We start from the raw sequence: 72089 nt of genomic DNA, 5'->3' as shown, positions 1-72089 counted from the left end.
GGACTGGACACACACAACCACACTTATTGAGTGAGTGGCTGTTGTATAGGATGTTTACTTCAGAGTGCTGCAATTAATCATGCAGAACTGAAAAATTAACCTATCAAGTGCATGCTAATGACGAACTCTTTTCAGATCTGGACAGAAAAAAATGCTGTTAGCACGTAGCTTTACTGCAAAGCTTTACAGGTCCTGTGAACAAAATCAATCATAAATGCCACAGTTTAATACTCATCTCCTATCCAAACTAAGTTAGCAGGAAGCCTTAAGTCTTTTTTTCAGGCAAAGGTTTTGAGCTGTAATGTGAAAACCAGTCAATATTCCTGGGCTTTTTGTGGGAGAAGCCAGCCCCATAAAAAACCATGAGGAGCTCAGGTGGGAGCTGTTGCTCCTGTGGGGACCCTGAAAAAGAGTGACCTTGGAGATGCTGCCTGCGGGTGAAGCAAAATAGCTCCTGTCAGCCAGCCGGGGGTATTTTGTGTCTGTGAGTGGTGAGGGGCCTGCACTCACTGCCTTTTTTATGTTCAGGGATCAGCTGGCAGGCACCATCGCTCATTCTGAGCAGCTCTTCTCTCTCACTTCTGGCAAAAATCACTCATTCAGTTCAAAGGTGGAAAATGCCTCGCACACACGGGGAAGATTTCCCCTCGATTCTTAGATCCTGCTAAGCACAACTGCTCAGAGTTGAGTGGCACCTTGTACTGCAGGGAAAATACAAAACACCTCGGCTACTGCTGAGCTCGGAGCCCATGTCCACCTTTTTCAGCCCAAGGTAATGTTGCTGAGGACTACACAGTACAGCAGAATGCCCTGGAATGTCACTCCCTATTGCATACTCTGGTTTTCTCTACAAGTGTGACCAGTTAGTTGTTTTCGATATGGATTTGGAGGAGTCCTGTGAAAGGTTTAGCTGAATCTAAGCACCCGCAGCTGCATAATGGCGGAGGCGGTGGCAGAACTGATCAAGCTCCTCTGATTCAGAGACTTTTATTTCTTCTGGTTTGGCAGCTTTTTTCCACCTCTAGTATCAGTAATCTGTAAATGCAGCAACTGGCACGCGTTTCCACTTTTCTGCCAGAAAACCAGTTGGTGCCCAGTGGAGCTCAGTTCACCAGGCGCCTGTGGAACCTGGCACGGGTTTGCCATCCCAAAACTCAGTGTTAGTTTTACTCACTTTTAGCCAGCTTTAACAACGTCACCCAAACTCTGCCTTCTGCGATTTGCCTGGGGTATTGTACAAAGACTCCTCGGCTGCCGAGCAAACGTGTTTTCTGAGCTAGCTATGTCTGAGCTTGCTTGCATCATTCAGGACCAGAAATTGCAAACTGACAAAGCTGCTTGTGCTTGGGCAGCAGTGCCTAAATTCATACAGCCCAGTTTTGAAGTCCTTTCCCCAATTGGTAGGCATCTTCTCAAGTAGTCTACCTGGAGTAAAACAAGCTCCTTCAGTGCTGTGGTTCTAAATCCAGCAAGCTGGTCTGCGGCCACGCTGAGGGCTTGCTGTAATGACATTAATGGAGATTCTGTATTGAAACACTGAAAAGCTGATGTTCAAACATCTGTTATTGCTAAGTAAATATTATTAATGAATAAGTAGCTCCTCAAAGACTTGTCAGTGCTTATGCTTCGTACTTTTATCAATCTTCTGTATATTTGTTTTTCGTTCCTTCCTCCTGCAAAGAGGAAATAGCTTCCTTCCCTGAACTGTGGGTAAGAGAAGAGCTCTGAGGATTCACATTAATAAAATTGCACCCTGCATTGAATGGACAAGAACTTCTCTGTGGCCCACGGTTTTCCCAAGATAATTTTTTGTTTGTTTTCCACAGTACTATCTGGTGAATAAACATGACTGTTCCCCACTTCCCATCTCTCACAGCTCGCTGTAGGTGACCAGTCAGCCAGTTGGTGCCAGATAAATGACAGAAAACAGGTTTTATTGTCCAAGTCAGCTGTGAATGATGGGACTCTCTGCTAATTCCCATGAAAGCTAACTAATCTGCCAATTGAAATACTGCATTTACAATCTAGGCTGTCACTGTGAGCACATTTTTTATTTTTTTTTTCTTTTAAAGACCAAAATAAACCACACAGAAAATCTTTTCATTGATGAGGGGGGGAAAAAAAGGGCAAATTCATCTATTTTCCTAAATTCTATACCACTGAAGCCACTTTTCTTTTATCCCAGTGGAAATGCGTGAACTCTGGATTAGCCTTTCTTCTCATGGTCATGGAGTAGTTTCTGCTTTCTCCTTGCCATCTCCAGCGAAAGAAAATTTGAAACATAGAGAGTGTTGTTGGGTTGGTTTTTTTTTTTTGTTTTGGGTTTTTGGTTTGTTTTTTTTTTGGTGAGAGGCTGCAAAACTTACTCAAAAGTTGGACTCAAAGTTGGACTCAAATGATATATTCTTGGCAAAAAATATTACTAAATAAACTGAAAAAAATATTCAAAAAATGACAAAACCATTAACTTCAGTGAGCTGTTATTATTTATCTTGGTATTATCTATTTTATTACTCATCTGTGACAAAATTATAGATAGCTATGTATATACAAATACACCTTTAGGAACATTATCCTGTTTCAAGTGTGAATGTTTGAAAGAAAGAAAATACCAGTCTACTACTAAAGCAATTCAGAGTTAAGGGAAATACTATTTGTATGTATCCTTTTTATTCATTTTATTCGATATCGTCCCTGTCTTTGGAGGTTTTGGTTTAATTTAAGGCAAAGCAAAATCATTCTTATTGTCTCCAACAGGTATTGGAGAGGATCACAGGGAAACTGTGGCAGAATTGTTGTTGTTTTTTTTTTTTTAAAGGATTTTGTGGGGAAGCAAAAATCTTGTGCAACCTGTAAAGCAAAAATACAGAGATTACTGACAGCAGACTTTATTTCTCTTTCACAGGAATGGTTCCAGCCACTAAACTATAATGGATTCAAGCTTTAAGCAAGCCTGCCCTTTCCCCTTCTGCTCATGTGTGGAGAAATAGGCACTATGTTTGAAAAAGCAGCTTTTGTATGTATGTGCCCACATATGTTTATTAGCAGCAGACTATTCAGGCATGCTTTTTAGAGACAGCTTTGGACAAAGAGTTCTGGCAAAAGAATTAAGTTGTGTGGAAACCTGTTTTGTAAGAAAAACATGAAAACATTAAGGATTATTAAGGATTGGCTGTGTACTCACGACACGTCAAATAGTCCATCAGCTTGCAGTGAGAACAAGGACCTTAGTGCAGTGGCCTGGCAGAGCCGAAGTGTAATTTGGGTTGAAAGGGCAGGACAGAGCTGTTGGACAGTAGGTCCTCAGGAGTGACCTTGATACCACACTTAGCCTGATAGATACTCCAACCATGGACTGGACAATGCTACTCATTATTCTTTTGTTCTTCAAGTGTCTAAACAGCTCTGGGAGAATCAAAAGTGCATGCTGTTTAATCTGTTCAGTACTGATTTCTCATTTTTTCTTGCCCTGAGGACTGGAGAAATCTTTTTTCTGACAAAGCCATTATTTGGGATGAGTGCTGCAGGTTTTGTCTCCTGACCAGCTCCAGCTCCCTGTGCCTTACTTGATGACTGTTCAACCTTGCGTGCTTGTTTTAAAGGCAACATGCAATAAAATCAAACAGAAGCAAATAGCTTTGACTCTTGGAAGTGGCAGCAGTGCTGGAGATAGCATAGCAAGCTGCCTGCTTTACCCATGCCAGAAAACAGAGTTTAAGCTTCCTGAACAGCTGTTCCCTGCCACCCTCGTGTGCAGAATACAGCTTCCACTGCACATGTGGGTGTGGGGGGATATAATTTTGGAGGGTGGCATCATTTGCGGTTGCTCTATGGCCTGGCTTTCTCTTATATATGTTAGGAGAGGGCCCTGTCCAGCTGTTTTCTGTGAACATATCCATCAGCAGCACAGGAAGGTGAAGAAGTCAAATGGGGACCACCTAGGAGGAGAAGGTGGGCAGCAGGGTGAGAGATGGCTGCTTGCAGTGGAAGATCAGAGGGGGTGAGCACTGAGTGCAGGGCAGGAGCAAGCATCCGTGGCTCCCAGGAAGGACGAAGGTTATGTTCAACAGAAGGCTCAGGTGCTACAGAAGACACCAGCAGAATACAAAGGCTTCTTCTAACAAGGCAAATCAGTTCACTGGGTTAATATATGCAATAAATATATTTTCTATGTAATTAACGCAAAGTACATTATTAATAAATTTTTAATTACTCTACTATTAATGACTAAAGCTTTTGTAGAACAGTTATGTACTTAACAAGCTACAGATAATTAGCTTATAGAGATATACATATATAGATAATTAAGATATTAATCATTTAAAGCATGAACTATAATTTAGGAAGCCTTTTAATTGTCATGTAACTTTGTAAGCTATCATTTTAACTGCCAATGACATTCATTTATATTTCTCAGCACTTCACTGCATATTTTCTGTTAAAATAGCTATAGGGGAATTAGTTTATAAACAAATGCAAGACAATGATCCTTTTATCTGTAGGTTACAACTTGCTGATCCAAACCCTATCCAGTAGTGACTAAAATTTGTTGCTACAGAACAATACTGGCAGAAGAACAAATGGATCCCATGAATAAATTCAGGCTGATAATTAGAAGACAGTTTCTAGCCATCTGGAATAGCAAGCAGCCTGCAGAAGGTTGTGGAACAGCCTTTAGAAGAATAGTGGAATGAGATGGTTGAAATTTTTTGAAGATGAAGCTTGATAAACTTCTGCATGGGATTGTTCAGGATGATTATCTGCAACAACAGGGGACCAAAATAAAAAAGTTCGTGCTGCTGCGTTCAGTGCTTTGTGCAATGGGAGTGAATGCAATGTCAGTCCATAAGGATGACCACCTGTGTTATGGAATGAGGATGATGAATGTAGATGTCAAGAACTGGATGGACATGGATCACTTCTCACTGAGCAGAGGTGAATTGTTGCCCACCACAGACCTGCTCTATTGCAAAGCACAAGGAATTTCCACTGACACCAGTGCAAACAGGAAGCTATTCTTAGCTGAGAATTGATTTCTAAAAGTGCCTTTAGAGATGATTTTGCGAGTCCTTTCTAATGCTTGGACTGTTAACTCCTAGATGCAAATGACAACTGGACTAAGATTGAGAGGAAATACTGAGTCTGTGTTGTCACTTTAGCTAACACTGGAAGAAAGGCTGTATTTCCCAAGGTCATGGCACCTAGCACTTTTTCCCAAAGTCAATAGTTTTGTGTCAATGAAAGTTGTCAAAGGTACTCTCAATATAGAAACATTACTGACAGGGCGGGGAAACCTCATCTGCATCTTCTGTCCCAAAGCCATCTGAAATTAAAAAAAAAAAAAAAAAAAAGAATTCAGGTGATGACTGGTGAGAGACTGGAGGGCTGCACTGAATTCAATGAAGTTGTGATTATTGGCATTTGCTGGTGGTCTGCCCCAAAATGCATACTCATTGCTGATTGGTTTTGCTGCAGGAGCCCTTCCTCAAAATGAATTCAAAAAGAGGACAGGCAAATTCATTGAGACTCACATCTGCAGCTGCTAACCGTTGCCCTGAATATCCAACTTTTGGCTCAGGAACTCTTAGCCTGCTGATTAGCAAAATTTAGAGGACAGGTGGGCATAAAGTTGCTTAGTAGTCATGTTGCTTTTCTTATCATAGAATCATAGAATCATAGAATGGTTTGGGTTGGAGGGGACCTTAAAGATCATCTAGTCCAACCCCCCCTGCCATGGGCAGGGACACCCTCCACTAGACCACATTGCCCAAAGCCTCATCCAATCTGGTCTTAAACACTTCTAGGGATGGGGCCTCCACAACCTCTCTGGGCAACCTGTTCCAGTGCCTCACCACTCTTAACAGTGAAGAATTTCTTTCTAACATCTAATCTAAATCGACCCTCCTTCAGCTTAAACCCATTACCCCTTGTCCTGTCACTACACTCCCTGATAAACAGTCCCTCACCAGCTTTCTTGTAGGCCCCTTCAGGTACTGGAAAGCCGCAATTAGATCTCCCCGGAGCCGCCTTTTCTCCAGGCTGAACAACCTGTCTCAGCCTGTTCTCATAGGAGAGATGCTCCATCCGCCTGACCAGCTCTGTGGCCCTCCTCTGGACTCTCTCCAACAGCTCCATGTCTCTCCTGTACTGGGGTCCAGAGCTGGACGCAGTACTCCAGGTGGGGTCTCACAAGAGCGGAGTAGAGGGGCAGGATCACCTCCCTCGACCTGCTGGTCACACCTCTTCTGATGCAGCCCAGGACACGGTTGGCTTTCTGGGCTGCAAGCGCACACTGCTGGCTCATGTTGAGCTTCTCATCAATCAATACCCCCAAGTCCTTCTCCTCAGGGCTGCTTTCAATCCATTCCTTACCCAGCCTATAGTTGTGCTTGGGATTGCGCCGACCCACGTTGCAGGACCTTGCACTTGGCCTTGTTGAACTTCATGCGGTTCACACGAGCCCACCTCTCCAGCCTGTCAAGGTCCCTCTGGATGGCATCCCTTCCCTCCAGCATGTTGACCACACCACACAGCTTGGTGTCCTCGGCAAACTTGCTGAGGGTGCCCTCGATCCCACTGTCCATGTCACTGACAAAGATGTTGAACAGTGCCAGTCCCAGTACTGACTCCTGAGGAACGTCACTCGTCACCATTCTTCACTTGGACATTGAGCCGTTGACCACAACTCTTTGAGTGTGACCATCCAGCCAATTCCTTATCCGCCAAGTGGTCCATCCATCGAATCCATGTCTCTCCAATTTAGAGACAAGGATGTCGTGCGGGACAGTGTCAAATGTCTTGCACAAGTCCAGGTAGACGACATCAGCTGCCCTTCCCTTATCCACGGACACTGTAACCTCATCATAGAAGGCCACCAAGTTTGTCAGACACAATTTCCCCCTAGTGAAGCTGCGTTGGCTGTCACCAATCACCTCCTTATTTTCCATGTGCCTGAGCATAGTCTCCAGGAGGGTCTGCTCCATAATCTTGCCAGGTACGGAGGTGAGACTGACCGGCCTGTAGTTCCCTGTAGTTCCCTGGGTCTTCCTTTTTACCCTTCTTAAAAATGGAGGTAATGTTCCCCCTCTTCCAGTCGGTGGGAACTTCGCCAGACTGCCGGGACTTCTCAAATATGATGGCGAGTGGCCTGGCCACTTCATCCGCCAGTTCCCTCAAGACCCGCGGATGCATCTCCTCAGGTCCCATGGACTTGTGCACCTTCAGGTTCCTTAGATATTCTCAAACCTGATCTTCTCCTACAGTGGGCGGTTCTGCATTCTCCCAGTCCCTGCCTTTGCCTTCTGTGACCTGGGCACTGTGGCTCAAGCATTTGCCAGTGAAGACTGAGGCAAAGAAGTCATTGAGTACCTCAGCCTTCTCCATATCCTGGGTAACCAGGTCACCTGTTTCATTCCGGAGGGGATCCACATTTTCCCTCGTCCTCCTTTTATCACTAACATACCTATAGAAGCTTTATACTTTTCCTAAACATTCGCTACTACCAGTTATCAGAACTGGGGCTCTGAAAAAGATAGCCTACAAGCCTCACTCACTATGAAGCTCCCATGTTCGTTCCTGTTCTTCAAACACCTCTTTCTCTCTGACTTTCTATGTTCTGAAAGAAATATATGTGAAGGGTTTTCAGAAATCATGTATCAATTTACATTTTCAAAACCATAGTTTGTATTACCAAATGGCATAAAGGAATACAGATGGTTATTCATCTTCCCAAGTGCCATTTGCATGAAACTGCTCCTGATAAAAGAGATCCAATGGACAAATCTAGTCATATTTTGCTGTATATAGGATTCATTTGTTGCATGGAATATGTTGAGTTGTCAGGAGTTTTTAGTGAACTTTTCTTCCATTAAGTTTGTCATGTAAAATGGACCAGTCCTTCATAATCTTAGGACAAGTTTAGTTGCGTACTAAACTCTCAGTGATGTTGGAAATATCAGCATATTGTAAAGTTGAGTCTTTTTTTACCTAACAAGCTTGATAAGGTTTTCTCCTAGTTTCTAGAACTGTTTCCCTAAATCTATGTTGCTTTTCCAATTTAAGGGAAATATTTAAAATAATCTGTTAATTTGTAGTGGATGCTTTTTTATAAAGAAAGGTCTTTATGTGGAGGGGAACTGCGTTGGGGGGCTAGATGCCTTTCTTTTCAGGCCACATAAACTTGCAGGGGGAAAGCCTGAGAGCAGTCATTTGTTTTCTCTGGGTTAATGGCTTTCAGCTGGATGTCTGTCTGCTGAATAATGACTGCGCTGCTACATCAGCCCGTCTCTTCCACTGCAAAACATGTGTTCAGTTAATGGCATTGACATATTGGAAGTTGGAATGAGCCTCCCCACTTGAGTTGTTCAAACACGATACATCCTACCAGAGCAAAATTAAATAAGGAGATGTGACAAAGAGGAGGATTCAAGAGAGATGATAGTGTGTTCTGAATGTGCAGCATCAAAGAAACTTTGGTTTTGACATCACTTGTGCTGCTCGTTATTTAATCATTCCCATCCAGAGTATTTATTTTCTAAAGGGAAAAATTGGTTTTCAGATTTCGAGTCCTATGGTTTTGATCTTTAGTATGTACTTGTACTACTGGATGATGTGGTAAAATAATAAACAGTAGAAAGCTTGGAGTACTCTCTCTAAAATTGCTGAGAGCAAAATTTGAAAAGTACTTAAGTGGCATGTAAAATTTTCAAGTCACTCTCTCATTTAGTCATGGGATTAAGTTATCTAAGTCACAGAGACACTTCTAGAAAATATCCTGGTGTTTCTACAGCACGGATCAATGTCTGGACACGTGAATACAAAATAAGTATCCTGGCTGTACCACTAGGTATACTGGTTTATAAAATTGCTTTTTATGGTGATTACATTTGGGAAAATGCATTGTTAGCAACTAAGAAGGAAGCAAATAGCCTGAAACAATACAGGGATGGATTTGAATAGTTACTGATTTGATTTGGTTGTGCCTTTTGACACTGTTTGTGTAAGATTAAGTCCTCTGCCTGCCTCCATGTGCCTTGCCCTTCATTGCTGCTAACCTGCATGGCGGAGGCTGATTTTACTGCGAAGCCTGAAACTCATTATTATTGGTGTGATAGACTTCCATTTAGTCAGCCTAGCTTTTACTAGGCCCCTTTTGTTTCGCACTCAAAGGCTTCCGTCCCCATCTGCCAGTCTCCTAGGTGGGCAGAGGTATTCCAGATAATGTCTGCAATGGCATTAAGCCTGTAAAAAGTAGGAGTGGGAATTCGCAAGGTCCCATGTGAAAGTTCATCAGCCGCCCAGAATTGCATTCCAGAAACGACAAAAGCTATCAGTCTTGTGGGTGCAGACCCTTTCGATTCGCTGACAGTAATAATTCCACCCCTAACTCTTTGGTAATGCATTAGCATTAACTGTAATTTTTGCCTTTAGACAGGCTCTGCAGTACAGCATGACGGTTCCTACCCTGTAATTGTAGGATCCTCATTAATCAAAAAGAATATTATGACATTGTGAGCTCACAAGAAAGACAATTCATGACTGACACAATAAAGGCCTAAATTATACTGCTTTGATGATTAGAGGTGCAAAATTGCTTTTTTTATTTTTTTCTCTTGTGAAAATAGGATTTAGCAGCTGTAAGAAAAAACTCTGTATAATGAAAGTAGGGAGTGTTCAGAGGCAAGCAACACCAGCTCTATCTGGAAGAGACCTTTATTGCAAAAGAAAATTAAAATTTCAAAGCTGTTTCAGTAGTGCTTTTTTATTGATAAGCCTGAATTTAAATCAGGATCTTGAGGAAAAAATATGTGAGAAGCACATTGCTGTAGCACTGTGTTTAGTAGTATACTGCTATTACCCTTTAAAATTACAGAAATTTATATATGGTTTTGGCCAGCTTCCAAAATGTGTTTTGACATATATGAAATGATTAATACTCAAACACATCTCATAAATTGAATGCAGTTATATATGTATTTTCCTTTGTTCATAAAGAGCCAGAGATTCTGAATGATAAATGAAGGAGAGAGGAAAAAAAAATGTTAAAGCAAAGTTTCTTCCACTAAAGGTAAGCAGGCAAACCCATTGAGTTCCTAGAGCAAACCTGAAGGCTGATTCAACAAGCACTGGTTTAAGTGAAGCCAGTCCAGTGGGAACTCTTGGGAAGACCCGACGTCTCCTAAAGACAGAGGACTGAAGGGGTGCTGAGTAGGTGGTCTGCTCCCAGAGGAGGACCTTGCCCCTGTTTAGTTGTGTGTGACGGGCCTCTTGCGTTCTGAAGTCCTGTAATTAACAGGGAAATTAGTCAAAATGATGTTTTCTCTCCAGGGTTTCCTTCCTCCAGAACTGACTGACTGCAGCACTTGCGATCCAATAACTTAAATGAGCATTTAAAGCTCTGGGAGAGTCCCCAAAAGTGCCTCCTGAGTTGGGCTCCTGACATGCACCAGAGTTAAATGACTTATTCCAGGCACTCTTGTCTATCCACAGGTATTCACTTAGGTTTTTAAGTATAGCCCTGACTGCTTAGACAGCCATATTTCTTCTGAGTGCATTAGAAATGACTCCTCTCCCTTTTCCAGAAAAAGGATAGTTGAGGAGATGAGGGAAAAAAGTTTTCTCTGAATATTACCCAAATCCCCATCTCTCCTGCAGATAGAGCATTTTGCATGCTGCCCCCATGTCCATTGCTTTTGTTTGCTTGAGATTGTGATGTGTAGGATGGTCAAAATTACCCATTAAGTGTAATTGATGAGGAAAATAGTAACTTTTGTTTAAAAATATTTCTTGAAATAATGGACATTCCTTCCTTTTTGTTGTTGTTGTTATTGTTATATAAATGATTTAAAACAAGTGTTTACACAGTTTCTTTCAGGACTGACCCCATGGCAATTCATGAAATCCTTGTTTTCTTCATGTTTCATGCCATGACCTATATAATATGTGCACACTCTGGCATTGCCTAGGAAGTAATCTGAGAAGATACCTAAAATTTTACTTTTCCTTTGAATTCCGGAAGGCTAGACTGAGATTCAGGGATGAATTCACAGAGGCGTTCGTCTTCCTGTGGTCACAGAGGAGTGATCAAGTAGGAGCTACTGAAGTACCAGAGCAAGCTAGGTGTGTCAACACGAGGAGTTGCTTGCTTTGCCCTGACTGTGCAACCTTGATGTTAATCTCCCAGCTGCCCACCTTGCTGTGCCTGGGTTTGCATCGGGGAGCAGCCCCAGAGGGTGTGGACTGAACCTTTCCATGAGCATCACCCAGAAGTTGAGCTTCAATGGGTTTTCAATACACAAGGCCAGGCTGGAGTTAACTTGATATAAACTTCCTCTGAAATTCATGTAGTGTGTACATAGGTCATCAGTATCAAAGGTTTTGGCCTGTAAATCTATTCCTATGGGGGTGTGTTAGCTGTTAAAGATACTGCCTTGGCTGTTCCTTTCCGACTGGCACTTAGTGGTATCTCAAATCCTGCCAGGTGTCTTTGTAAATACCGTTAAGAAAATACCCTCAATATATGAGTATTTTTTTATACGTAAGTGGCATTTATTTATATCTCAAATTCTTGTAGTTGTGTTTTTTGCTGTCTTCATTACTGGACCACGGGGAGTGATCTTAAGTCTCAGCCATTTCTTTAGCTCAAGCATAAGTTCATTCTTTCGGGAGGGCTCCAGAAATGCACAGCATTTGGGCTGTGGGACTTCTTTGCTTGTTTCAATGATCGCATACAGATGGTATGAAAACACAGTGATCAAGATGGCTCCCACGGTATAAAGACAAAAGTACGTGGACCAGAGAATTCCTTATGAGAGACTAAAAAAATGAAAATGTTTCTATTAAAATCTCAGTCCCTGTTTGTTTTGGATTTTTTTGTTGTATTTGACTTGCCCTAGCAATACCTGAGTGAGACTCTTGTGACAGGTTTCCAGTGTTGCTTTCTCTAATTCTTCTCCTTAGAAGGAACTGCCATGTACCATTGCACTGACCTGGGGTCAGAGAAACAAAAGGCAAAAAGATAGTCGTGTTAATCTGCATCATCTGAAGAGTCCCATGGCAAAGGCCTTTTATTCAAACTTTTATTTACAAGGGTGGATTTACTGAAGTACCGCAGAAACAGTAAAATCTAATCTGAAGATACCTGTAGAACCAAGTCTGAGGTAAAACTACATAGAAAACATTGTGTATAATACATGTTATTAGTTTAAAAATGACTTAGAGTTAAATATGCATGGAGATTTAAAAAAAAATAAAAATCTCAAAAATGAAAAATTATTTCTGTTTTTTGGAAATGATGAATTCTTGCTATTGTCCAACTCTGCAGACTTGCATAATGTCACTAAAATAACCCAAATAAAGACTTACAATGATTGATGCAGTTGTGTTGCATTTTTTTTTCTCTGTTAGTGGAAATTGGTCTTCCCTGATCTTTTTAACTGGATTGTATGCTGCCTAATGAGTGGTTTTACTGATTTCAGAGAGAGATTCACCAAAGTGCTGAAACACAGAAAGGGCGTAAGAATTCAAACAGGAATGATTCATGTTGGATGGTGGTGGCTGCAGCTGTACAGATGTCCGTTCTTCCCACTTGTCCTTCCAAACATTGAAATTCAGGCTATATTGATAAACATTTTTTAAGGGATTGTGCCCCTTCCTAATCATGTTTTAGTAATTTGATTATTTAATTTTATCCAAATATTGTGATGTTTAATACTAATTTATTAAATGATATTGTGTACTAATAAACATGCTAACAATAATCATATGCTTAAAATAATAATAGCTACAACAACAATAAAAGTAATAATAATAAACTATCAGAAAGACAGCCCAATAGTTTTTGTCATCAGCTGAACAAGTTTTCTTCTTCCAGGTCTTATCAGCAGTAAAGTGAAGCTAATGAAAACCTTTGGAGACTTACTGGTTGCAGGGAAGAAATTACTTCCATTATACACTGCAGAATGAAATCCATTTAATCTGTTTTAACTCTTGGCTGCTCAACAACTTGGATGGGTTTAAGATTTCAATCTACATACACAGTACATGTACTGTTCTTGGTTTCATTAAATGTTTCTGCTTTTCAATAGACTGTCTACCTTGCCCAAAACTTAAAATTGGCTTTGTGAAAACCACTGCCCTAGTAGATATGCATCTGACACAAAAGGGCATCATTTAACAACAATTTACAATGATGTAATTATAGAAATACTAATGGAGGTAATTACTTGCCAATAGCCCTTATTCAAGCTTTAGTATATTAGTCTCCATAATTAGTCACCTTGTATGAGGACAGCATTTGGCTCTTCAAATCTCTTCCCAAGAAAGGCACTGAGTTAGAAGTCCAGGTTTTTGTTTTCAAGACTCTAAGTTTTATACTGTAAATATACTTTTTTGAAACTGTACTTGGACAAGTTTTTTCCTCATTGTTATTTAGATTTTTAGGTCCATATAGATCTCCAGATCTATTCATTTAACTGTGATACATTGGATACCCAAGCTTATTCTTACTTTTGTCTTTCTGTCTCAGTTATTCCTAGTTCCCTGTCACAGCAGGCTCAAGTCTAATTCTGCTTTACGACGTGACTCCCAATTACAGCTAATCCTATTAAAAGCTCCAGGTATTTGAAAACATGTTCATTGGCAAGGACTCTAAAATGTAGAAAGTCCTATGAGGACTTTGTGAAGCTTTTGCAGAGATTTTTACTTTACTCATTGGTATATAATTTAAAAAAGACCTGATTGAGTAGCTTTTTGAATAATTCCATTGAAAAAGGAAGTTAAATTTTAACACATTTTTTGAACTAATTTTTTTTCTCCTCTTTCCTTTTTTTTTTATTTTTTTGAGCCCTATGAAGGCCAATATCTGGCAACAGCAACTGGACAGATGGGTCAAGCTTGACTTGCTTATTCACCAGACTAAAGCAATACAGAAATATTCAAAGTCTGCTACTTTCAGCACAAAGATAGGTTCCTATATTTTCATAACTCAGCAGTCATGCTGAGTTAGAGTGCAAATCCAGATTCCTCCACTGTGTATTTTATCTTTCTACAGCATTGCTAAGGACAAGAAAATTATCAGTTCTGAGAAGGGTAAGAGGCAGAATTAGCAGTGAATTTAACAAAAAACATTGCAATACAGATCTCGCTTGCAGAGACCTGCCTTGGAAGCACTGTGTGACAATCACAGCCTTTTAGCCACATAATTACTGCTCCAGAAGCTTCATTATCTCATTAACAATTTCTATTGTCCTTCTATTGTAAATATATATTTTTTGCCATGACAAATGTATTTTATGAAATTTCATAATGGAGATGGCACTTCATCATGCAATAAAAGATTTGCTAATATCAAGTCTCGTTGAAATAGCTAATTGAGTTGCATTACCATATTATATTAACAGCATTTGGGAATTTAAATAAGGAACTCTTGTCCATACAAGAGTAGCTGTTATTCAGAATTAGTGCAGTGTCAGCTAGAATGCCCATTTAAATGGTCGAGCACAAATAATTTTAGCATCTTTTCTTTGTCTCTTTCCTCTTCTCTGATGTGACCTGGGTAGTGGCAGGAAAGAATGAATTTGAGAGATCTGTCCTTCCACTGCAGTTTGGAAAAGGAGTAAGATAGAAGTGTTTTTTCCATGTTTTCAATTTAGTTTTTGCTTCTAGCTTGCCCATCAGAAAGCACATCACATTTACTGATGTAGTTTTACCTAAAAGATAAGATTTAAATCAAACTGCTCCCAAATAGTCTTTCTTTCTTTCATTCCATAGTTTAAGTGTAATGTGTTTTAAATTAGAGATGTTTTGTAACCCCCCATTTATTTATGTAAATCCATTTTGGGACAATGATATGTAGAAAAAAAATCTTAGCTAATGACATCCAAGCTTGGTGATAGTGATAAAAATATAGTCATTCTGAAGTTCTGAAACTCATAAAATTGCCACATCTAGTTTATTCTGTACTCCCCAGAGCATTAAGCTGTTTAGCACAAATCTAATTTCCCACCAAACAGCTCAAGGCAGTTAGTGCTCAGTTTGGTTCCGAAGAATTAAACACACTGTTATAAATTGTGATAGTCTGTGTGACTCTGTAGATAAACCCATTTTCCAATATATGTGTACCAAGCATGAAAAAATGAGACTGCTGTTGTACAAGGTTTGACTACAATGGAAATAAAGGTGAAATTAAAGGAACATTTGCTTCAAGGCTAATTAATAGCAATTAATAAGAGAGAAAGCACTTGTAAAGCTCAGTGAGTGAAGGATAAATTGAAGAAATTAATAGGTGAAGTATATTCAATGTCCTAACCCTTATGGATATGCAGTGAACTACCTCTTCGAGTCTAAATTTCTCATGTCACAGTGATGTGAAGCAAGATGGATTTTCTAGGCCACCTAATTTGCCACTATCTAAAGTTGGGAAAGGGGCTGTTGGTAGTTGTGACTTCAGTGAATTAATCTGGACAAAGCAGGACAGATGAGCTGAAAAACTCAGTTCTGCAGTTCTACTATATATACAGCATAAAAAAGTACCAGGGACTCTTGAATCTGTCTCAAATCATACAGGGTGTATGGGCAGAGAGATAAGAATTTCAATTTTCTAAGTTCAGAGCCAAAATAAGCCCAGGAGACCAGCATGGCAATAACAAGAAAACTGAAATGGAAGTTTTGTCTCCAAACTGCATACCCTGTGACCTCGGGGTGTGTGGGGTAATTCACTATTATATGATAACAAATTACTCTATGTATTGTATAGCACACAAGTAATTATGACCATTACACTGACATAGAATTTTTTCATAGATATTTTCAAATCTACATTTCAGAAGGAAAAGTTAAAAAAAAACCCAGAAACTTAAAAAAAAATAAATCTGCAATTTAGAAATGCCTTTGAGAAGTTGAGGGGAGTTTCACTGCTGACTTTGGTAAGGATTAAAACCAGGTTTTTACCCCTACTGTTTATTATGAAAGTGTTCTTTTACATTTCTGAGTTCTCTGTCTGGGAAGAATAAGCAGAGGGATTTTGGCTGTGGGACCCAGGGACCTCCAAAAGTCAAATGATTGCTCACTGCCAGGATGCCCTTTCTAAAGGTTACCTATGGGGGAGCTTACCCCTCCCACCCCATCCCTCACTTAGGGACACCTCTGGTAAGCTCTGCTGGAGGAACTTGTCTCAAGACATACTGTAACACACCTGCTTCCTCGGAATGACAGTTTGAGATCTCCAGATTTGTTGAAGGTGTATTTTTTTTTTCCCCAAAGGAAATGTATGTTTCACAGCAATAGGATCCAGATTAAGAGTATACTGCCTGTCTGAGGGAGGAGAAGTCATCCTAACCTCAAGAGATTTGAAGTTTGCCTTACAGACTGACGGTACGTACCTTCATTGTTGTTATTTATGTCACATCGGTCCCTTGATACCAGAGCTCCACTGTGCTCCTAAATCAGGAAGGATGGACAAGGCTGTCCCTGGCGTGATGCTACATGCCAGTGATGGAGATGACAACTGACCCTTGCTCTGTAAACCTCCAGGTTGAGTTCCTGTGTTCACTACTGTGCCTGCAGTGAAACTGTGCATGCCTCTTTTGGCCCTGGGAGGTTTAAGCTAGTTTTCAGCAGGTCCTGTGTTACTGGGTGCATGGGTAAAATTCACTGGTGAGCTGAAAGGCATCTATAGACTGAAAGACTGCCAAAGTCCCACTGTTTGAATGTATAAGCAGGACCGAGTACATGTTGGATGCTTTACAAAAGGGAAAGTTTTGCAAATCCTGTGGATCAGGCTAAATTATTTGAATCCATTCTTGTTATTTAATTGTTTTTCCCCTGAGTTGCTCCCTTCTCTGTGCTGTTCTTCCTCACTTAACCTGCAATGTCTTCTGCAACTTTGTAGTGTTTATTAATCTTAGAGGCAGGGAACAGAGTTCTGTTTTGTACTCTACATTGCAGGTTTGTAATTAATCCAGTGAATTTCACCCTAATGCAGCTGAATGACTAATTTTTGTAACAGTAAGCAGCACTGTTAACACACTTCATTGCTGCTGCTGCTCCAGTGTCAAACTCCGTCTGGGCCAGATGGCCACGGTGCATACGGTTCTGCACCACACAGAGCAGTCAGATAGATACCTCCGGTTGGAGTGTGTTAAATAGAAGATAGGTCTTTGTTCAAATTTGTACAGCAGTTTTCAATGGCAGTTTTCTAGATTTTGCATCAGAAATAATCTGCCACAGAGAAGAGTGTAAGAGAATGTCAAGATTTTGATGCACACAGACACCATGAAGCTTATAATTAGTTTCTTGTTCCTTAATGTTTTTCTCTGAACTTTCTTCTAGAAGTTTTTCTCATAAGCACATACTTCATAGCAGGGAGCCTCTGTGTTGTACCGGAATATATGCTGTCAAATGTCAAAGAAAATACACATAAATTCCATTTTAAAGCTAACCCAGGATGTCATCTGAAGTATTTACAGTATAGATTGTCATTGCTGGTGTCTTTGTATTTCTTCTCAATCTTGCCCTTTAGTAGGAACAAAGAAACTGGGTGAAGGCTGAGTTTTGCTCTTTGGTGGTGTATTGTCTATGAAGATAGAGAAGTGGTGAACCTTGCACTAAAAAGAAACAGTTTTATTTTCTTGGTGGTGCATTTCCTAAGTTATTTTTCAGGATAATTATGTTGAAATGTCAATGTCTAACCATTCTTCTACAGCAGGAATAAAAAAGAAATAGTGCTAGACTGTCTGATCTCCAAACACTCTGCCTTACGGTCAGAACTGAACAGGCCAATTTCTGCTCATATCCTTGAACTTCTGGCTTTTGCCAGTCAAGTGTTTCTGGCATCTTGAAACAGCAATGAAACTTAGGTGGTATTTAGGCAGTCTTGCCATTACCCCAACTACATTCAAATGATCAGTAGGTTTTCTAAATGCTGCACACATTCTGCAAGCCCTTAGACTGAAGTTTTTAAAAACTCAGCTCCCAATTTCTGACAGTCTTGCTTGTATAAATAAAGCTTGGGAGATGAGGTGTGATTTTTTTTTTTCCCAGAAGGTATGTGGAATGGCAGTGAGAGACAGAAGCTGAGGTGAGCAGACCAGCCGTGCAGCAGGAAGGAACCGTGCTGGGGAGGGGGACAGGCGTGCGCAGGGTGGAAGGGGGCTGAGCAGCCGGCTCCAGCCAGGCACGGCCAATGGGAAATGTTTGAGTCTGAAGGGAACGCTGCTGCCTCCGGCATATTAGAGTAATGGATTAATACTACCAGGCACTTGGGAAGGTATGACTTAGAAACGCTCAGAGCCATTGTCCCCACTGTGTATTACAGCTCAGTTTTTTCAAACTAGGCTTCTTGTGGGTAGTGATGGGTGCTTGAGGGTAAATCATTTTTGCATTTTGCTTCCTGCAACCTAGATGGAAAGCCTTGTCTTTAGATGCCTGGTACCTGACTGAAGGTAGCCTTGTTTCTGCAAAGAACTGCAAGAAAGTGACAGAGGACATTTTTTTAAAATGCAATATTGTGGATAAAAGAAAATAAAGTAATATGAAACAAGACTCAGTTCAAAATCTGGAGTATGTAGTTTTATGGTGTTATAGTTAGAAGAGAAACTTTGTCACTTTCTTTCTGAAATGCAGAGGCCTACTGAAATGTAATTGTACAGGATGGAAAGTGAGAAGAGGGAGCGGGGTGTTTAGGGGCATTGGTGTTCTCCGAATACACAGAGTGCTCTGTCAAAAATAAAACAATCAATCAGGTTAGCACACAATCAGCTATTTGACCTTTCCATTTGTGTTGGTTTTGCGTGGCAAGGTTTTGGTAGCGGGGCGGGGGGGGGCTACAGGGGTGGCTTCTGTGAGAAGCTGCTAGAAGCTTCCCCTGTGTCTGATAGAGCCAATGCCAGCCGGCTCCAAGACGGACCCACCGTTGGCCAAGGCCAAGCCAATAAGCACCTCTGTGATAACATATTTAAGAAGGAAAAAAACCAGTTAGAGAGCGCTTTTGCAGCCAGAGAGAGGAGTGAGAAGATGTAAGAACATCTGCAGACACCAAGGTCAGTGAAGAAGGAGGGGGGAGGAGGTGCTCCAGGTGCCGGAGCAGAGATCCCCCTGCAGCCCGTGGTGAAGACCATGGTGAAGCAGGCTGTCCCCCTGCAGCCCATGGAGGAAGGATGAGGGGGTGTAGAGATTCCACCCGCAGCCCGTGGAGGACCCCACGCCGGAGCAGGTGGAGACACCTGAAGGAGGCTGTGGCCCCGTGGGGCGCCCGCGCTGGAGCAAGCTCCTGGCAGGACCTGTGGATCCGTGGAGAGAGGAACCCACGCCGGAGCAGGTTTGCTGACAGGACTTGTGACCCCGTGGGGGACCCACGCTGGAGCAGTTTGCTCCTGAAGGTCTGCACCCCATGGAAGAGACCCACGCTGGAGCAGTTCATGAAGGACTGTAGCACGTGGGAAGGACTCAGGTTGGAGAAGGCCGTGAAGGACTGTCTCCCGTGAGAGGGACTCCATGCTGGAGCAGGGGAACGATGAGAGGAGTCCTCCCCCTGAGGATGAAGAAGCGGCAGAAACACCGCGTGAGGAACTGACCGTAACCCCCACTCCCCGTCCCCCTGTGCCGCTGGGTGGGGGCGGAGATTGAAGCCAGGAGTGAAGTTGAGCCAGGGAAGATGGGAGGGGTGGGGGGAGGTGTTTTAAGATTTGGTTTTATTTCTCACTCCTCTACTCTGTTTTGCTTAGTAATAAATAAGATGAATTCCCTCTCTAAGTTCGGTCTGTTTTGCTCGTGATGATAATTAGAGAATGATCTCTCCCTGTCCTTATCTCGACCCGTAATTTTTTTTAGTTATACCTTTTCTCCCCTGTCTAGAGAAGGAGGGGAGTGATAGAGCGGCTCTGGTGGGCACCTGGCCCTCAGCCAGGGTCAACCCATCACACCATTCAAAAGATCAGGCATGACAGAACAATAAGAATAATAATACAGGCTTTTGGAAACTCTTGAATTGCAAACTTTTATTAGCCATACTTAGGTCTAAGTAGTTTAAATCTCCCTCAGGGACCACTGCTTTATTCCACTTGACTGAGTACGCTTTGTGCTTGCCTCCAAACCATTCTTTTTTTAAGAAGATATTATACAGTTCTGCTTAATAATATACGGTGTGTTTCTTTACAGTAGATAACATTAACAGGTTAGAGCTCTAGCAACGTCTCCTAACAGCGCCCCCCCCCCCCCCCCCATACTGGGTCTCTTTCCCTAGCAGGTGTATTTATCATTTCTACCACTCTGACATTTCCAGCTCTGCTTCCCAGGACTGGCTTGTTTCTCTTCTCTCAGTAGATTAGTTTGCATTCTTCAGGATTAAAACAGTTTAGAAAGCAACAGGGAGTTGGCAGGAAGAGCACGAGTTGTTTAGAAATGTCAAAAAGTGTCAAACCGGCAGCCATGTAGGGGACAGCAGCACTTTTCAATCAGTCTGCGCCAGAAATAGCATCCCTAAGAAAGGGCCGGGGTGCGCCACAGAGATGGTAATAAAACTTTCTTCTGTTCAGAGCTGAGAAGGGAGAAAGATTTTCTCACTCCTTGAGGCATCCAAGGCCCAATAAATCACGTGGCAGAGCTTATAATATAACAAATAGCCAACCTTACTAAAATAGCTCCGTAGGGGTGTCTAGAGGGGGAGGACAGATATAGCAGGATAAGATGGCTCTTAGCTGCATGTTTCTTTCCTTTCTTTTGGTTTATTCTTCTCATTGTTCCACTTTTCTGTTTTCCGCTGCTGTTTTTGGCTCCCTCCTTTTAGAAAGCACACGAGACTTGCCCATAATGTTATAAACTGTAATACGTCTCTTCCGTGGCAAAGATTAACAACAGTGCTATTGCTTGGTGTGGCACAACAAACAGCAGCAGTATCTTGACAGGGCTCAGAGTTAATCTCTTTGCACTTAGGCTTCTGGTATAAATTCTTTGTAGTGGTGAATTAAATCCCCTGCCTCTCCTGTGTGATATGTGTGTTGGTTGTGGCTCTTTTATAGGCGATGATAAACTGTGTGTGGAATAGCTTGTGGTTCAACGTGAGTATGGCTTGGTGGGAAAGAGAGAGAAGGGAAGAAAACCAGTAAAGGAGCCATGAAAACCAAATGGGTGTCTAGTTTTCTTTTCTCACTGAGGCTTAACCAGAGTCTTTGCTTTGCCAGACCTGATTTCTCAGAGCTCTGATGGAAATAGGCCATTTTGGTTTGACAGACTCATCCTTCTACCAACAATTTTATTCCTCCTTCACTCATTCCAGCACCCCACTAGTTCACCCTCTGCCTAGTGACAGTCCCATTACAGGAGAGGGTGATGCAACCATCTTTGGTATTTATTTTGAGGACAAAGGGTTGTTCATATTTAATCTGTAATTTGGGCTCACCTATTGCAGGGATCTGGTAGAAGAACTGCCTCAACTTTTTGCTCTGAAAGCTGTCCCTGTTTCTTGCTTTTAAGAAAAAAAAAATCACTACTCAGTCAGGGGTTTAGAGGTTGTTTTATTCTCCTCTGGGTGAGTGCCATCTGTACGCAGCATACAGTTTTTAGCATGATAAAGGTTTGGAAATAGTTTGCTTCAGGTGTTTAGCATCTATAGTTTCTTATTCAGGAAGGGGTGCTATTTCTCACTCATGTTGGATAGAATAGAGACTGTTGCTTGCCTGGTTGATTTAGGAGAAGCTTGAATATTACACTATGGATTTTTATTATATCTTTCCAGAGGAAAAGGCTGATAACTGTCAGTGAAAAGTCACGATTTGCAGACACTTTCCTTGGCTAAAAAGTAGTTGGCCAAATGCAGTACTCACAGATATTTTTCTACAATATCATAGCAACACTGCCTTACATCCTCAATTTACAACATGCGCTCCCAAGTCCTGTAAAGATCAACATAGTTGTTTAATCTTGCCATCAAGCTAAAGTGTACTAGGCTAAGAGCATGAAGTTAAATCTTTGTAAACTGTTCGCAGGATCAGAGCACAAGAGTGAATCCATGTATTTTTAAAAAAATCTTTGGCAGTGTAAGAACACTCTTAGTCCCAGAATCTAGATGAGCCTGTGAAAAAAGGAAGGAAACAGAAACAGAATATTTTCTTAGAAGGCCCATTATCTCAGTGCAAACCAGAAGACATACCTCTCTAAAACAGTCATTTCTGCATGGTTCAGACCTATAAGCAATCAAGTCAGTCAGTGGGGAATCCATAAAGCAAGAACAGAAGAAAGACCGCTGAATGGCTTGACTTTGATCCAGGTTACAGAAAGTCCTGAAAGAGTTGGCATTTTAAGTCTCAAAGACGACGAGCCATGGCTAATAACTAAGAAATGACTTTAAGTGCTTTCTTTTTCCACCACTTCTCAGATATTTTAGCAAACTAGATTTTACAGTATCATTTTTAGGTCTTTCAACATATTTAGGAAAATATGCCAAATGTCTGTATCGCAAGATAACCATGTGTCTAGGGCTCCCTGTGGAGGAACTGCTTTGATGTGCCAGGGGCTGAAGCAGAACTCCTGAGCAAGCACTTCAAGTGCCCAGGCCTCTTACTTTCCTCTGGTGCTTTAATTGAATAGCTTTAAAACTAACCCCTTTCCTCACTTAACACACTGTGCTGTCTTTCATTCCTTCCCTTTCTCACACGTGTATATTTGGACTTCTTTCTAAACTCTCCCCTTTAGCCCTGAAGTGTGACGTGAGTCCAGGAGGCAGCTTGGTGGAGATGGAGCACAAGGAGGTGATGTAGGTGGGGTAACTCTGCACGATTACAGTCTCCTTGTGTGATATGACACGGAGCCCCTCCAAGACTGGTGCCTCTGTCCTGGGATGCTCTATTCCTCCAGTGCTGGGATAAGATACATGAATTGCGTGGCTTTTTGCAAGTAGAGGTGGTAGGTCTGTGCACTTTGCATTTTATTGTCTCAGGTTCTGCTTTTTATTCCTGCCTAATGCAGAGTGATCTAAGTCCCTAGGAACTGGCTATAGGTTGGGAGAAAGAGCTGTCTTGTGGGTGGGAAGGCTGCCTTTCTCCCATGAAAGTGCTTGGTGGACAAGCTGCATTTCATTGCTCCCTTTGTCAGACCACAGACTGCTCCCAGGTGTTGGGGTCTCCTGTGATGATTCATTTGCACAAATTACGGTCATGTTCATAATTTGATCGCTAGTATAGCCTGGACCGATGGCTTCAGGTACAGCCTCATATGTATATATTGTGTATTTTCTTTGAAGTGATAATGTTAGAAGGTTCTGTTACAGCCTATCTGAACCATCCTAAAAACTGCTTTCATACAGGCTGTAACCTGGCTGACCTGCAGGCTTCACTACAGAAACAAGCACATTTACTATATACCATGTGGGACGGCTGAGCTTTAAAACTGCCCGGTTGATTTCAGAGGGGCACGATGCTCCCTGTGTTACCTGGAAAAAGCAAACACAATGGTCCCCCCCATTTCCCCCACCCAGCCCCGCACTGAAAGCATGCAGAGGCGCCTCGTTAACCCCGGTTATTTCATTTCGGGGCAGGCGGCCAAGACCTCCCCTTCCCGAACCGGCTCTTGCTGGTGGGAGTCCCCGCGGGGGGGGAGCCTGTCCCTCCCCGCACGCCTCCGGCTTCCCCGGCCGTGGGGCACCGGTGTGTGGGGGGTTGTGTTAGTGTCCCTGGGTGGAGGCACCTCACTAGATGGCAGCAACACCACAGCTTTATGAGGTAGCCTCTGGGCATCCTTCCCCTCCCCCAGACCGCTCCTGTCTACCACAGCAAGGTATAAAAATAAATAAATAATAATAATAAAAAAATCCAATAAAATCCTTCTGCTGTACGTGGCTCAAACAGAAAAGCTATGATGTGCTGAATTCTGCACAGCTTCATCGTATCTCTCTGGTGCTTGTATATATACACACATATATGTACATAGACGTGTGCGAATGTAAAAATATATATGCGTGTGTGTGTGTATGTTTATGCCTAGGCTTTTCTTATAATTAGGAAGCAGAATGCTAATAGCCAAGACTGACTCCCCTGGAGTCACAGAAAAGGGAGAGTCAGAGCAGGGATGGACTGAGGTTTTGCCAAAGCCACACTTTTGGCTTGCAGGCTCCCCAGTGTCCCTCCCCACTGGTGGTGGCTCTCCGTGTGCTTTGTGACGAGCTTCTGCACTGCAGAAGGAACTGCTAATTCTCTCCTCCCCCACAAATCTGTAGGAACCAGTCAGCCAGGAATGGGCCATGTTGTCTGCTCCGCTGATGACACTTTGTGGTAGGAAGACAACTGCTTATTTGGAAGATGCTAAAATTTGGTGGTGATTTTCTTTCTCAGAAACCCCCCAGCCACTTTCCTGGAACAGTTCACAGTCTGTCACAGCTGCAGCCAATTTTGGTTGTTGTAGGACGGCTCAGCCAGTTAACAAATATCGTGCCATACATTTCATTGAGCCCAGGCTTAAACATCACATCAGTGTAAGAGAATGTTGCTTTTCCTGCCAGCTGCTTGCCATGTCCTCATCCCCACTGTGGACAGTCACATATGGTGAGTGTGATGCCCTGAACCTTCTGCAGCAGACAGGCACAGGAATGCATGCATGAGGAGAAACAGAGAGGTTTAAAAGAAAAATGCTCTTGGGTTTGCTTGGTTGTGGTACTCATCCTTGTGGGGCAGTGCAAGGGCCGGAGGTTGAGCATGGCAGGAAGGAAAGCCAGAAGAATGTCTCTTAATGAGTCTGTTGGTCTCTCTTAAGATAATATAGATAAAAAAGATAACTTTGAACAAGGACTGTGAAAGGTAACTTCAACTCTCAAGGCCGCATGGAGCCCTCTACTCATGTGTGCCTGTAAGTCCACTGAGTTTGGATGAGAGCTACCAAGGTTTTCAAAAAGCTGCACCTAAAATATGAAAACAGAGACTTTCAGTGACCATAATTGTTACCTATGTGTTATGAAGGTTATTTGAAGTTAAGGAGGGGAGGTATAGTGCTGGGACAGTGAATTGGGGTTATTTCCTAGCTGTAACTTATCACCAAGCTGTCCAAGATCTGCTAATCCTACTTGTGTGAAGCATGAGAGAAATAAGAAAATGGCAATAGTCTGCAGTGTACCGCTCTCAACATGCAGCACCCATATGGGTAGAAATAAAAGCAGAAATTGTGGAGACTTTGTAGCACAGTGCGGCCTCTTTGGAAACAAAGACCCTTTGGGACACTCAGGCTCGGAGGGGTCCCTTGTCTGGGTGAGGCTGAGGATGCTGCGCTGAGGGTCCAGGCTCCCTCACTGCCCTTGGTGGCCCTGCCCGTACTGACCTGCCTGCTCGGCAGCAGCACCGAGTGGCTGCATCAGGCACTTGTGCTTCCCCAGTGCCTCTTAGTGCCCAAAGACAGTGGGTTTATATTTGGCTGGGATGAATTCTTAGCAAAAAAAGACCAGACTACTCCTGTCTTTTAATTTGATAGCTGCAGTAGTGACAGTACACTTTTATTTGGCCAGGTATAGGCATGGAGAAGCAGAAAGCCCTTTTTCATCATGTAAGGGTATTGTATATATGACTTTGTTATATGAGTACATGTGTGAGTTCTTGCACACCCCGCTAATCTCCAAGTCCTCTATTAGACTGTTCAGCTGAACATAATTTGTGGCCTCAAAAGACTAGGTGCATGATACTCACTGGTGTCGGTGCTTGTTTAGAGGTCAGAACTAAAGAACTGTATTTGCTCTTGTTCATTATGTTTTAGAAAATAAAATATACTTTACATACCGCTCTCAGTCCATGGGCTCTGTCTCTACTTCAGGCATAACTAGTAGTGAAACAGCAGTGGTCTTACAGCTAAAATTGTGCTTGCATTTCTATGTCATTACACTTTAGCTGAGGTGAAGGTCAAGTTGCTGGAAACATTGATTTTAATTTTCTATTATTAATTCCAAACACTTAGCATAGTTTGTGAATTGTTTCAGTATCTGTGTTAACTTATGGTTTAAAAATACATAGTGATTATGAATTAGAAATTTTAGTCAAAGAGAAATTTTGTAATATCGGATATATTTTCAGATTCTCTGACAGTGAGAATGAATGTGTGTGATTCTTTGGTGGGAGCAGGTTGTACAAGTGTTTGTTTAAAGCATGTTAGTTGAATAAATACGTATTTAAGGTTGGGAAAAATCCCTGTCTCTGATATGGTGTGACAGCAGGTCGGGATTGTTGTTCATGATGCAAGGTAAAATGGCTCTATCCAGGATATAATTAGCTTAAGAATTATGCTGATAATTATGTAATGTTTTATCATGGCTTTATGACTCAATGTCTACCTGATGTCCTGGTTACTACCAACAGATGCACTTGTATCATACAATGAAGACCTTTGTTCTCTTATAGGAAGCAGAGCCTAGAAAAGTCAATGAATAGATTTGCTCTTATCAAAAGATCATGCTTATAGAGGATGGTTAAACACTTGCAAAAATGCACACAAATCTGAAAAAAGTACAGATGACTTAATCTTGAGGCCATCTTCTTCCCCACCCAGAAGTAGCTCTTGGTTAGCCAGTATTGTCCTAAGTGTTTGTAGAAGTTTATGGGTTATCTGCTGCCCTTTACTTAATCCACATAACATTTTACCAGCTGAGATAGCGTTTCATGTCACGCTTACACAAAACAGTCCATGGGGTATAAGACTGAGTGATTACTCTCACAGTTTCACATGGCAAAGAAGCTGGGACACATGTGTGTTGATAGGCACTGGAAAAAGCAGAGAAGTCTCTCCTGGCAACTTGTGTGGGTGTTATGAAAGTGGCAAGGAATCCTGGAAACTTTCCCAAAACTTCTTGTTTATAGATTGTGACAACATGGGGATTCCTACAGTTCTGGACTGTGTCTCTGCCACTTGCCATTTGCCAGAAGGCACTGGTTAGTGTCTCACTGGTATGACTCTTTCCATGTCTTGGCCCTTGATGTTCTTACTCTTCAAAAGACTTTAGCAGGTTGGTGGGAAACACATCCCAGCTGCTAAGGTACTCCACATGTGCCTTGGTTTCTAGGGTCCAAAGGGATTTTTCTGTAACAGTGCATTATTAAGATTTTTTGGGGGCATCTGGGAAAGAAATGTGCCTTGTGCTCACAGTATTACTTGAAATCTTCCTCAAAACCTGAAAAGTGTTAAAAAAAAAAAAAAAGTACATCAAGTGCATCAAAGGAGTAAGCTCCTGATTGCAAGTTTGGAAACAGAGCTATAAGAGAACACTATTAAGAGCAGGAAGATGACGATTCTGCAAGTGCCTGATGTGAATCTCCTGTTTCTGCTGACTCTGAGAGCTCCTCTGGGGCATCTCTCAGCTGCAGGAGCCAAAGGGACACCATAGCACTGCTGGTTTCCCAGGGCTGCCTGTTGGAGCATGCCTCTGAGGCACAGCCCTGCTGTAGGGTTTTGAGGATACCTCTGCTCCAAATGTGCTCTCTCATACGTATGATACTAATTTGAGAGCTAAAAGCTGAATTCCCCTAGAATCATGTTGCTTAACTTTGAGAGCTTGCTGGAGATGCATTTTCTTTAAGATGACCTGTGTTCCTCTTTCTTTGTGGCCCTCAGCCCTGTGAAAGATGTTGCTCTGAGTATATGCCAAGCATGGCTCAGTTTTACTCTCTTGCATTTTTCAGGATTAGAATAAAAGGCAATTACAGAAAATATTTATATATAATATATATAATATATAATTTTTATATACCTGTATTAGGTATGAAGGCTGATGCAGCTTGTGAAGTGAAGGGACATCTTTGCCACTCTGTGCTGCTGAAGGACACTGCTTTGCCCCGGTCTCTGCCTGGGGCTGCCAGAGGTGTTGTTAAGCATGGGGATGGGGTGCACTGCTCAGAGCAGGAGGGGTACAGCTTTGATCCAAGACCTGCTAATCTCACAAGTAGGAGGGCATGGAAGTGGGGCTCGGAGGTGGAGGTGGCATCACAAGCTCACAGGAAGCCATAGGCAGTTTGAGAAAAAACAGGAGGCCTCCATAGACCCAGTACGCAGTCATAGTTAAGTAAAGACTAACAAAACTGAGCATTAAAACAGAAGGCCAGGGTTTATTTAGGAAGGACTGACTAGCAGAAAAGAAGTAAACAAGGTGTGAATAAAAGGATGCCAACACCAAAATAGTCCAAGATGTGAGGTTAAATAGTCCTCTTGATAGTCTCAAGATGATGGAAAAAAGAGGAAAGAACATGGATATTTTCATGGGTAGTTGTCTCTACTGTAAATGTATAATAAAACAAGGGAATTTCCATCACACCAGAAGGACCAGATGGATGTGGATTTAACCTAGCAAAATTATTCAACATCTGACTGTCAGTAGAGATTTTTAACTACCTGTCAGGAATGGACTGCAACTGGACAGTAGGAATTGTCCAAAATTTTATCAGACTGTGTTGGGATAAACTTTTTTTATGAAGATGAAGAACAAAGGAATTAATGGGGAGATCTACCAACTTTGATTCTGATAAGAAAGTCTTGCAGAGAGTGTGAAGGAGAAAGGCAACAATTAGGAAAGGATGGTTAAAGAAAATCAATTGCAAGAAAGCAGACTTCAATAAGTGGAGGAGTTTGATTTATGTTAGATCTTGGGAAAACTCTTTAGCAGTGGAGATGGTTACGTAAAGAGGTAGAGTGCCAAGGAGGAGTGTGGAGTGTTCATTGCTGGGAGATTTGAGTGGATGAGAAAGCTGGGTTAGGGGGCTAGTGATCCTGCACTGAAGCAGAGGTTGCCCATTTTTGATGATCTGATGATAAAGAGATGGTTATTGAGATTAGCACTAAGTCACATCCCTGCTTATGCCTAATTGCCTATAATAATATTCTGTATTCATATGAATGTAGCTAACTGCTTCGTAAAGCACTTTGAAACATCAGATTACATGAAAAATGCCATTAGCATGCAAGTTGCTCCCTCACAATAAACACCATTAAAAAAAGTAGTAAAGTTGCCAACATTTTATCTGATATCCCTAAACTGTTGTGGTTTTTTTTTTAATCCCCACTGTACTCACCAACTGTTGTTTTTCAGACGACGTTTGATGAAGAGACAAGTCACTATTAAAATATATATTTAAGAAAGGGATAAATCCATATTAAGGCAGTTGAGGAAAAATGCGTAGCACATGAAGAGAACACCATAAAAAGTGGCTTGGAATAGTATGGAAATGCCTGACAAATGTGAGTCTGCCAACATGGAAGGACACTTTTAATGCATTATTTATAGATATTGCTTTACACCACAAGCCATTGAGATCAAGGTCACCCAGTGGACTTCTGGGCAATGGGTCAAGACTTGAGAGGCAATATTGATAACAGCAGCTGACAGTTTCTTGGATACAGCTGGTATTTTTCTAAGCAGCAGCGTTTTCTAACTTCTAATGAACAATGGAAATCTGTTTGCTGTGAAACTGCTTGTGTCTGTCTTGGTCACAACTCATTAATTGTGGTCAGTCCTAGGCTTGGTGTAACTGCTCTCCCTCTTCCCTGCATCTTCCTGTAAATCAGCGAAGTAAATACATCTAATGAATATAACAATTCTAGGTGGGTTTTTTTTGTCTTGGATTTAAGTTCCCCAGGACCTGTTTTTCATCTCTTCCCATTCTCTGCTAGTCATATTTTCTAATATTTTGAAGTACCAAACCTGAACAGTTTCAGTGTGCTGGGATCAACAATAATAAAATGTAAGCTGTGACTGAGGAAAACATGAATAGTCCCTGTGACTCCCAGCACAATGATTTCTTTGCCTGGTTTTAAAGGTTTCTACTCCCATTATAACCAGTTGTTTCTATTGATTGTCATGACTTGTGCAGTTTTGTTTTGTTTTGCTGGGGTTTTTTTTGTGGTTTTTTTTGTTGGTGGTGGTTTTTTTTGGTTGCGTATGGTGTTGGTTTTTTTCTTAATGCTATTTAACATAATTTCTTCTCAGTGGAAGATGGAAGGAAAAGCCATTTTGATCTCTTTAGCCAAATCACATTCTTATTTAGCAATCCAAGTCACATCTCATAAGGTGTACTGTGAGATGTTTTTCCCCAAAATGCTTTTGCCTGACAAGGCCTCCTGACCATGTAGAAACTTTCCTGAGTCTTCTTGCTTGGAGGCTCTTAACTTCTTACAGACCTGCTCCCGTTCTTTCAAGGATCAGTTCTTATTGCTTGCCTACTACATTGGTTTACAGTCTAAACCAGTGAGTAAACTGCTGATGGAAGGCCTGATCAACATTTTATTAAATTCCTTTTTTTTTTGCTATTCCTTTTGTGTGTTTCTCTTACCATTACTTTTTCAGTGGTATTAAACTAACTGTGTTTATATGTTCATCTCATATTGGATAATGCACCTTCCTTTCCAGAAAAATCCATTAGCTTTTATTAACATAAATAATGATTTTCATTGAGAAAAAATAAGCAATAAAAACCAGATGACCTCTTTTTAAGAGAGGCTAGTGTACATAGATAGTGTTAACTTTCTTCTGAGTGGCCAGACTGCAAACTAGCTCAAAGTCTAATTTTAAGAAAGAAAAAATCTTGAAAATAAATTACCTCTTATAATCTCCATATTTCTTCAAGAGACTTTGGAAGGGCTTCATTCAAAGTAAGTAATAATCCCTAAGAGTAACCAGAGTGAGGTGAAAATTGATGGATTCTCTCTGTACTTGCTTTAATCACTGGGAAAAAACCTACAAGATCATACAAAGAAAGCTGAAATCTGGGCACTGCATCTGCCAGAGCTACTGAGTTTCCATTAGCTGCCAGACATTGTGACATATTTTGCTCTTAGTAATAGTGGCGTAAATTATTCTTATTGAAATTGAAGGAGTTACTCTGAAATTAATCTGTCATAATCTAGTGCAGACTTCCTCTCCTTCCTTTTCTGAAGCAATTTCGTTCACATAATGTATATGCAATAATTAATTTAAACTAACATGAAATAGCCCATTTATCCTTGAAAGGATTTGGGATTAGAAGACTTCTAGTCCCATTTTCAGGATGATTTCTGTTTATATGGCAAAACCACTTGCAAAAATAAGCTAGGGCAGCAGAAAAAAGAAGAAACTCCACCAACTGGACTTTGAATAGTTGTTTTATAAATGTTTGGCACATGAGTTTTTTATTATTTGATACTGAATTATTTCCCTGCATTAGTTAAAAAAAAAGTCTTTGGTGCTCCGTGATGGAGGACATAGCTCTAACAGTCAAAAATGCCATGTCTGCAGTCTGCAGGCACTGGTGTGTGTTGTGCTACTCATCAATCAGTGATTTTGTATTGCTGCGGATGAGATCAATATTTGTCACTTGTAAACTGTGGCTGCTAACCCAACATTTACATCAATTTTAATGGTACAGAACAGAGAGGGCTCTCTGCTGGGGCAGTGGAGATCTGAGATTGCCTGGCAGGTGTGAAGCACTGATCGTTTCGGTGCCACTGGGCTTCATTGGGATTAGCGTAGGGACACTTCAGTGTCTCTGTGAAGAGACAGGGTGGGTGCAGCTATACACATTGGGTCCAGGTCCTTGGCTCAGGTCATGAAAGACCAGGGCTGCCTCCCACAAAGTCCCTCAGGTGTGTCTGCAGCAAGTCCCAGCTTCTGGAGGGGTCTTGTTTGATTTGGCACAACGCAAACGCACAGAGATCGCCCTGGCTGGGCACAGCAGCGAGGCGAACAGGTCGTGTGGAAATGCTGCATGCTGGGGTATGCAGGCAGTGCTCCTGGTAGCATCAACGTGGATCTCTGGTGCCCAGCTGGATTTACATCCAGGTGTACACCCAGCGCAATCTCTTTCCTGTTCCTTCTGCTTTGGGGGTGCAATGCAGAGACACCAGCCCTGGCTCTGTGCGAGCACAGCTGACATCAAGCGGTGTTTATCTATTCTGGTGCCGTGCTGCACCAAAGCTGCTGTGCTCTCTGCAGAGCCGAGCTCATGTGTGAGCAGTTTGCCTGCATTTACATGGCACTGACACCTGCAAACATGACCAGGTGAAGGTGCCCCTGCAGCTGGTAAGTGAGGATCCAGCTGTGGGTAAGTAGGAGTTAATTGCAGGTCCTCATGTGCTAAGGAATAAAATGTCTGATCCAGGAATTACTTAACAAAATGGATTTTAAGTGGCAGGTGAGAGGTAATGATGAGCAACAGCTATATCATCACATAGCACATCATACCAGCACTGACTGTATGTACGATCTGGGAGCCAAACCCTGGCTTTCCCCACACACCTGTGTCAGAAGACAGGGGGCTGTTAAGTCTAGACTAAGTGTTGAATCAGAGCTCAAATTTTTTAGTCCTAATTTTAATGTTGCATCACTGGTCTACCTATAATAGGAGCACAGGATTCATGCCTATGCCAAGGCAGATTTATTCTTGCTGTACTATACGTTTTGGTGTGCTTTGTCCTGTCTGTATGCAAATACCTTGAATGATGATATTTCCATCTATACCCTCCAGAGATTATTCCGTGGGCTAATACATTGTATGGTCAATGCGTATTTTTTCCTAAGAAATAATTCTGCATGAGGTTTACTTCCTTTCTTTTTTTTTTTTTCATTGTATCTATCTCAAAATCTTTTCCTCTCTTTGTGATTATTCTTGGACTTTTTATCACGTATACTTGCTATCGCAGGAAAGAGATCACTCTGAGAGTGGATTTCCTATAATAACAGAGTGGACATATATTTCCTGTGCTTGTGGTGGAACAGCTAATGACCAAGTAGCTGATAAAATGTGCACTGTTCACTACTCATATTGTACCCACTACGTTTATTTTTAAAACTGTTGACATCTTTCCCACCAACCATGTTGCTCTTGCAGTTCTTATTACTCTCTGGGATCCTGAATGAAGACATGCCAGCTGCAACGCAAAGGCAGGACAAGATGAAGGTCTCGCTCCCTGCCATGCAGGAGACTGCCAGAGTGAATGGCGAAGGGAATGCAAGGAAAAGTAGCTATGCCTTTCACTTACTGAGTCTGAGCTCTGATGTTCAGCACCGTTAAGTCTGGGTCCAAAGCTTTTATCTTATTGCACGTTAAAGGTGTGACAGCTGGTGATCCTATTGCATTAACCATGAGCTGCTTCCCTCTGCTGTAAGTTGCTTATGAGTCTGAGTGGTGTGCATTTAAACACCGAACAGACTGGCTCTAGATAAATCCATACAGAGAACTTTAAAACAGCAAGCTCTTAGAAAAGACAAGTCTGCGGCACTGTTGAGAAATGGTTTCAATTGGTATGAGATTGACTGGCATGCGGTTTAACTCGCAGTCTGTGCATGTGTTAGGCTTGTGTTGAGGGGAAAGGAGTGTCCTTTGCAAGCAGGGACAAGCGCTGTGGCTGAAGTCGTTTTACCTGCTGGAGCTTCAGATGAACAAAGCAGGGAGCAGGAGACACTCCTGGGTACGTTTTCCATCAACACTTTCAGGTGGGGAATAATGGGATCAATCCAGAGGCCAGGGACTAGACTCCAGTTAAAAGCAGCTGCAGCTTTTTGCTTTGATTGTTACGTTAAGTTTAAGCCAGCTGAAGAGTGGATGTTTGAAGAGTGGCTGACATGATTGGCAGGATGGTTGTAAAGTCAGGACCATCTGAAAGTGCAAATAAGCAATCCATGTTGGATATGACAGAGGAAGGGAGCTCGTGAAGGGTTTAAAGGATGGATAGCTGTGGTCAAAGCAGCTTCAGAGAGTTGTGTTTGCAGTAGCATTCTGGAGCGAGCTCAGCCGTGGCAGATTACATTGTTCAAGGTCAGGCGTTTTTCAAGGAGACCGCAGGAGCTAGACGTGGCGTGAGGGGAGTTTCAACTCTGCAGCTGCACGGGAGGAGAAAAAAATCCAGATGTTAGCACTGGGACTCAGACTGTAATAATCACTGTGAGGCTGAACAGGCTGTCGTCAAAAGGGACGCCCCACTGCATGTTCCTCCCAATTTCATTAATTTTTATGGAGCCATGCTGCCAGCAGGGATGGGGAGCTGCTCCATCTGAAACCTCACCCAGGAAAATTGAGTTACGCTTTTTGTGGCAGCTCACGCTTAGGCTGGCTTAAAATGACGGAAACTGCCAACTTGGACTGCTCTCCGAAGACGATACCCGTGCTGCAAGCCTGAGTGACAAGCAGAATAATGGCGTTGTCTACAGAGATTGAGAAACCGAGTGGGGGAGGAGGAATTGCAGCTCTTCTGTAACCACCCTGAACTTCAGCTGACAGCTAAACACCCATGAGGAGGTGTCAGAGAGACAGGCCCAGATTTTAGCCTGTAAAGGGGGAGACAAGTCTGGAGCAGAGAGAGAGGTCCATAGGTCATCAGGATAGAGAGAACAGATGAGTTTGGATTGGTGGATAAAATTACTTGCATTTTTTTCTTGCCTTTATCAGAATTCTTTCCAATATGTCAGTTGATATATTTCTGTTAGAGAATTGCTTCACACTCAGCATATTGCAGCAGATTGATCTTCATCAAGATCATGACGTGATGTCCAGTATCTGGAGATCTAAACTGCGCTGGCCTCTCCTCTGAGTTTGGGGTACTGTAAATTCATGCTCCATTTGCTCTTTTCCATGCTTCTGCTCTGTGTTTTTATATTTTGGATTATTTCTCTTCTAAGAGATTAGCTGATCATTTTCCAGTGTGCATTTTTTAATTTCTCCAGGGGCTCTGAATTATTTCTTGCTATCCTTGCAGCGATGTACGCAGTGCTTCTCATTGTGCAAGTGAAATGAGGTTTGTGTAACCTCATGGTATGTATACCTTACAGCACAACCCTTGTGAGATGGCCACATAAGCTGAATGACTATAGAAGATAAGATGTTTCTTTTCAGCAATAATGATCGTCCGAGTATTTCAGATTATATGCTGTTTAGCCTGCCTGGCCTCTTCTAGTCTCTGTTTCCTTCCCATATACACCTTGTGACACTGTAAGTGTTTAGTTCCTATTTCCTTGGTGGTAAGAAATCTTATGGATTTTGTATAAAAGTTATGAGGAGTCAATGACATGTTTAAAACTATGCTGTCAGTATTGTACGGTGACTTAAATGTCTTGCAAGTCATCTGCAATGCATTTACAGGACATGACAGTTATATTATCAAGCATTACAGATTATTTCAAACATAGACTGTATACTGTATTATAAAAATTGTCCTTTTTCATAAATGGCTTAGACATGCTCTGAAAACATATTTAATAAAATGAGCGGCCTTTGTCACCAGATAAAGGTAATTTTGCTGGCTGTTGACAAGTTATAAAGCCATTCAAAATAAATGACACTATTTGTGGATATACAATGAACAATCTAGTAGAATATTAGTAAAATGCTGTGCATTTGAGAGGGTATTTTTCTAATCAAATTTAAAATTGTATTTCTATTATGAAATTTCCAACATCCTTTAAAAAGTATTTGGAATGAAAACTACCTTGAAATTTTTAGATTGCTTTGATCATATTTGAATATGTTGCAAACAAATAGAGCCACTTGGAAATGGTGTATGTGTTTGCAAACACTTCAGTAAAAAATGAAAATTTTAAAAGTATATGACATGCTAGGGGAAAAATATTTAATAAAAAATGCCCAAGTTTTGAAAAAAAAAAGCTTTCAGTGGGTAAAACTACTGTATTTTACTCCATTAGAATAAGATAGTGTTATTTTATAGAATAAAACAAACTGAAATTTTATAGAATAAAATACTCCCTGGAATAAAATCATGGAAAGAGAGGAGGTATTTTTCTAATACATTGGAAGAAAGGTTGAAAAGTCAATGAATTGAAGGCCTTCTGCCTGGACAAACAGAGGAGTGAGAAACACAAGGGGAGAGAATTATGAAAGCAAGAGAGAACTTTTTCATCTTAATTACAGAAAGTTTCCATTTTGATTAAGCCCATTTTCCAGTTCAGACTATTTTGCTAGGAGGAATTTTAACTAAAGTTGCAAAGAACAGATAGCCACCTTACCTGAGTATTAGGTTAGCCCTCTGCTGTTTATTAATAGATGGAATTGAAAAATGATAAATCAGTTGTCTGTCTTGGTTTAATTGTATCTATTAAAGGTATTTACTAGTGTTTCCAGGAAGAAATCAGAGATGGCCTGGGTTTGGTTTAATTGTTTTGTGTGGACTGATGACAAAGGATGCTCCAGTTGGAACAGGAGTGGTAGTTTGTGTGATGAAAGTGTTGCCTCCAGCCGCAGAGGCACCAGGGCAGGCTGGGGAACCTGGATAAGCCCCCGCCCCGGCCGCTCCTACGGCCGTCCCAGGAGAGCCTTCAGCCCCGTGGTGAAGATGAGTACATGGACAGGCTCTCTGGAGCACCCCACAGGCTGCTCTAGGGGAATGGGACTCACTACGGGATGCAGGGAAGAGCCTTTTGGGATTACATGAGAGAAAGTGTGCGGGCTTTTTAGGGGATGTCCCAAAGGTGGGGAAAGGGAGGGATCAAGAAAGGAGGGATATGGGAATAGCCCAGCCAGCCAGAGGGGAACAGGAAGGGGCTGTTGGTGCTGCGTGTGCTTGTGTGAGTGCGGAGTGTGTCTGTGCTGGTGTGCGTGGCCGGCCACGTGCGGGTATGTATTGTATACAGGTATTTGCCAGTGCACCTGTTGGGAATACGTGCCCAGCCTTGCTGCTGGCTGGACCTGGGGGCATGTAGCTGTGGCAGCCTTGCCTGAATCAGGCTGCTGGGCTTGGTAACCCCTGCAACACTGAGCACCCTGAAGAAATCACCAAATGCATATCATACAGTGTTCTCTGTCAAAGGTACGAGGTTCATTTACTATTGAATAGACTGTAGCACTTTCTATGCATGTATTCACTGACAGTGGAAAAGTCCTAGTGTGCTAACTTCACTGAAGAAGCTAGTGGAGTTCTTGCTATAAGCATTATATTAGTATTATTCAATATATTGTACTGACATATGTATATATAGTATTGATATATTGTATATTGTGTATATCAATATTCTTTGATGTATTGTACTGTAGTTCTTTCCATGTTTCCAAATTGTGTCAAAGTTAATATCCCATCACCTAACTATACATTTAGCCTCTCTCCCGTTCTTTTTGGTGTGGTCTGGAAGTAAAGCACAGCAATGGGAGCCAGCTGAGAGCCTCGCTGTTTAGACATCGAGGGTGAGTGTTGCCTCTGTGGAAAGAATGCTGCTCTTTTGCCCTCTTGACATAAAAATAAGATGCACATTTGCAAGCAGAGCAGACTGGGATGGAAAACGCTTCATAAAATTCATATATGGTCTTCCGCAGGTGCACACCTTTGCAGAGCACTGGGGTAGGTTGAGGCAACCTCCGTGCCTTGGCTACGTTCAGAGGTTCCCAGGGCAAATTGTAATACGATGGTGTGTAGCAGGCAGCATCCAGTTATTGTCAGTTCCTCGTGCCTGTGTATTTGGGCCCCACACTGCTAAAGTGCCCCGGGAGCACTCAGAAACTGGATCTCTGGGTGTATGATATTTTTGGCCAACGCAGCCAAATATGAAGGAAAAGGCAAGAGGAGCAGGAGGCTAGAGCATAATAGTTTGCCTGCCCACTCCTGACCCTGCCTGCTTGCAGCTTGGCTAATCTGTCCCTGCATGTATTTTATAATCCAAATTACGTAGACTACGTACGCCTATATTTGGAAGGACCCTCACCTCCTGCAGCGTATCTCATCAAGAGTTGCAGAGAAGTGACTTCGCACAGCCCTGTGTATGTAAACGTAAATTTAATATACAGGAAAGGATGATAATACCTTAGAACTGACCTTGGGAATTGCTTTTTTTGTTTTGTTCTGCTTGTTTTTCATTCTGTGCAGGTTCTGAGAGACAAAGGCAGCTCTCTGTTTTTAATTACTCCAAGTAGCTTGTAAGTAGCTGGAACAGCTTTTTATGCAACCTGATTTGAATATATTCCGGGCTGCAGATAGACACCTATTTTAAAGGCACAGCATGCTCATCGTGGCTTTCTGCCAATCAAACAGTTGTCACTTGCTAGACAGTCCTAAACAACTTCTGCTCCTTCCTCAATTTGCTGTCTGCCTGACTGATGGAAACGGCAGGGCTTCTCCCCTTCCCCCTCCCCTTTCTTTTCCCCTGAACCAGTGTCACCACATGGCAGGAGAATTCAGGCACTGCTGCTGAGAACAAGGCACTGCTTGTGCTGCTGGCCCCAGGGCTTGGATAAGGACCCCTGAAACAGAGCAGAGCAGATTATTGGTGTAATTCCCCAAGAATCCCCTGCTTTCCACAGCTCCTTGGGGTGGGTATGGAGGTGAAGAGGGTTTAGTTAGTTTTATTTTGCTTTTTAAACTTTTGAAGTTCTCTCAAGACTGACAAAAATGAAATCCAGAGCTGTTTTTTCTTAATTCTGGGCAGCCAGATTATGTATAGATTGTGTGAGTATTGTGGTCTGGCCCTGTAACAATAACACTCAGAGACCTAATCTGAAGCAAAGCTAACATGATAAGTGCATGGAAATATTTATTTTTCTGTTTTATCTCCATGGCACAGTTATGGAGAAGCTTGCTACTGTATCAGACCAGCAGTCAAGCACCCAACGTAGCTCAGCAACCCTACAGAAGACTCAGCTGAACCTCAGTATCTTTTGCTCCATTTTGTCCCTCACCTCTTGTTGGATTCCTCACTTGTTTGCTGGGCTATAGGCTCCAAGCATTTTGAAGAAAATCCCAGGGATGTTCTCTCTGGGCTACTGGAAATATTCTAACTTCGGGTTCCTGATTTTGAGACTTTGAGCCTTCAGGATCCTTTATGGTTTTATGTACATTTTAAAAGACTTTCCTTTAGCCGGTGACTTTGTCTTGATTCAGTCAAAATTTGGCTGCTGGCCATCTGGGGCAAAGACCCATAGTGGTATCAGTCCTGCACTTTATGGGTCATTATTATTTGTGGTTTCTAGAATTTTTCCACTTAAGATTTCAGGCAAGCTTCGAACAGCCAGCTTTGCTAAACTTTTGACCCTGTGATGAAGAAAAATGGTATCTGAATTCAGGAAAGTAGTGCACAGAGCACCTCCTCTGAAATATTACTTCTGATGGTTGGGATTCTTAATTATATCCTTAATACTGCTAAATGTAAAATTCTTTTTTCCCTTGGAAATAGAAGTTATTGCTGATTATTCCTTATTACTGATGATGTCTTCCATAACCAGCCATCATCTCAGAGACTTTGGGTGCAAGATACTTTTTGTCTGTCCGTTCTTCCTTTGCTTGGCTTAGGTGAGATGCAACACTCATGCTAATCCATGAGGAGAAAAAGAGGGGAAAAGAAAGGTTTTCCTCCATGTCTCTCTTCTTTGCTGTATATTTTGTTTCTGACTGAGCCCTTTGCAAGAGTTCAAGCTACTGAAGGAGCATGGCATGAAACACTTTATTCTACCCCATTCCTTTTCTTGGTTACTGTTTCTTGTTTTAGCTGTTGCCTATGTCTTTTCCTAGAACTTTATTTGAAGAATGCAATGGGGTTTATTTAAATAATTATCTCCAATGATAACTCACTGCCTGCCAACAATGCCTTCTCTGTGTCTATGGTGACCCATGCATGGTGTTCAGGTTCTTTATGCTCTGATTTCTGGGCAGTTCTAGAAATGAAGAATCAGAAGATGCCCTGTTGGGTTGTTCAGCACATGTCCTTGCCAATGTGGACACAGGATATTCTGTAGTTTTTCCTATACAATATCAGCTATATTCTTTACTACTTCCATTTGTTTAGTTTGTTTTCTGCTTCCTTCTCTAAATCCCAAACATTAAGGTAATGCACTTTTAATCTTTTCCATTTTTCTACTACTATTAGTAAAATAGATGTCACCCATAAAAATCTACTCTGTGCGTCTGACTTGCTCTCCTGTGAGGCTACCCTATGACTGTAAGTCTCCTTAATCTATTCTATGACAGCATGTGTCTAACTACAGAAATTTTCTCCATTCTTTATGTTTATGCAGTTCAAATATGTTTAAACATCTATTTGTCTTTCCATCTTTGTCAAATGTTTGCCCTCAGCTTTTTCAATCTTTTCCTTGCAAGGCAAGTTTTCCAGGCCCTATGTCTTTGTGTTTGTTTTTGGCTTTTTCTCAGAAGTCACAATCTGTCAATGCTAGAGCTAGTTGGGAATTTTCCAATGAAAAGCTTCTTTGTTTTGTTTTTTAATTGAAAAGTAATTTTTGTAAAACTGGAGATACTTCTCTTGCAGAAGGTATTTGCTCTCCCTGGCCCTAGATATGTTTTAGGTTGGTATCATCTGAATAGACACATTAAGTTTTGTGAAACCAAATGGAAGCTTCTTGCTTCTGGTTAACTGGCTGTAATATCTAAACTATTCTTAAATAGTTTTTTGTGGATGACATCTAATCACATGGTTGCCCCTCATCTGTTTGAAACGCTGTGCTGAAAATCCCAACAGTGGAAAACAGTGGAAGATCATGGGAGATGATACAAATTGGCCGAGGCTTCCTCCTGCAGGAAAAAAACCCCAACCCAAACATTATGTATAGTGGCCAGTAAGGAAGAAAGGGACAATTATCAAACTAAGATGAATATTGGTGGTATTGTCTGCCTTTCCCAATGGCAGTGTCAGGGAGTAGTTACAATCCCGGCAGCTGTAGGTGTTCCCTGGTTTCAAACTCAGAAATGTTCTCAACAGCTTCTCGCTGCTGCAGGTCAGCAGCAGGTTCATTCATTACTATTATTACTGATTTCCCAGAAAGATGCACTTAATTAAGCTGGCTGCTACCATCACATGAATTTTAAGGCAAACTGCTAATGTGAGCTATTTATTCCATGCACAATTGAACACACTGCCAATAGTGCCTATAATAATACGGAAATGTTGTTATGATTACTAAGAATGTGTGCTAAAAGACTGAAGACATTTTGTCACTTGGCATCCGTAAGGTTTAAAATATGTTGGCTAGGGTTTAGCATTTAAAATGCTTAAAAACAAAAAAAAAGAAAAAAAAAGAATAATTGTTACTAAAATATCTCACCACTCCTAAACACATCATGTCCTAGCAGGGCAACTGGGCAATTGTTGTAGCTGGCTCTAGCACCTCTCTCCAGGCACTATTTTTTGTATTTCCCTCTTTTGCCTGTATTGGGCTCTCTTATATGTATTTACTGCAACATGGGGTATGCTGGGACAATCCAGAGGAAAAAGAAAGCTAGGGGATGGAAATTCAAAGCTTTAGGATTAGCAATAACAAATTCTCAATTATATTTTGATATGTTTCTTCAAAATCTCTTTGCATACACAAGGCTCCTTGAGTGAGCTCGTTATATCCTGGTATGTAGAAATGTATTTCGCCATTGCTCAGCCAACACTAATGTATTTATTATTCATCTGATACTAGACTAGGCTTTAAGCTGTGTAATGCTTTCTTTACCATTTCATTGTTTATTTGTTTTAATGAATACCCATGAGCCAGAGTCTGAATGGAGACCTGTTGTTTTAGTCATGCTTGGCAGGAAAGAATTCAAAAGAAAGCGTCTTTTTCTTTCTTTCTTTCTTTTTTTTTTTTTTTTTTCCCCCCAAGGTGCTAAACTCCTAACTGGAAGTTATTTAAATGACAGTATTATTTCTTCTCCTTTTCTGGATATTCATGCGCAAAGATATTGGAGCACTTGGCACTTTGCAAAATGAACCTTTTTTAACATTATTTTATATCATGGTGGTAACAAAAAACCAGACACTATGAAAATTCTAGTTCATCGCTACTTCAGTTCAGTCCAGAAAATAAACGCACCTGATCATTGCTAGCATTGTTTATGAATTATCAAATTTGAAATTAATTAATATCTCTGAAAACAATGCCTCTGAGAAGGTCTTAAAAAAAAGTATCAGTTGAACATCATGCCCATGTGTGATGTTGGATGTACAAGAGGTAATTCAACTCTTAGAAACCAAAGCAAGGAATACCAAAAAGTGAAAACAAAGTTGCCTTTGTACAAGAAAATAGAAAGAAACTAAAAGAAACTATTTAATCCAAAATACCAAAATGGGAAGAAGATTCTTGAGAAATAGAGGTCTAATTGATAGATTACAGCATAGCGTGCTGCAAAGCTAAAGCAAAGGTGTGACACCATAAGAAACAGAAAGCACGGGATTGTGGCAGTTAATGAAATCAGCCATTTGGACAAGTGATGCTGCCTAATTCAGTCTTTCACCTGATCTGCTCTCTAGCCAAGGGTGGGAGAACAGACCGGGCCATCCACGTGGTCCCTTTCTACCAGCAGGATCCTTGAATCTGCCCGTTGGCGATGCCGGGTCAGGCACCAGCTCCCCGCACGGCTGCGCATACCTCCCCGCCTGGGCTTAGCACGGGAACGTGCCCCCTGAGCAGCAGCCTGGCAAGGGAAAATTGGGCTCCTTTCCGTCTGGGGCTCGCACTGAAAAAATATATGACCACTTTCATTTTCCGTTTCTCGCACAGTTTGACTGACTGGGCTCAGAGTTGGGACTGAGTAGATTGTTTCTGCTTGAGCAGCTGAGGTATCCGAGTTTGGCCTATATACAGCTACAAAGAGTTTAAAATAAAATATTGAGATAAATCAGCGGGAGAATGGAAAAATCATGCTGTATAAGGCAGAACATGTACACCGTCTGTGAAGTTAAGGCTAATGATAATAGGCTTGCACGTTGGTAAAAACAATAGGGTTTATTTACAGTGTGTTAAGTTTCTGTTATTGTAATGCTAGAGCGTATACAGGCGTGTAAGTGTGGTAAAGTGACATGAGCCAGGCCAAACCTTGATAGGCTTGTGAATTCTGCCAAAATACTTCAGTATGACAACTGGAAAATGTAGAGGACGAGATTGAACTGAGGGAGAAATAAACAGTGGAGAAAGCAACACCGGAGCTGCACTGGCCGCGTGCTCTGTAAAACAAAAGCAGCTTGTGAGGGAGCCCCCATGTTAATGTTCCTGTTGGGTCAAATTGCATGTACTTTGTTATTGAAAAAAAATCCTCTCAAAGTTGGTCTTCTATTAAGGCAAGTGGCAGGTAATTATAATAATGAATAATAAAGTATGCTGAGGTTGACTAGATTGTCTTAGGACAATGATCTCCCTAGCTACATTTTACTAGTAAACAAAATAGATCAGGATTTGTTCCCTGGCCCTGAGGTCTAGAGAGATAAACATTTGTTCCTAAAATAGGCTGGATGAACCCGCACCGCTGGTTGGCACCGGCCTTGGACGTGGGCTAACCCTTAGCCATCACCAAGCACGGCTATCGCACAGAACTTCAACACATCTTCTGGTTCACTCGGGCTTTTTGAGGAGCAGCAGGACAGAGGACCTTCTCTAGCTGTCCTTGGCTGGGCTTCAGCTGAAAGGTAAAGTATTACATACACTTTTCCAAAATGATCATAGGATCTTTTCAAATACTATTTTCTCAACAAGAAAAAGGGAAAGGCTGCAATATCAGATACAATGTGAAATCGGTACAGCTTACTGAAAATGAATTTTAAGGAAATACTGGGTTATTGAGAAAAAAAGGTATTTTTTTTTCCCACGAAACAAATCTCATTTTTCTTGGGTCTCTGCAGTGGAGTAGAAGTGGGTGAGTGGGACCCTAAGCCTTGCTGTGCGCTCCTCAGCTGTTTGGTCCTTTTTTCAGTGGCTCCAATGCAAAAATGCACAAGCAAATTCTTCATCTGGGACCAGAAACCAGGTATCCCCCCAAACCAGAGGCTCTACTGTTAGCTAGACCACAGAGTCAGGCTCTGCCTTTCTTAGTCTCTGTCTCTCACTTGCCCCATAAAGATGAGGCGTCACAAGAAATGGAAGAAGTTTGATCCCAGCACAGTCTTGGCTGTCTCTTGGCATACAGGAGCAATCACATCAAGTCCCCTCAGCCTGCTCCGATGCCACGTGTCTGGCACAGGGAAGTTGGTTTTGGCTACTGTCTCTTAGTACCAGTGTAATAAAAAATTATGATAATGACTGTGGCTTTGCATATGGTGAAGAAACTTTGATAAAGAGCCTTCATGAAAATGGATATATTTAAAAGACTTCTGCAGTTTTTTGAGAGTCAAGATATTTTGTGTGAAACGAGGACAAATCATTTAATGTGTTTTTTTTACCCACAGCTTAAATGAAGGCTTCAGAAAAATGAAAGGGACACCTTTAAATGAGTGCTAGCCATTTTCTACTGACCTCAGGATATTTCAGTCCTGCTTTGGAAAAATAATAATAATAATTTTTTATGATTTCTTTCTCAAGTGTTTTTTTACTTAAACAGATGCTTTCATTTGTAAGACGGAAACCTTTTTTTTTTTTTTAATTTTTCAATAAAATGCCAGGCTCTAGTGAAGAGAAAATGCAAATCTAAAATCACTCATCTCCTCTTTCTTGCAAACACAAAAATCTTTTGTTCCTAAACAGAAATTAAGTGTGGGAGAAAAAAAAATCCCAACCCCATGACTTGAAAGAAAATGTAGCAATACTTATCAAGCTCTCCCTCTCTTTCCTTAGTATTTAGAAGGCTCAATTATATTTTCTTGTTGGCATTAAGGTTCTTAATTATGCAGTTGTCTGTTTATTTTGAATAACTGAAAGGCTGTGCCAGAAAATGGAGCAGAGAGGGGAAAAAGAGAGAGGGAGAAGGAAAAGATAGAAACTCATTACCTCTTGCAAACTGCTAATCATTGTAAACGGCCACAGAGGCCAGAGGAGACTGCAGAAAATTACTATCAAGCGTGAAAGAATAAAAATACCCTAGACTACATTACTGGGGAAAAAAAAAAAAAAAAAAAAGAAAAAAGTAAAGACATCTTCTTGGTACTAAAGCAACTAGACTGGAAAGAGTAATGGAAATGAAGCACAGTAAGGGGTCCTGGTAAGTCCTGTATGCAAAAAAATAAATAAAGGGAGGTAGAAAATGGGGAAAGAAATGATTTTATCATAATGTGCTGAATAGATTGGCAGAACCCATCTCTATATCAGAGGGTGCTCTTGGTCTTTAATTAGCATGGCACCGTGAAGCGTCATTGTTTGGTTTTCCATGTCACCTCCCCACCTGTTCCCCCTCTGCTTCCTCCACTGGATGTGAGCTGCAACAGGGAGAGCAGCTCTGCTTCCCAAACCAACCGGCAGCAGGTCGCTCTGCTGAGTCAAACGGGCAGAAAGCATCAGCCCGGCTGCCTCAGAGAGAGAGGCAGTGATTTTTGGCTCTGCCTTCGACCTCCAGCTCACACTCTTCGCCCATGGCCATGCTCTTGAGGATGGATCAATGTCAAGGATTACAAAAGAGACTCGGCTGGATGCAGATAGAAAGCTCCAGGCATTGAAAATAATATCAAGGTACCGGCCTTTGCAGGCCCTGCTTCATGAATTCTTCACAGCGCTGGCCCCAGTGGTCCCTGAGCCATTTAAGGGGTTTATTGCTTGCTCGGCAGCCCAGGCTAAAGCCATGTTGCTACCAAGTGAATTCAGTGCTAAATATTAGCACTGTAGCTAAGAAAGCTTTTCCTCTCCGTTTTTACCTCTATCAATATTAAAGATGATAAAAGTAAGTCACTGGATGGGAATATTGCTCCTAGAGTTCAACAGAGAGACCTGCTGAATCAAGAGCATAATTTAATGACTTATATTTCATAGGAAAGGAAAAAGAAGTATCTGTGCAAAGAAAAGAAAAATGAGCTTCATTTTGCTAAAGAACAGTTTAGAAAAAGAGGCTCAGATTACAGATAAATTGTGTCCTGCAGCCTGGGATTTTTTCCTGGTTGTGTTTATGTCTTTTTATATTCAGAGTTAACTTACATTCAGGACTTTCTTTTGTTTGGATTCTGGTTTTGAAAGTGCTAAGCTGATAGAAAATCATGCAAACCATACTCGATGTCCTCAAAAACATAAAAGAAACATTTATGTTGTCTAAAAACCCTAAAAATATACATCAACATTTATGTTAACATTCAGCTAAATTTCCAAAGGCAGTTCCTACAGTTCTATATCCAAATCCTTGCATGTACAGTTATTGTTTATGCATACAAAAAACTAGAAATAGCCAGTTGTCTGGGTGCAGTGGCAAGACATGTTAATTTTTTCTTTTTTTTGAGAATTTATTTGATAACTTTTGTGTTTTAAGATGGAATTTGTTTATTCAAAAACAGCATTACCTGTTTTGACACAAAGTTTCGGCCCAAGTAGTGTTTAACTGTGACTCTGCTTAGGGCAGAAATGGGTTGCACAAGACTCTTGGCTCGGCCTCTGCTGAGGGTCTGTACTACCCTCCTTATGGTACCAAATGGTCTTGATTCTGGATAATTTTTTATCCCAAATTCTGGATATGCAAAACACAACTCTAGCCAAATGAAAAGTTTCTTTAATTCCTTCCTCCTGCCATCCTGAAAGCAGCTTTATTACTGTGCCCCTCCTGGTCGCTGGGACTGGGCTGGATGGGTGAGTGGTCTCTTGAGGGGAGATGTGATTAATTCTCCAGGGTGTCATTTTGAATGGGGGGGTGAGGAGGTGTCCCACGTGAGACTAATTTCTTCTGTGACAAAGGAGTTTTCTGAAGAATTTTTGATTCTGTAGGACTTAGATACATATGAAATATTCTTGTCTTCTCTATTTTGTCTTTTCTATTTAGCATAGAAAACTAGGGTTTCTAAGTTGTTGGTTAGCAGTAAAGCTTTCTCCTGAAGTTCTTTCTTTTTCTCTATATTATGTGCAGTGCTGAGCACTTTCCACCACTGGTGCAACATTCAGCAGCTCACCACAGTGAAATTTCTTCAGTCAGAACATGAAAGATGGAAGCTTGCAGATGGCATGTATGAAGAGCATGCTTTCTGTACATGTGGCAAGCTAAAGTCAAGTAAGCACAACATTAAGCGTCTGTTTTATGTCACCATTTTATAAAATAAAAGGCTGCTTGCTTACCTGTTAGCAACCATGTGCTCCTGGATGCAGCACCAGCATTAGAATCTTGTCAGATTTTCTTGTGAGAACTAAACTCTCTTGTGATGTTCAACTCAATTCTCTTGTGAGGTCCTGGGTGAGAAATGTATTGTGTGAATACTTCATTCTGTATCGGCTGGTTTAGCATAATGCTAGTTAGTATTGTGAAATCTCTTGGTAAAAGGTGAAGAGATTTAAATGGAGGCACTATTAATTAGTATGGAGAAAGGGGAGAGCCAAATTTAGATTCTTCTCTAATTCTCGAGTTTATGCTTATGGGAAAAATACGTGTAGCCTACAGAGATGGGCATGTGTATGATTTGATGTTAATTTTATACCAGAGGCCAGTTGTTCATTATTTTTTTAGGAGGCAGTTGATATATTTTTATAGTTAGAAGGAATGGGAAACGAGGCTGTTCTGGGGAAGCCCTTGCTGGTGATTCTGGGTTCTGCACTTCCCCTGTGGGGACTGTTAGATCTACGTTGCCGTTCTAGGACTTGGGATAAGTGCTTCCATGTCAGATCATGTATATGTTGATCTAATGAAAACCATAAGAGGTTCATTCCTCAAGTGATATTCAGTTTTAGGCCAAGTTTACAAATGCTGGACCTGACATTTTCCTTTGGCTGATGTGGCTTTTTCTTAACCCAAACCTACTATGTTCTGCTTATCAAAACAACAGCACATCAGAAACTTTGTTGGATACATACCCAGATCAGGAGTGCTAATAGCATACTTACCTGACTCTGTAGTGCATTTTCTAACCCACATGTCTTTCCTATCCTTTCACTTTTAGTCCTACTTTATCACCCCGTTGTCTGTATTACATTCTGTGGTTCATTTCAGTTATGTGTCTAAAATGAAGCACATTTTGCCAGTCCCAAAAAAGAGTATGGACATGGAAAAGGTACAACTCTATCGTAATTTTCTGGTTGTTCAACACTGCTTACAATTCTATGCCCTGACATCCTCTTTCCTGGGGAAAAGAAAAAAAAAAATCAGAACATGAATATGCACCATCAACCCATTGCAAAGGTACAATCTGCTGCTTCATTCTGATTCTTGCAATCTCTTTTTTCTTTTTTTTTTTTTTCCCCTGGCTGAGCTAACGTTGCTAGTTTCATGTTTATTGCTGGTACAGATTTGCTTTTCCATCCTGAAACCTCTCCTGCTTCTGCTCTCATGTACCCCGTGTGCTGGTTATTATGTGCTGAGCACAGCATCCCAACCAAAGAGGAACAACAACGCTATGCAGCAGCAGTGAGCAAGCAAATAGCTCCTGACAAAATCCCCTGTTCTGCCTAGCAGGAAAATATCAGGTAACTACAGCCCCAATGGCAATGATGAACGAGTTGTTTTCTAGTGTGTTGGAAGTGAAGTCCCATGGCTTTGTTTTGGAGAGGTGAGACACAGGTCCTACGCAGCTGGTCATCTCAGAGTCACCATGCATATTTAACCAGTGATGTATTAAGACATAGATGATAAAATGAGCACTGAGTAGTTTAGATTTACTTTTTTATTATTTTAATCATCACACAGCTCATTACAGATCACCTCAGATATGAGTGATGCTTTCCATTAAACAGTTATTTGACAGTAATCTTTCTCTATTTTACATATCTCAAGTTTCAAGACATTTTTCTAAAATTCTGTTTCCCAAGAGAAGTCATGCTGAAGAGATGTGCAGCCTTGCCAGAGATCTGCTTTATGTAAATCTTAAATTGACAATTCAGCCTCAACATTTCAGATCTGATACCTACTTTCCTTAAAAAAAAAAAAAAGAAAAAAGAAAAAAAGGCATAGGTGGCCTTCAAGAAGTTTCCATTCTGATATGGTGCAGAGTACTACAAAGAAGTAGGGTGACCTTCTTTTAACCCTTCAAGAAAGTTGCTCTTTTCTTCCAGATTGGAAGCTTTCCACCAGTGGTAGTAATCTGGGCTGAGTATGTTTGTGTTAGACCATGCAGGAGTAGAACAGAAATATTATGATAGCAGAAGTGCAGTAGTGTGTTCCTTGGCGCAGATACCCAGAGATTTATTTGAAGAGCTTAAGGCAGCATGTTCTGTATTCCAGGAGACTGTGCCCACAACATGTGCATGAGAGTGACAAGTCACAGTGCTGTCAGGTTGCTCGCAGTGATGTCATGAGATACAGCGTGATAGCGCTGGAGCCGGTGAAGCGCTGCGCTTTGAGCACAATGAAGGTACCGTGCTCCCTGTGCTGATGCCTTACAACATCTCCTCCGTGCAGGACTTTGCAACTGAGCTTGCATCCCCAGCTGGAAAACTAAGTCTTTTTCATTCTTTCTCTCTACAGAGGGTCCCCTGCATGGAACCCCAGTCCGAGCCTTATGCCATCCTCATTACATCCCCCTTTAATTTCATACCTAGCCACCCTTGCGGACAGTGCTGCTCTTGACAAGGCAGACAAAATTTGTGTCTCTGCATCACGAAAGTCATTTCCTTTTGGTCGTCTGAAGAAAACTGAGCAACACCTGAGCTCTCCCACTCTCACTGGCACGTAGAGAAAGGGAAATTTTGGTCAGCTATCAAACTCCTTTCTGCCAAATGGCAGTTCAGTGCAGCACCATGAGTTTGCCAGGCGATTTGCACATGCCTCGGTGGGAAAGGAAAAGGCAAAATATGAACTTGTTCAGTTTTCAAGACTCTTTGGGAACCTGTTGAATGAGCTGAAAGATCTCCAATAAATTTGAATTATTGTTTGATCTAATTATTGTGATAAACAATGGAGGATGCAGGGTCCAATGGCAACAAAAGAAATGGATGTGTCCCAAAAAAATGAAGTGAAACATGGATAAAATAATGTAGTCATAAAACTACATAATATTACCCTCCTATATTTAGAATTTTTCAGCAGCTAGCCAAAGACAAAATGTGCTTTTGATAGACTGAATTCGTAGCTTAAAAACAAGACTTTACAGAAAAGGTTTTGTGGCAGGGAAGATAGGAAGTCTAGGGTCTTTTTCCTAATGGAGTTTTAGGTAACTGGCATTTTGACTACTCATTGGAAAACAGCTTATGAAAATAGCTGAACCGAAGATTAGAGAGTTCACATACTTCAGTCAAACTCCACTGAGCCTTTATCATGACAGTTTCACTAGAGAACTGAACGACTGTCACTTCTATAAAAAGATAAAGCCTTTTTCTTTCTGAGTTCAGCAGGATCTGTTGGTAGGATCTGTCGTTATTCTGCTCCATTTTAAAAACAAATATGCATCAGTCCACTTTCCAATAGCACCTTCTTTTGAAGAAAGTTTCTTCCACGCAAGGCAGCTATTTTCAAACACTGACTTCAAGTCAGCCTGGAGATTTTGGGGTATGTCCACGTGATTTTTAAGAGCTTGTGTTTGTTTACAAGGGAACAGCATAGTCCTTAGTGCAGCTATTCCAATAGTTTATAATATATGTGTTGTATGAGGTATGATTATACATATGCAGCCCTGGGTGAGATGTGCTGTGCTGCAGTGTGATGTGTATGGGCAGGGTGGAGCATTACAGACTCTTATCTTCTTCCCTGTCTGCTTTACACCTCTTTTACACTACAGGACTTTTTATCCCTCTTCCATTTCACTCTGCTTCACTAGTCTAGCAAGCAGCCAGAGAAGATCAGAGCCAACCTGGTTGAGAAGGACAGATTGGACATACAGAGAAAAACAGTCCAGGACTGATAAGGAGGGAAGAGGGCAAAGGAAAACTAGCTCTTCAGAACTGATGAAAAGCAAATACTGGAAGCTTCTGTCCTTCTACACTTAAATGCTGGGACAAAAGCTTCCCAGGATGAGTTACATTATAACTCTGGGATTTTGTTGTTGTAATCTGCAAAATTTTGATATATGTCTTCTTCCTATTCTGGTAAGACAGATTTCTTACTGCACCTGTAGGAAATTCAGATATACCATGCCAGGCATGTTTATGACCCAAATGAAGTTGATTGGAGTGTAATACCATTTTATACTATGAGAACAGCAGGGAAAAGAATGGTAGAAGGCACTGATATTATCTCCATCAGCACAGCTGAAGTGTCAGTGAGGGCTGACTTTTTGAAACAAGGGGAAGACAAAGTGAATATCATTCTTTGGAAATGCAGTGCAGCATCAGGGTCTGTGATGAAAAGTGAACAGTGCATAAAGACATGGATCAAAGCCTGTCTTTGCAATAAAAATAATGCTTATATAACTTTGTGGGAGATGAGTGACCCAAACCTGTTAGATTTTTCTATTTTTATTTAATATTATTGCTTTGCTTTTGTACTGCAGAAATCCTAGGGATTTTCAGGAATGAAAGGCTCTACAATATGCCATTGAAACATAGCATGTGAACTGTTGAGTTGTGATTTCTGCATATAACCTAGCAAGATTAAAAGAAATCACATTTGTATGTGACAAACATGCCTTGATCTGTCTTTTACCATGCAATCACATCTGAAGAGAACCTGAATTTGTAAAGTACTCATCAGCACACCTAAAGGAGTTACAGAGTTGGCTGAGCATGTAAGGACAGTCATTGGTATTCTTTTAGGAAAATGTCACTTTAACTACCGTGTCGTGGTTCACAATGGCTAAAACTGACCTCCTGCGCAGTGGGGCTTATCTGTTAGTTACATCCCATTTATAGATTCAAACATGTTGTGAATTAGCTATAAGCTAAGTATGTGCTTGCCCTTCCCCTCTTGTACGAACATGCTGGACATTTAAGTAATCATGTAACCTACAGTGTTACAGATTTTCTCATATCTTTCTTTAGGACTGGGGTGCAGCGGTAGAAATTTTACCGTAGATAGATAAATTTTTCTATTTAGGAACAATTATGGAATAGAGTTGGATGTAGTAAACAAGTATGTGGTAGGCAGATGATGCCTCATGTTCACTAAAAAATTACTTTATTTTAAAGTATTCTGAACATCAATAGCCAGATGTTCATAGAATCATAGAATGGTTTGGGTTGGAAGGGACCTCAAAAGATCATCTAGTTCCAACCCCCCTGCCATGGGCAGGGACACCCTCTACTAGACCACGTTGCCCAAAGCCTCATCCAACCTGGTCTTAAACACTTCCAGGGATGGGGCATCCACAACCTCTCTGGGCAACCTGTTCCAGTGCCTCACCACTCTTAACAGTGAAGAATTTCTTTCTAACATCTAATCTAAATCGACCCTCCTTCAGCTTAAACCCATTACCCCTTGTCCTGTCGCTACATGCCCTTGTAAAGAGTCCCTCTCCAGCTTTCCTGTAGGCCCCCTTCAGGTACTGGAAGGCTGCTCTAAGGTCTCCCCAGAGCCGCCTTTTCTCCAGGCTGAACAATCCCAACTCTCTCAGCCTGTCCTCATAGGAGAGGTGCTCCATCCATCTGATCAGCCTTGTGGCCCTCCTCTGGACTCGCTCCAACAGCTCCATGTCCTTCTTATGTTGGGGGCCCCAGAGCTGGACGCAGTACTCCAGGTGGGGTCTCACCAGAGCGGAGTAGAGGGGCAGGATCACCTCCCTCAACCTGCTGGTCACACCTCTTTTGATGCAGCCCAGGACACGGTTGGCTTTCTGGGCTGCAAGCGCACACTGTCAGCTCATGCTGAGCTTCTCATCAATCAATACCCCCAAGTCCTTCTCCTCAGGGCTGCTTTCAATCCATTCCTCGTCCAGCCTATAGTCGTGCTTGGGATTGCACCGACCCATGTGCAGGACCTTGCACTTGACCTTGTTGAACTTCATGTGGTTCGCACGGGCCCACCTCTCCAGCCTGTCAAGGTCCCTCTGGATGGCATCCCTTCCCTCCAGCATGTCGACCACACCACACAGCTTGGTGTTGTCAGCAAACTTGTTCAGTCAGTACTCATGAAAAATCAAGGCAGATAATAATTCAGTAGGGTACATCTTAACCCCAGCTGTAACAGAGATACTCTGGAGACTAATAGAGAATTTTCAGCCCCTGTAAAATGATAAACATCAGCAAAATTAGTAAAATTTGGCAAACAAGAATAATATGAGCCATTTATTTTCCCTTCATTTGCTAAAAAGCAGTAGGAACCTAGGAAGCTAACCTCCATTTAATAGCTACCACTGAACTGCTGGGTTTTATTAAATGTTTTTCTATCTCATTTCTTTCTGCTCAGTTAATCATTTAGACTTGATATAGCTGGCAATAAAGTTTAGCCAGTTCATGCAAAGCCAATCTCCATGTCAGGTCATCAGTTTTGCTCAGACATGTGTCCACCTAACATGATGGGGACCTTTGGTGCTTTTTTCTACCCAGGTATAATTTAGAACCAGAATGGTATCATAGACTAATAGCTGAGCATATCCAAAGACTGATTTCTCTGAATTCTTCCACTGCGATCCCACTTGACAACCTACAAACTTAATCAATAGAGTTACACATTGGTAATTATTCATTAGAAAGGCTCCGTCTGCATTGAGATTTGCACATATCAATTTATCATTTCATTTTCATGCATGCCAAGAGAAATACATTTACCTTTCTGAAGCATCATTTTCACAGACAAGGTTAATACTAATTTAATTCACTTTAACAGTAATCTAAATTAAACGTCTTCAAGAAAATGAAGAATCAGAGAGACTTGTGATGAAATCCAGTCAGATTCCTGCTGTTTCAGCAGTACAGCTTTATCAAATGGAGGGTAGTTAGCAAAATTGCTTTCTCTTGTCCATACTGTTCTTTTGGGGAAAATGTTGCTTTCCTTAACTGGGCTAAAATTATTGGAGCAACCAGCAAATATTTGAACTATGTCTTGGTCCCAGGATCTACACCTACCTGGTTGAGAAGGGATATACACCTATGGATATAGACAGATCTACAGGGATATAGATAGATGTAGATTATCTATCTGTCTAGAACTATATCTATCCATACTTCTATTATAGATAGATCTGTCTAGGTGGTTATGTATAGCTCTAGATAGATATTCATATAGATCTAGATATCTATATCTAGATACATTTATCTACCTAGATATATACTTAGATATAAATATCTATACAGAACTAACTAAATAGATATCTGTCTACTTGGAGATAGATGGGATATCTGGACATCTGTATCAATATTGATCTATATATGGATATAGTAGGTAGATAATCAGATATCTAGATATCTACATCTATAGCTAAGTTTATCTGCATATATACAGATAGCTAGATGTCTGTATGTATCTATCTTGCAGAAACGGCATCTTTCCCCATTATGGAGGAGTGAGTGGTGTCAGAAAGCTCTTTAGGTACCAACACTTTGTAGGAGTGTGGCAGGGAACAGATCTCCCCAGTTCACTCTGAATCTGGAATCAGGGCCATGGCTTTGTTCATTTGGGCAGGAGAAGGATTAGGGTGGCCTTCAGCTGCTTCACCTGGAAAAGGAAATAATTCATGATGGCAAAAGGATTGAATTTTCTGTTTTCTGATCTCTTTCTATCAGGATGACACCAGTGACTGTACTGCCTTTCAGCAGGGAAGGTAAGACAGGTGAAAGCCAGGTCCCTTTCTTTGGAAGTACATCTCGGGATCAAGAGTCTCTGATGGCAAGTCGGGCCACTAGTGACCGTAATATAAGATAACCGTATTGGGTCTGGCTGAGATGGAGTTAATTCTCCCCACAGCAGCCCTCATAGTGCTGTGCTGTGTATCGGTAGCTAGCAAGGTGTTGATAACACACCAGTGTTTTGGCTGCTACTGAGCAGTGCCAGCACACTTCAAGGCTGACTCTCCAACATTTCTTCCCCCGCCTCAGCAGCAGGCTGGGGGTGGGCAAGATCTTGGGAGGGGACACAGACAGGACAGCTGACCCAAACTGACCAAAGGGATATTCCATACCATACGATGTCTGCTCAGCAATAAGAAACTGAGAGATAGGGGGAGGAACAGTGTGGGGGCATTCGGGTTTTTTTTACAACATTTGTCTTCTGGAGTAATGAGCATGTGTACTGAAGCCCTGCTTCCCAGGAAGTGGCCGGACATCGCCTGCTGATGGGAAGTAGAGAATAATCTTTTGCTTTTTGCTTTGCTTCCACACGTGGCCTTTTGCTATAGCTACATTAAACGGCCTTTATCTTGACCCACAAGTGTGGGGTTGTTTTTTCCATCTTGTTTTCTCCCTTCCCTGCCTTGCTGAGGAGGGGAGTAATAGAGCAGCTTGGTGGACACCTGGTGTACAGCTGAGGTTAAAATACCACACTAACCTAGAAGTCAGTCAGCCTTAGAAAGCAGTGGCAGCGGCCATAAGCAATGGGGTGCAGAGGTGTTGCCAGGGGTGCCAGTGCTTTGGAGCAGGCAGTGGTGTCCTGCCAGGCATGGGACACGGGAAGGATTCTTGCCCCTGATGGGTCAGTCGATCAGGCCGGGGGCATTTGGCCACTCTGGGAAGCCCCTGAGATGGCTCCAGCTTGAGGGAGCGTAGGGCTTGGGCATCTAGCTCCTGGGAGGCGTGACCAGCCAGTGGGAGGAGGAGGAGGAAGAGGAGGAGTCCGGTCTTGCTCACATGCTCAGGGAATAGCCGATCGCCAGCGCTGGCTGGGGTCAGGAAGGAATTTTCCCCCGGGGCAGATTGGCACTGGTCCCCGGGGGTTTTTTGCCTTCCTCTGCAGCATTGAGCATGACCACTTGTGAGGGCAGGGCTCCTCTGGTCCCTTTTGGCTAGGTCACTGCCTGCTGCTGCTCATGCACCACGAAGATGGCCCCTCGTGCCCTGCAGCTGGGGGGAGGAGGCTTTTTTTCCCTCACGATGGGCTAGCAAGTGTCGCCGGGGGGTTTTTTGCCTTCCTCTGCAGCACTGAGCACGGCCCTTTGCTTTGCCAGGGCTCCTTTGGGCCCTTTTGGCCAGGTGCCTGCTGCTCATGCTCCACGACGGGGGTTCTCGTGCCCCGCATCCGGGGGGAGGAAGCTTTCTAGACTCCCAGGACAGGCCCCCAGCCAGGGTGGCCCCCACGGGTTGCGTCTTGTCCTCTGTCACATCAAGCACAGCCCCTTGTCAGGGCTCCTCGGGGCCATGTCGGGGAGGTTCTTGCCGGCTGCTCTTGCGCCTCTAAGGCGCTACTTGTGCCCTGGCTCCCTGGGGCTCTCTTTCCCTGGGCAAGTTTGCAGCAGGAGCGAGCTCTGCTCTTCCCTTGGCTCCGTTTCCCCAGGGCTTCTTTCTTGTGCAGAACAGCCGGTGCTTGGAAGGGCTCCGGGCTTGCTGCACCACCAGGAGCTGCCACTTTTCAGCTCTGCCTGCATGCAAAACAAGTGTGGGGCAGGAACCAGAGCGCTTTTCCTGCATCGCTGGCCAAGAAGCACAGCGCAGCAAGTTTGACAGGGCAAAAAGGATGCTTCTCATCAATAGGCATCATACTTTGGAAGATAGCCCGTGGTCCCACACACCTCGTCTTCGTCATCATCGTCATTGTTGTCGTCGTCATCGTCTTCCTATTCTTCTTCTTCTTCTTCGTCCTTCACTTTTGTGTGTGGTTGGTTGTGATCCTCCTGCTTCAGGTTCTCGCTCTTGAGGAAACAGGGCCTGCTTGGCCTGTATTCCTGCTGCTGCTTTCTGCAGCTCTGCCTTTGCCAGGCTGCAAGGGCTGTTTTTTGCAAGCTGAACTAAGCAGGCATCAGTCTGCTGCTGGCTACACGTGGCACATTGTGTTAATGCCTGTGAGCCTCGGCTCTGGACGGGATTCAGGCAAATCCCGTACAATCACCTAAAATAAGAGAAAGTAAAATCCTCTTCCCACTCGTAACCTTTCTGATTTGTGTCCTTGAAAATGGTTTTGGAGCAGAAACCCCCCTGGCAAATGAGAGTCTCGGTCTTTTTCGACTCCTGGTGAGCGCCGGCAATTGACTAGACTAGACTAGGCTAGACTAGACTAGTTATGCTAGGTTATGCATCGAGTTGACCCTGACAAGCTCTGCCCTAAGTCTGAGGGGTCCACCCAGGGGAGCAACTCTCGCACTGCACGTCCCAGGCCCATCCAGGAGCAGGAGAGAGGGTCAGAGATGGGCACACCTACCACATGGGCTGAGGCAGGGCCTGAAGGCCCCAGGCTGAGCTGAGACACCCCGTCCCCGGGCCCTTGGCAAGAAACGGTCTGGGTGGGGGTCCCAGGGGAGGCCGGTCCCAGCCATTGAGGTCTATGAGCACCCCCAGGCCCCTGGCAGAAGCAGAGCTGCACTGCTCATCTGCTCTCCTTTAGACATTGATGGTTGGCCACTGTGGAGACAGAACATTGGGCCAGATGGACCTTGGCTCTGATGGAGTACTCTTGTTCTCTGGCTCTTTTGGTGCAGCATGTTTTCCCAAGGGAAACAGCTCTGGCATTTCTCAAAAGGAGTCCAAGGAGAAACAAACCCAACAAATCCACGGGGAAATGAAGAGGTCTCGGTCACCTCACAAACATTGGCAGCCATTTAGTTGTGGAGCACTTCCTGCCTCTGACCGAGGGCTTGACCTTTGAGCCTCGCTAGTGTCAGAGGCTTTAGTGGGGGTTTGCCATCCGGTGGAAACCCAGCTACACTGGGTGACCATGGAAGACTCTCAGGAACTGCAGTTCAGGCACGCTTTTTGCAGCTTTATTCAGGTGGTCACATGATCTCGAGACGATGCCCAGCTCTCACCGCCCCCCATCAGAAGGTACCTGCCTCCTTCCCAGAAAGTGATAGAGCCAATGGCTAGGATGGGACATGATTACCCATTGCATCCCTTCTGCTAGGGCAGGGCTGGGAAGAAATGTCATGCGAGATTTCCTCCTCAGCACGGACTGGTAGGGAAAGAAGGAGAGAGGGAGAAGAAGAGAATCAAATCGAATTGAATCCAATCAGCTGAAGCTCTGAGAGCAGAGAGAGAGAGCCCCAACATCAGGAAGCCATGCATGAAGAACTGCACTGCACAGACAGGGAACACAACGTCAGGTGGAGCGCCACGACTTTCTGCTCCGGTTTGGAAACATGGGAGTAGACAAATGTTCCTGGAGGCAGCATGAGCAGATGAGAGGGTGACCATGAGCCACCGAGGCCACACAGGCAAAGGCCGCCTTGTGTGTCAGGCAAGATATTTGTGTAGGAAAGGCAAACATGGTGCAAAGCCGTGGTGAGACCTCGCCTGGACCACTATGGGCATTTCTCATTCCTCGGGTTCAAGAAAGATAAATTCCACCCAGGGTGAAGGCAGACCAAGACCAAGCAGTTGATTAGGGGGCTCACGCATGGCCTCTAGAAGACGATGGTTAGAAGCAGCAGCAAGACCAAGGCTGCGCAGGCTGCCATCACTTCCCAGCAGGTCAACCCCTAACGTGTTTTGGTACCTGGGTTTATTTCTCCCTAGGGGCAGGACCCAACACTTGCCGTTGTTGAATTTCCTTTGCTTTCTCTCCACCCAGTTCTTCACATCCTCTTCAGGGACTGTCAAATAGCATCTCAGGATTGTGTAGCATCAGGTTATTAAATCTGAACAAACTAACTCAACTAATTGAGTCAGACTAAAGAAATTAGATGTTTTTTCAATTCTTCATGCATGTACATCACACCATCATCAACACTAATTGAAGGTGTGCATGCAGCTGTGACTGCAGAAATGACTGCTTGCTGTACGTTTTTGTTAAGTTATTGATAATGGTGGAAAATAGCAATCGTTGCAACTTTCACTGACAGAATATAGTTTTCATTCTCCTTAAACCAAAATCATGAAAGCAGTGAATTATTTATTTAGTATGGTTTTGTCAAAATAATGGTGGGCCTCACTACACAGAAGGGGCAGACTTTTAGTGTAAAAACAGAGTAATGTTTAAAGAATTATTGGTGCAAAACACCCCCAAAGCATGTCTAAAATATTACACACAGCTGGCTTAGTAAATGTACACACAAATACGATATATGAGTTCTGTGGTTTACTGCACATTTTCCAGACATGCACTGTCTCTTCCCTCCCTCTGCTAATTTGCTTGATTGTCCTCTTCTTTTCTTGGTGTAAAAAAATATCTGATCAACATAATCTTAACACTGGCTTTGTAGTTGAAAACCTCAGGCTTCAAATAGCAGCTTCCCTGTCTATCCTGAATACAGTATCATCTTGTCATTATAGTGCTGCAGTGCTTCTTTCTTGCTGTTCTTGTCCTCCAGCCTTGCGAGGAACAATGGTAAAAACATCGGATGCTTGTGATGGGAATGCAAATGGCCCTTTGAGCCTGCTCTCTTCCAAGTATGAATGGCTCCCGTCCAGAAATAGCATACGTAATAGATACTAGCTTTTCTTGACTGTTGCTCCATTGTACGATACGTCTATCAGGCTGCAGCAAGGGCAGGCTGCCCCGCAGGAGGAGTGGGGTGGGAGTGGAGGGGGAGTGAGGCTGGCAGGGCTCCCCAGCGGGGCACAGCCCCACTGTACCTGAGCAAGGTGACCATGGGCAGCTGCAGCCCAGTCAGCCCACCGGAGGCTGGGGAATGTCCTCATGGCACTGACCGTGCCTTGCAGGGAGGCCATGAAGAACCACATGAAGAGCATGGTGCACTCAGAAAGCCTGTAGGGCGTGGAGCCCAAACCTTCAGCGACAGGTAACAACCCTCCGAGAAAGATCCTCTGACTTTTGGATGTTGTGCTGCGTGCTGTAGTTATAATATCCCCTGCTGGAAGCCTTCGCTTGAAAAGTAACGTCATTCAATACATGCTGATAAAGGGAGAAATCTCTAAAGAGTTTTATTACATTTTTATAATCCGTCCTCCCTCTTTTTTAATTTTTATGTCATCGGGCAGCTGAAGTAGGCTCCCTCCAAACCCCACCTAGCTGCACCATGTTCATGTTCCTTCTCTGCAATCTGGTTGACTTGGCTTTCCTTTCCTGTCTTTACCTCTCAAATTTATTAGGTCTCCTTTCTTTGAAAATTGCTGTGGTTTGGCCTTGCTTAGCTACCAAAAATAGCATTGCCTGACTGGATGACCTTGAGTGGAGCTGGCTGGCTTGTTACCAAGATAGTGTCTATTACCTTCCATGACTCGCATGATGTGGAAAGTCAGAGACACTTTTAATTTTGAACTAGTCATAATGATGAGTCAGTTATTACTGCTTGGAGCAAAGTTGGTTTTGCAAGGTCATTCTTAAGGAGAAAAATCAAATTGTTCTGTGAATGCATTTGCACCCATCCCATATTGAACTCAGTTAAACATTTATTTTCATAGGTATATTATTGAACAACTGTGTTATTTTGAGTTTCCCTTTCATCCATCAAAATGTGGCTTTTGAAAAGAGGATGAAGAATAAACAGTCTGAGATAAGTATTAATTGGAAATTTTTAAGTGAAAATGAACAAAAGCCTTGGAAGTCTTTTCTTGTGGGGCCCAGACGTAATTTCTAATTGTTCACATGAAACACTGTGTATGTGGGAGTTCTATGCTAAGAATATTTACATTAGATGAAATTTAATATATTAAGTAACTATGTGTGATCCATGTAGTGTTATTTATAAAATTCATCTCTCTCTGATAATCTTTTTCATTGACCTGAGAAAAATATTTTTCAACAAACTAAAGCAACCAAAATTTTGCTGAGGAATTTCTCTAGCCCTCTGCAGATGTGGTATGTGAGAGAGGATGCCTATACATGCAGGGCAAAGACTGGGCAGTCTGAGAAACAAGAAGAGTACAAAACATCCCTCCCCACCTATCTAAGCAAGGCAGTATGCTCATTCTCTAAGGCTAACTGGAAATGAACTCTATCCCTTTGTTTAATGAAGCCTCAAGAACAAAGACATTTAAATGCAACTAATTAATTAAAACCCCCCTATAATTAAAAGTATGATAACAGTGATTTAATTTGGGAGGGCACTAATCAATACATGAGGAGATCAGCTAGAGTGCAGCCAAAGATACCATCAAAACCTACTGAAGATATGAAAACCCCCAGGAATATTTCCAACAGTGTTTGGATAATGCCTCGTGGTGTTGAAACCAGTGACACTGTTTTGTTTACTGTAACTTAGGAAAGGTTAGCATCCAGTTATCAACAAATTAGGCTTTTAATAATAAATAATGCTTTGGAATAGTAAAATCTGAGCTTGACCACTGTGTTCTTTCTCTGTGGGGTACAGAGGAAGAAGGGGGGTAAAAAATATCCCTGTAATAGGCATGGGTTATTGAAAAGCGATACTTCTGGAAGCAATACTTCTCCCCCAAAACTTACATAGTTAAAGATGAATATATATGATGGATTGAGGTTAAGTGAATGTGTTATAAATATTTATACTACACGTTCACATTATACATTTTTTATGTAGTACATGGGCAAAATGTCCTGATAGAGAACATTTTTCTACAAGGTACCATGAAAGACTAAAAAGTGCAGCCTTTTTTCAAGTTTAAATATTACTGTATCTCAGTCAAATGCAAATAATGCATGATGAAATTGTTGTGGTGTTACATGGAGGGCTTATTTTAGCGCTGATGTAAAACTACATCAGGCAAAGGCAGAAACCCACTTAATTCTGCGTTGAATCTTCTACCCGAGTAATGATTGACCTATGACCACTCCAGGCACAGCTTTGTTTTTAATGTCTGGTACTCTACAGCTAAATAATATCCCCAGGTTATCTTAACTATCCCCAGTTAAATTAATCAAATTTTGATGACCATGACTTTGGGCTTGAAAATATGGTGAAGAAACTTTGGCAAAGAGAGAAGCAGATTGCATGTGAATGGAGAAATTCATCATAATGTCACTGAATACCTGGGGAATGGAGTTCAAGCTGATTTATTGCAGCATTGGTTTTCATTTTTACTGGACACTGACCGGGTTTATGCTAAAGCAATCTCATTGTGATCTCCAGTCAAGCAGTGAGGGTGACACTGCTACTTCATAGGAACATTTTTTACAGGTTTTGTGCTGCTGCTAGGTAACATGCAGCTTTTCGAGGCTGTCGGCTCTGGTGGTATATACCTCACAGTGTCCAGAGCTGTGAGACTGCAGCAGAAGCCACAGCAGAGAGATACCTTGAGAATTTCAGCAGCAGGAAGCGTGTGTCTGCTTGCAGGATAATATGGGCTGCATCACAAGCAGGCAGTGCCACGCATTCAGAAGTTTTGAGGCAGATCCCCTCTGATGATGAGCTGCACTTAGAAATGTGAGGTTCTCAACAACAATAAATAAGGATCTTTCTCAGCTGCAAAATTCCAAAAAGTCACAAAATTGTAAACAAATGCAATAGTGTGGTGGGTTGACCCTGGCTGAGGGCCAGGTGCCCACCAGAGCCGCTCTATCACTCCCCTCTTTCATTAGACAGGGGAGAAAAGCTACAATAAAAGAAAACTTACGGGTCGAGATAAGGACAGGGAGAGATCATTCTCTAATTATCATCACCAGCAAAACAGACCGAACTTAGAGAGGGAATTCATCTTATTTATTACTAAGCAAAACAGAGTAGAGGAATGAGAAATAAAACCAAAATCTTAAAACACCTCCCCCCACCCCTCCCATCTTCCCAGGCTCAACTTCAGTCCTGGCTTTAATCTCCGCCCCCCCCAGCGGCACAGGGGGACGGGGAGTGGGGGTTACGGTCAGTTCATCACGCGGTGTTTCTGCCGCTTCTTCATCCTCAGGGGGAGGACTCATCGTTCCCCCACTCCAGCATGGGGTCCCTCTCACGGGAGACAGTCCTTCACGACCTTCTCCAACGTGAGTCTCCTCCACGGGGTGCAGACCTTCAGGAGCAAACTGCTCCAGCGTGGGTCCCCCACGGGGTCACAAGTCCTGTCAGCAAACCTGCTCTGGCTTGGGCTCCTCTCTCCACGGATCCACAGGTCCTGCCAGGAGCTTGCTCCAGCACGGGCTTCCCACGGGGTCACAGCCTCCTTCAGGTGTCTCCACCTGCTCCGGCGTGGGGTCCTCCACGGGCTGCAGGTGGAATCGCTACACCCCCTCATCCTCCCTCCACGGGCTGCAGGGGGACAGCCTGCTTCACCATGGTCTTCACCACGGGCTGCAGGGGAATCTTGCTCCAGCGCCTGGAGCACCTCCTCCCCCTCCTTCTTCACTGACCTTGGTGTCTGCAGATGTTCTTACATCTTCTCACTCCTCTCTCTGGCTGCAAAAGCGCTCTCTGTTTTTCTCTTTCTTAAATATGGTATCACAGAGGCGCTGATTGGCTTGGCCTTGGCCAGCAGCGGGTCCGTCTTGGAGCCGGCTGGCATTGGCTCTATCAGACACAGGGGAAGCTTCTAGCAGCTTCTCACAGAAGCCACCCCTGTAGCCCCCCCGCTACCAAAACCTTGCCACGCAAAACCAACACATTCCACCCCTCGCCTCTGTGAATCACATATTTAAGAATTATCATTAAAATATACATTCAACACAAAACTTCACAAACACTAATCACATCAACAAAGGAAAAGAAAAAAGAATTCCCCACACCAACATCAAAACAACACTATCACAACACCAAACAGGAGTGGAGAATCTACACACAAAATCTACCTCTAGTCCCTTCACCACTATATCACTCTCAAGTTACGTTCAGTCAATGTTTTGCCCGTTACCTCTTCCCATTACTATCCTTATCTCGATTTTCTCGTGCCCCACGTTGGGCGCCAAAAAGACTGTGGTGGGTTGACCCTGGCTGGGGGCCAGGTGCCCACCAGAGCCGCTCTATCACTCGCCTCCTCAGCAAGGCAGGGAGGGGAGAAAGGAAGATGGAGAAAAAACAATCCCAAACTCGTGGGTCGAGATAAAGGCAGTTTAATGTAGCTAAAGCAAAAAGCCGCGCGCAGAAGCAAAGCAAAAAGCAAAGATTATTCTCTACTTCCCATCAGCAGGTGATGTCCGGCCACTTCCTGGGAAGTAGGGCTTCAGTAAGTGTGCCCCTTACTCCGGAAGACAAACATTGTAAAAAAAAAACAACGAATGCCCCCGCCCTGTTCCTCCCCCTATTCTCAGTTTCTTACTGCTGAGCATGACATCATATGGTATGGAATATCCCTTTGGTCAGTTTGGGTCAGCTGTCCTAGCTGTGTCCCCTCCCAAGATCTTGCCCACCCCCAGCCTGCTGCTGGGGAAAAAGAAATGTTGGAAAGCCTTGATGTGTGCTGGCACTGCTCAGTAGTAGCCAAAACACTGGTGTGTTATCAACAGTTTGCTAGCTACCAATACACAGCACAGCACTATGAGGTTTGCTGTGGGGAGAATTAACTCCATCTCAGCCAGACCCAATACAAATAGAGTGGCAAAAATCGAGACTCACAGCACTTGTTCTTTCCATCAGCTATGCTGGGAAATTCTGAAGTAATGATGTCAAATACGGGGGAAGAAATCCATCCTCCAGGCTAGGAGTCATGGTGTAACCTTGTACTCCCCCTTCTCCATCCTTGTTCAAGTCAGTGTCTCTAGCGTCGATGTGAGTGAAGAGGTCAATAAGGGAGGTTGAAGTTAATGTACCAGATTATGAACTTCAGTAGTTGAGGAGCCAACCCATGATGCTTCCAATACCACTACCGTGGCAGAAAAGTGGATAAAAAGCTGTAATCCCTTAAACTGCTGCTGCTTTTTACGTCACAGCTTGCCTGCAAGAACTTCACAGCACGTACTCTTCCACCCCTTGCTGCTTGCATGGCTATGGGCATGTTTGGGGTACCACCGCCAGGATGCGATGCTGAGATGGAAGGGTGTTTCCCTTCAGTGACAGGCTGAAGTCCATGTAGCAGTGCAACAGGAAAGGACGTAGCACATGACTGGCCTAGGGGAGTGCTCAGCACTGAAGCTTTCTGCTCCATTTGCCTGTGTAGGCAACTGGCTCCTGTAATTCCCCCAGTGCCTCCCTGTTTGAAAGCACTGGCTCTTGTATGGGTTTTGGGTGAGCTTCTCTACTACCCATTGTATCTGCCTCTTGCTCCCCTGTGATGACTTACAAAGGGGTTAATCCATCCCTGCATGCTACTAGTGCAAGAGATGGAGGTTACAACTGAACTGAAGAGGCTGAGGATGCTTCTGCAAACCCTTACCTCTCACTCTTGCTTTTTGCCAGCTCACCTGCAGGATGAGGGCTCCCCAGCACCTCTCTGGCCCCATCTGAGGCTGCAAGTTTTTGCTGTACAGAGAGGAGCCACCTTGAGCAGGTACCTGGCTGCTGGGCACGCAGGGGCAAGGGTGGGCAGCCAGAGGCAGCTGCTGGGCAGGGATGTCGTGGAATGAGCCAGGAGCAGCTGGGATGTGACTCGGACTCACCCCCACCACCTGACCATGGCGGGAGTCAGCAGCAGTGGAGTAGTCACATACTGGCTGAATTTTCCTTGGGAGCAATAAATTAGTATGGAATGACAGTGTCCCTTCAGTTTGTGGCTTATGAAATAAACAAGAATTTTAAAAAGTACATCAGAGGAGGAATGGGAATCGAAGGTACATTTCCATCAGTGTTTACTAAGAAAGTTAAGGAAGTAAGACCCCAAGAGTACCATAGATGTTTATTCCACATGGCTGAAAAGAAACAATCTTTTTTTCTTTTTCTTTTTTTTTTTTTTTTAATCCAGAGCAAAGGCGGGTGATGGGAGCTGGTGTCTCCTCTGCACCTCCGTGCATGTCTCCAGAGGGCAGCTCCAGCTGGTGGCAGCTGATGGTCTGTTCCCTTTTGCATTAGAGAGCCTGCCCAGCCACGGGCAGAAGTAAAACTCTTCCACACGACTTTGTGATATTTCCTTCACACAGAGCCCCTTTCTTATTAGAGTCTGCAGTTACTGTTTTTCTTTCTGATTAAAACGTGCTCTTGGGAATATGGGCTATTTGTGCAGTGCTCTTAATAACCTTTCTACTGCATGGTGGGGGTGAAATGTCAAGACTGATAAATACCCTGAAGCGAAACACCAAAAGACAGGCTTGGATACCGCATTATTATTTTCGCCAGCCAGGGTAGTTTGGCCAAGCCGTTAGAGTATCGATTCATATAACTTCACTATAATCTATGTAAGTGTGCGCGCATGAATGTTTGTCCAATGTTAGACCTATTTCTTTGGAAATTTAGAACATCATGTGTTCCTTCCCTTAAATTAGGTGCATTTGTAAAAACTCAAAATTGTGAGAATTTTTCTGTGTTGCTGAGATTTTTTTTTATTACTGCCATTGAAAGGATAATGTTTTCTCAAAACCTGACCAGTTTTTCTCAGCACTTTGATTTTCAACTGAATGTGGAGGGTTGATTTCTTCTGGTAACAGAGGGAAATATTTTATTAAATATTATCATTTAGCATTTTTACTACTTTTTAGTGGAAAAAATGGAGAAGGTTAGAGATATGGAAGGTAGGGAAAAATTGATGGGTGAAGGGAAAACAATGGAGAGGGAAACAAAAATAAATGACTTTTAATTACGATTTAAAGTAGAAACAAAGACTACCTCTTATAGAAATATGGGGGGCTGTATATGCAAGGTGAGAAACCTGGTTGGAATGATGGGTTCATATCATGCTGCTAATTGCATTTTAACTGTAAGGCTGTAATGCACCTGAGGGTTATTTTGGTTTTGTTTTCTTTGTCTAGCAATGAAACTAAGTGGGTGTAATCACTTGTTGGAGCTGGCTTCCCTTTGTCTTATTTACTTGGCATATAAAAATATTTTTCAGCAAGAGCCACAGCTTTGGGAAACTTGCATCATTTACCCATCTTCCAGATATGAATAAAACACGGAGAATAAGGTTTATGGAGATTAGGCATCATTGTTTAATGCAACATTCTGGTTCAAAAGTCTTCAGGAATAACTACAAACTGTTAAGTCAAATCAGATAGCATAGTCTATGAAATGAAAGCATTGAGAACATGGTCTTTTAGGAAAGGTGCGTGGCTTCTTCAGAGGGAATTCCTGTCTCACCAGCCTGCCTAAGCTCTTGGAGGGTGTCATGAGCATGTCAATAAGCACAGGGATAAAGGATTTCCCTGGGGACATAAGGTGGAGTTTCCAAAAGTTGTTGTTAAGGTTCCACACCAGAGGTTATTATGGAAACTAAGTTGCATGGGTGTGGAGGAAGGACTCCTTTATGGAGTGAAGCCTGGTAAAAAGGACAGAAAGCAAATAGCTGTCCTTAAAGGTGACTTTTCTGGATGGATATGAGTCAGCAGCTTGTTCCTTCAGGATCAGTGCTAAAACCAGTTTTATTCAGCACCTTCATCAATGATGTGGCAGTGGGAGTTCACAGTGTGATCTCCAAGGCTGCAGCTGGCACTAAGCTCTCTGAGACAGCCGAACGCCATGCTAATGGTAAGGAACTTCAGAAGGACCTCAGAAAACTAAATGCGAGGGTAAAAAGGTGGCAAAGGAATACCAATGCAGATAAATATGAACGAATGCATCTGGAAATAAAATAACCTAAATGGGCCTACTGCACAGTGTTAAGTGTAGAGATGGTAGTTATGGCTCAGGAAAGAAATCTTTGTTGTCGCTGAATTCATCAGCTCAGCAATGCAGCAGCAGCCAAAAAAAAGTTGGGCATTGTCAGGAAGGAAGAAGGAGGGAATTATATAAAAGCTTGATGGGCTCACATCTTGAATGTGGTGCAATACTTTGGATCTCCACATCTCAAGAAGGATATTGTAAAGCTGGTGTGGAGGAGGGCAACTAAATGTTCAAGGGGTTGGAGCAACTACTTTACCAGAAGACGCTAAAAAGTTTGGGACTGTTCAGATTGAAGACACAGCTGGGTTAGGGGAGATGTGATCAAGGTTTATGAAATTGTAAAAGCCAGTGCATAGGGCAAATAAAGAACTGCTCTTCACTGCACTCCAGAACAACCAGACTTGAGAGCATTTGAAGCTAGTAGGAGATTGGTTTAAAACAGATGAAAGGGTGTCTTTAAACAAAGGGTCGTGAGCTTTTGCAACCTGTTGCCATTTGAGGCTGTAGAGGCAGAGAGTACTAGTAGGTTCAGGAAAGAATTAGAGGAATTAATGGGTGGCAGATCTGTACTAAGGTACAAAGTGGAGTAGTCATAAATGTGTCCGGGAATGTCCTTAAAGCAGTCTTTCTGGATGCTCAGGGAGTGTGAGAAGAACAGACCACAAAAAGTAGCCAAGCTCTTGTCCTTAAGTTGCGCTGTTCTTTTGGCAGTGTTGGACTTCATTAGCTTTAACCAGCAGGTATTTTTATGTTCTTAGAAATAAAAATAACAAGATAAAATTGGGATGCAAAGAATTTTTAAAAGCTACTCTGCTCTTCTTCTGGACTAACAGCCCACATTTTTAATGTCGGAGTGGCAATTATTTTAGAAAAATTATACGTTAACTTTATAATGCTGTGCTTTCTCAGGAAACAATGCTTCCATGTTCTTTCTATCAGCAAAACTCTTCCCAGATGTTTCTCTGAGATTTATGCTATCCCAGGCCACATCAAATTGCATTTGGAAAAATAAGCCCCTTCTGGTTTTGAAAGCAGCCCAGAATCAAAACCTGAAGAGATTCGAAGCTTGAACTTCTCCTTCAACCTTGAATTGCAGGGGCAAGAGGTGTTCAGTTTTAAGGTTATGATTCAGACTAGTTTCCATAGAACTGCTTCCAGTCATTCTTAAAACTGAATTGCACATAGTTTAACAAAAAATCCCCCCTCATTCAAAACAGCTTTTACTCATTTATTTTTTTCCATTAGAAGAAAGAGGAACAATGTGCAACCAAATGCACAGATGACATGGCAACCACAACATCAGCTGAGGTTTATAACACTATCCCAGCATTTCATAACAGAGGTTTTCTCTTGCTCCTGTTCGTGCTTGCAGCAAAGCGGCCAAGGGCATCCACAAGTACAGAACAGGGACTTGAGTTGTTAGTAAGGTTGTGGCACTGGGAAAACAGATGTGAAGGAAGATACCAAGGTGACTTTGGGAAAATTTATTCAGAAGCTCATCACAGTGCATGGGAAAAGCTCAGATACAAACTGGATGTAGAAAAGCTGGCATCAGGGGCTAACTGGATCATAAAAGATGGTTTCAAGGAGGGGATAAGCTGTGGAGCACCTTGGAAGTGAAACCAAGGGTGTCATAGAGACAAGGAAGTCACTGGAAGAAGGTGAAGAGAAGTTTGATACAGTCAACCCAACAAGCTAGGAGAAAGGACAGCAGCTTTCTAGAGAAGTGAGACTGCTTTTGTTAAGGGCAAGGGAAGGAACACTGCAATATTCAAGACAGAGAATGAAAGTTTCTGCTCTGAAGGAAAGGCTCTAAGAGCTTTTAAGCAGAAAATATTAACAATTTGCATCAAGGCAGAGCCTAGATGTGGTACCTCAGGGCAAAGCTTGACTGGAAGATGTCCTGCAGATAGAGGATTCAACAGCAGGACAATGATAATGATGGTTCCTGTAGTGATCAAGAAAGGTGATCTAAGGAGGGCTGGAAGGGAAAATCAGGAGGTCTTTTGCAGTAGTGTTGAACTTGGGCTGATATAGCATATCCAGAGGAAGTATTAAGGACACCAACTGAGATGTAGGCTAGCAGATTTGAGGTATTTCCTGTTTAAATACCTGCTTGCTTTTGTGAAACTAAACTATGCTAATATAATCATGTGGGCAATGTTTTGTACAGCTCCTTAAATTCCCATCTTCCTATCACTCACTTTTAACTCTTAGCTGAGGTACTGTTTACAGTCCTGGCTCTTCAAGGGGTTCTCAAAGCTTCACAACTCAAGGGGTTGGGGATGCAGCTCAGAAAAACAGGTGGTAATAGTTTCCAGACAATTTTTGAAGTACCACACAGTTCCTTAATAAAGAAAATGTTTAATGTACCCAGAAAATATTATAAGTTGAAACACTGTAAATTGTATTTTGAATACTCTCAATAAATTTTAAACAAAACTTACTAGAGCATTTCTATTTGTATTCCTCATACAGTCTCCCCCACTTTGTTGCTGTTGTATATCCAAACATGAGGTTTTGAGCACTTTTTATGGCATACAGAGGCAGTCCCTTCTCATCTTGTTCCCAAGACAGTTAAAATTTATAGCATGACCACAGTATATGTGTGCAGATGTCATCCATGCTCAGAGTTTGAGAAGACTGTCCCTGCCACAGCATTTCCTCTGCTCACTGGCTTTCTGAAGCCTGTCAGAAACTTTCTGGGGTGTCTTCACTGTTCTCCCAGCAGTTCTTGTCTAAACTGAAACTGATAAAGGTCTGGGACTTGGCCCAGAACCCTTTTGGTTCTTCATTAGTCAGGCTCAGGGCGGTCCTTAACTTTCACATTTATAAGGAATTTCTCATCGAGCAATTGTGGATGACCCGCCAGATGGCTTTCCCACAATGGAAAGTTTTTCAAAGCTTCAGAAACAGTTACCAAACATCTGAGCATATTTAATAAGTGCCATATCCTATGTCTACACATTTCTGTGTAACCTAGCCGAGTTGCTCTATCCCACAGTTTTCAAATGTTTGGAGATCAAATTAGATTCCATATACTCCTCTCTGGCTTGCTTCCCTTTTCTTAAGCCAGAAAGAGTAAATGCCACAATACAGGATATGTGACTTTTCCTCCAATTTTTCAAAACGTAGCATGTCCATCTTTGCCATCCTCTCTGTCATTTTAGTGAAGAAGGCAAGGACCATTTTCCTTTGCATTCACAGGTGGAATATATCCACCCTTGAGTGAGAAATAAAGTGTATCTTCATGTTCTGCAGAGTTTTTGATCTCTTGATTCAGGTAAGTAAAACTTAGGCTGTCTCAGTGTGTGAAAAAATGGAAAAGTTGCATTATGCCAGTAGTCTCTTGGTGTTGTATTTAACTATCATCTTATTTGGTCCAGAATATATGATTTATCTCAGCTCTCTGCAATTGTTTATATTCAGTCCTTTCTCATTTAGTTAGAGTATAGCAAGAGAAGGTGATTAAAAACATCTTCTTTTGATTTCTAACCATACCTTCCCACTGGAATAATTCTGGAGATACAATATCTTGGAAGCATACTTGTAGTCTGAAATTACTTCCCATTTGAGAGAGGCAGGATTGCTGATGCAATGCTATTAAAGGCTACCTACTCCCATTCTGGTGGTCTAACCTGGGTATGTTTTGCTTCTGCACCCGCAGCATCTCAAGAAGGTTCTGCTCTCTTGAGAGCACATTTGGAGACTTAGGTAAGCTGATGCAGAGAAGCTGGAAGGTGGATGCTTGCTAGCCTTACAAACAGCTCCAGATTTTACCATCTTGTCCTGGTTCTGGCAAGGATAGAGTTAATTTCCCAAGGAGCCAGGACAGGTGAGCCAAGCTGGCCGGGGGCTATTCCATACCATGTGACGTCATGCTCACCATAAAAGGGGGGGGGGTAGTCGGGCAGTGGGGGGGCGGGCTCAGCAGTCAGTCGGTCCTCGGATCGGTAAATCGTGCTCTGTTATCACCCATTGTTACTATCTGTTATCAGCACTGTTGTTGATTGTTTCCCTCTCCCTTGCTGTCCCAGTAACCTGCCCTTATCCCAACCCTCAAGGCTTTGCCCTTGTTTTTCTGTTCTCCTCCACATCCCGCTGGGGGAGGGGTGAGCGAGTGGTGCATGGCGCTCAGCTGCCGGCTGGGCCTAAACTACGTCAGATGTATTTTTGCTGTCAGAAGCATATTTTTAATTGGCGGCGCAGAATCACTGGGGGATGATTTGCAGTTGATGGGACTTGCAAGTTCCTGTAAGTGTTGGACTGAGGCGAGTTAGAGGCTCTCTGTCCTTGCTGCTATAAAATCTGAACGTTTGTCAAATGCGTTGTTTTGCAGGTTTCAACCTGGCCTCATAAATCTAATTTCTTTTTCAGGGGTAAGATCTATCTTATCAAATGTCTTTCTAGTAACCAACCCAAACCAAGTACTCATTTCAGTTTGGTGAGTTTAAAACTTTATGAGCCATGAGTTTGCTTATTACACTAACACAAAGTAAGAAATAAGATTAAAGGAAATCTCCACATATGAGCAGTCTAGAAAAACACATTTAAACTCACTCAAACCATCACCTCAATACTGTCTTAGGCAACTGCACTCTTTCATACATGTACGGAAATACTGGAAAAGGCATGTGTATTCAAGAACACAGCTTCTTCACGGGGAACTATGATAGAGCACTATTATAATCCCCTTGATCATTATGTGTAGACAGCATATAGATAGCAGACAGACAAATGGGGATGGAATAGGCACTTGGCTTAGAATATTTTAAAATAGCATCATGATAAAATATAACCAATGAAGAAATGTACTGGTATTCTTCAGGGATTGAATCTCTGATTAGCAATTCACTGCAGTTCTGTC

The 72089-nt window shown here is 42.5% G+C and overlaps 1 long non-coding RNA gene across 2 annotated transcripts; it reads left to right on the top strand.

Annotated features, from left to right (window-relative positions):
• Positions 1-33326: 33326 nt before the first annotated feature.
• Positions 33327-44194, top strand: LOC142600479 (uncharacterized). 2 transcript variants are annotated; one of them, XR_012833983.1, is made up of 3 exons: positions 33327-33415; positions 43134-43312; positions 44069-44194. It is a non-coding gene; the product is annotated as an uncharacterized LOC142600479 (long non-coding RNA). The 2 variants fall into 2 exon arrangements; XR_012833984.1 differs by lacking the exon at positions 33327-33415 and adding an exon at positions 34394-34516.
• Positions 44195-72089: the final 27895 nt, after the last annotated feature.

Source organism: Balearica regulorum, chromosome 2 (assembly GCF_011004875.1).
Source record: "Balearica regulorum gibbericeps isolate bBalReg1 chromosome 2, bBalReg1.pri, whole genome shotgun sequence".
Taxonomy (NCBI): domain Eukaryota; kingdom Metazoa; phylum Chordata; class Aves; order Gruiformes; family Gruidae; genus Balearica; species Balearica regulorum.
This window is presented reverse-complemented; position numbering and strand designations above follow the sequence as displayed.